Genomic DNA, 72,089 nt, shown 5'->3' with positions numbered 1-72,089 from the left:
TTGAGGTACTCTTCATCTCCAGGCTTAACTTAGTTTTAATGATCGAAATATTTGCACCTCGCAGATAATTATTTTTTTGATATCAAATGTTAACACATTTAACACGTGGGGATAGAAAATCCACCGATCGTCCAATTTTCATTCTAGGGTGCTTGTCGAAACTTTATTTCTTGTAGCAAGAGATTCTCACGAATCGCACGATACCCATGAACTCTATCATGTTGAAGTGCCATTTGCAGGGTGTTGTGAATAAGCTACTTGGGTTCTCGTGATCGTATTGTAACAGTAGGTGCATAAGTCATTCACGTTCCTATGGTTGTTTTGAAACAGTTGAAACCCAATTTTTGTGATGCATGGTCGAATTTAGCAAGTGCTTATATGAGGAAGGGAAGGCTGCAAGAAGCTGCTGAGTGCTGTCAACATGCTCTCACACTGAACCCGCGGCTGGTGAGATTTCGGAACAATACTGTGATGGTCATTTTGGAACAATATTGTCATTGTTAGATGTTGATATACCTAGTAAAGTTTTGTTTTGCTCTGTGTTGTGGTGTTTTTTCCTGGCTGTGGCAGTACATTTTTAATTATTTGCCGAATGTAAAGCTGAGTCAAATCCTTCCACATGTGGATCGATTTTATCTCTTTCTTTAATCGAAGTACTGCCATCAGGCCCTTTAATAGGGCGTATGCCTGTCACATATACAATGCGGCTGACACTTTCGTTTTTGACTTAGGTTGATGCCCACAGCAACTTGGGAAATCTTTTAAAGGCTCAAGGCCTAACTCATCATGTGATTCTCTAATCTTTGTCTAGTATATTCCAGCTGTTAGTAGATTACTTTTCAATCCATTGATTGGCTCCAGAAAGTTTCTATGTCTGTTTTTCAAGTGAAACAAATCCGTGGAGTTGTGTCCTGTTAATTGTGAACACTTAAGAATCTTCTTCTTAACTTTACTGCATATTTCACTTCTCATTTAATGTATAAATTAATATGCTTCCTACTGTTCCAGGCATATCTTTGCTATGTGGAGGCTATTCGACTCCAACCTACATTTGCTATTGCATGGTCAAATCTCGCGGGCTTGCTTATGGAGGCAGGAGAACTGCAGAAAGCTTTAGCATATTACAAGGTTTGTTTACAACCCTACAACCGTAAGTCCAGGTTATGTCTGGCATCCCCTTTTCCGAGGTGATTGGATTTCAAGTTTTCAACCCGGGACTCATCGAAGCAGAAGAACAGCAGTTGCCATTTTATTAGTTCGTATCTCAGGTTTTGCTCAATTGCTACCGAATTAACATAAACCTGTGTAAACCTACCTCTACGTTGAAGTCTTTTCTCGCAGCCCACTTTTGATCAGTCTAGGGTTTGGGAGATGTTGAAACCCGTCGGAACCAATCTTTCCAAGTCGGATTGGCATTGCGTCGATATATATGTACACTATCCATTGATTTCCAAGTTTAAATTTTTTATTGCTTCGTACAGTTGGTTGATGTGGGCTTTTAACGCACTCGAATTTTAATTCTCTACTCTAAGAATCTCGAGTAGAATGTAGAGACACTGAATCTAAACCTGATCGTAGATAATTTTGATTGGCGATAACTGCGTGTAGTATATAAAACATTCAATTTTCAAGCTCAATTCTACAGGTGTATATCCAATTATTAGCTTTTTTCCATTTGAAAGGAATGTTCATAACAGGTGGGACGTTCATTTCGACCTAAATTTTGGATCGAGTGTTTCGCTTAGACGTTAACCATGGTCTGTGAGTAGCAAAAATTACACTTGTGGCGAGTAATCTAAAAAGCAGATGTTTTGAGATTTATGTTATTGGAAAGTACTTCGGTTATTGTGACAGAAATTTAGTGACTAGGCTTGAGTGATGCTTATGCTCGTCGATTTCATTCTGAACCATCTGGCATAGATAATGGATGGGTGGAAGTGTATTCAATGGCAATATCATCGTTTTAGAGTTAATGGAAACAGTAGTTGATTCTGTACTGGAAGTTTGCAATATATCTTTGAACTCGACTTTGTTAATGAGGTGTGTTTTTGTTAAATAGGAAGCCATCCGTCTGAAGCCTAATTTTGCTGATGCCCATCTCAACCTTGGGAATGTGTTGAAGGTATCCTATCATTTATTAAGACTTATCGTGCTGGATGTTCTGTGTAGTTACTTGTTTTTTTGTTCATTTTAAGTTCGATTTTTGAAGTCTTTTATATTTTTTTGTTCCAGGCTTAAATACTTGTCGCTTTCCTTTCAGTCTTGTTGCGAATTGGATAGAGTTATATACTTCAGATACAATCATAAGGGTTGCAAAGAACAACGTGCTATGTAATGGATTTATGGACGAAACTTACTATGCCCTTCTCATGTAGGCAATTGGTAGGCATCAGGAGGCAATCTCATGTTACAATCGATCCATCCAGCTGCGACCAGATTACGCAATTGCATATGGTAAGAATGAAAACCATGGGACTTAATGAGTGTTCTGGTAATCGATGTCGACAAGGCCTTACTCCTTACTTGAAGAAAAATCCGCGAGTCGGGAGTAAGCGCCGTTATTACGAGAGGCTTTCAACTCTTCGGTGTGGTTTGTGCATGACGATCATTTAATATCGAAATCGAAACTGTGCATGTTGTGCCGGCTTAGGCGTGCCTAATCTAGTACAACATGCACGCGGCACACACATTGGTTTTCCTCGGGGCACGCATTTGTACAGCATTGGCTTTGCATACATTTGTTGTGTTGGTTTTGGTATTTGACCTGACTGACACAACATGAGCATTCCGGGCTTCACGTACTTGCAATTTTATGCCTCAATTTTTCAGAAAATACTGTGGAAGAATCCCCGATTTTAAGTTAACTTACAAAGTATGCCTGCATTCTGGATCTTTTACATGATCATTTGCGTGGTTTGTCAAATCCTGAAATTTGATGATTGTTAATTGGGTGCTGACTTCAGAAGTAATTCACCCTCCAGTTTGTGAGTTGTGGAACTGCCAAGATAGACATCAACATCAACAGGAGCATGGAATTCAAGACCTAGTTATTTTAAGAATTTGTTCACGAGAATGGGCTGGTTGGATGATTTTGGTTCTTGTGGTGGGGAGCTTTCATTTGGTTGATGGACCTTTAGCTGTGTCTGACAGTCTGCCATTTGCGTGGTCTGTGGGTTGTCTTTCTTTATATATAGTTCCCCTGATGGCGCCAGCTCAAGACAAAGTCATGGGACTTCCAACCCCTCTTATTACGAGGATAGAATTTGAAGAGAATTTGATGGTCCATATAGCAATATCATCTTTCTTATTCAGTTGCTCTATGAGAAAAGCTCAACGCTACGGTGACTTAATGTCGTCTTGAAGTCTTTGTAACATCCATACGACCTCTACCTTTGTGGGACTGCCATTTTTTCAACTTGTGCTTCTCATAAGTAAAACTTTACCGTGTTGCTGCTCCGAACTACTGTCTTGAGTAAGAACTGCACGCGGCACTACTTTGTGGGAGACGCACAGGTGCAGCAGTTTGTGGTTGGTGGTGATGGAAATAATCTAAATGTCTAAACCACCTCGACATCACTCTCAAGTTGGAAAGACCTTATCAGAGCCTTTGGTGGCATCTAGAGGTGTAGGTCACGGGATATGCTGCATACATAGCTTGGTTCTGATTTTGGGTGCAGGGAATCTTGCAAGCGTGTACTACGAGCAAGGGCTTCTTGATTATGCCATTCTCTACTACAAGCAAGCTCTTCTACTTGATTCCTCTTTCATAGAGGCTTACAATAACTTGGTATGTAGTTCCGTGTTATTTGTATCTTTTTCCATGGAATGTGGTTCTAAAAGCTGAAAGATATTGAATTCATGAATAGTTTCGTACGTGTATTTAAAATCTTTAGATTTGAGTTCGTGTCTGGAGTTACCTTGCTTCTGATGTCAGTTGTGGGCTTTACTCTGTGCAGGGTAACGCGTTAAAGGATGCAGGGCGAGTGGAGGAATCAATTTCGTGCTACGAGGTAATGCCGAGAATTTCATTCTCAGTGCATTGTTCTTGTTATAACTACGCGGCACCTGTGCCTTCCTCATATAGATGTCCTTGAACTTCTTATGATGTGTATCGTCATTGCTTACAGAATTGCCTTCAACTTCAGAATAATCATCCGCAGGCGCTTACAAATCTTGGTAATATTTATATGGAGTGGTAAGTCTCAGTTTTGAGTGATAATGTAGGATAAATAGGAGACGGATGCTCATTTTTTATGCTAATTAGATTGTACCGATCAGTGGTTATTTGACAACTGAGGCTTTTTGTAAACTTTTAGAAATGCTTTGTTGAATTCGATATGGTTCCCTCTTGTGACTGGAAATTCCTAAATCGTTCTTTTCATGTCTAATGCGCTGCAGGAACATGATAAGTACCGCAGCAACATTTTATAAAGCAACGCTGAGCGTTACAACTGGTCTCTCTGCTCCTTACAGCAATCTGGCTACGATATACAAGCAACAGGTTCTTATTCAGTCGGCTGTTTGTTCTATTAGATTCACTTTAAGTTAAGTAGCAAGTTTGTTAGGTTATGTCACATAAGTACAAAACAATTAAGTAGCAATTATGTCAAGTTAAGTAACATTTATTTATTTACTTTTTAGCTTTTATTTATTTCTTATAAACCTCAAATCCTGAAAACCTGCAAAATATTGAGAATTTGTTTTTTCAATTTCTGACCATCATCTTATTGTGCCTGGACTGAATATTACGTTTCTCACTTTTTTTTTTTTTTTTTTTTTTTTTTTTTTTTATAAATTTATTGTACCTGAACAGGGCAATTATGCAGATGCTATTGCTTGTTACAATGAGGTCATGAGGGTAGATCCCATGGCTGCGGATGGGCTGGTGAACCGAGGAAATACGCTGAAAGAGATTGGTCGGGTCAGCGAGGCCATTCAGGATTATATCCGTGCTGTAGCCATACGGCCTACGATGGCGGAGGCACATGCGAATCTTGCCTCCGCGTACAAGGACAGGTTGATACTGTGCCTAATTTGTGCGAGTTGCCTGTGGCTTGTGATTTTGTGCGTTTAGTTTGAATCTCCGTCTGTTTTGTCATGCTGTAGTGAAAACATCCTCAGAATATGAGCGGTACTTGTGTATTGGTTTGCTCCTCTTATTTATGGTTATTCCTTTGATGATTGAGCAGTGGGCATGTGGAAGCTGCTATTAAAAGCTACAAGCAGGCACTATTCCTCCGTGCAGACTTTCCAGAGGCAACTTGCAACTTGCTTCACACCCTTCAGGTATGCTTGAATGTAATTCTTAGTAATGTGGTTACATACTGAAGTACTTTTATTTGTTTAAATGAGAAGAAGCTTGCCGTATAATGTGATAATTGACTCCTTAAGAATCCCTCTTACTATTCTTTCTTTTGTGACCATTTGAACTGCCATCAAGAACTTAAATGATCAAAATGTGTTGCAGTGTGTGTGCGACTGGGAGGACCGTGATAAGAAGTTCACTGAAATTGAGGCTGTTGTACGACGACAGATCAAGGTGTGTGTTATGAATTTCATCATCGCTTTCAGACTGAGGACTCATGGCTTTACGTACCGATTAGTTCTGAATCTTGAATTAGTTCGTGTGGACTCTTTCTGATAAAATCGAAATTGTTATGTGAGCATATAGAGCAATAATTTGTCTAATTTATTTGGTTGTGAAAGATGAAGCAGGTCATAAATCCCCTAAATTTGTAAGGGTTGTGTTCAGAGGCCTGAGTCCATCTTTTGAAGGACAGATTGCTTATTGTGACACCTGCATACATATTTGCAAGCATTGGGTTAGTTTTATGTTGTTTCGTTACTTGAAAGTAGGTCCAAGTGGATTTGCATGCGTGGAGGAGATGCTGCGCTGACATTCAATTGTATTTTGCGTGGTTGGTGGTGCAGATGCGACTCCTACCAAGTGTTCAGCCCTTCCATGCGATTGCGTACCCGATTGATCCAATGCTTGCCTTGGAGATCAGGTATGTTGTGCCTGGATTTTGATTCAATATTATTTTTACAAACATGACGATTCCATCTTTGTTGTCCCATAGGTGCGAATTACAAAGTTTTTCTTCGTCTGTAGTGAATTTTTCGGTCGTTCAGTTCTGAACTCGCTGTTGTACCTATTTTTGCAGCCAAGTTCTGTTGCCTTGGTGGCATTTATTTATTGTAAAGGGTTATGTAGAGGAAACACTGAAAGTAATAGATCAGGTTTCTTTGTGATTGTGTCGAGGTTCAATTGGGATTTATGGTGAATGAGTTTATGCTCATCTAGACAATTTTGGGTCCGGTTGCAGCCGAAAATATGCAGAACATTGCTCGTTGATAGCATCAAGATACGGTGTACAGTCATTTTCTCACCCAGTTGCTATTCCGGTGAAAAGTGGAGGTGGCAGTGGTCGCCTCCGGATTGGGTAAGGATCTTTCCTGAGAAATATTGAAGTTGTGTTCCGAATGTTAATACTGGACACGGTTTCGCTATATTTATTTTCTTGGAAATGTTTTATCGTTTTCATACAATTTCAAACTTATGTCTCTCACTCTTGATGTGGCAGATATGTGAGTAGTGACTTTGGAAACCATCCTCTGTCACATCTCATGGGTTCTGTATTTGGGATGCACAATCGTGAGCATGTGGAGGTGAGTAACAATAGACCAGCCTTTATTTAATTCTCTCATTCTGGAGCTCTTGTATGAAACTAGGATTACTGATTTGCTGCTGCGACTTATGGCATCTATGTGCTAGCTATACAGGAGGAAACGATATGTTCTATTTTCACTGGGTGTTTATCCATCATATTTCTACCAATCGTGGTGTAGATTTCTGATTTGATGCGCATTTCAGGTATTCTGCTATGCTCTGAGCCCAAGTGATGGGAGCGAGTGGAGGCAGAGGATTTCTGTCGAAGCTGAACATTTTACAGATGTTTCTGCAATGGCGTCTGATGCCATTGCCCAACTGATTGATAATAACCAGATTCAAATTCTCATCAATCTCAACGGTTACACAAAGGTATGTCCACTAAACTGAGAACCATTGACATGATGAGTTTCTTGCTGATGCTATTGCGTGAGCTTTTCGAGATCTCTGATGAGTTCTTACACTAACCTTTTTAGTTTGCTTTGCGTTCTTTCAGTAGTACAATGTCTATGTGAGTTTTCACTAACCGCATGCTCACGTGTTTTAGGGAGCCAGAAATGAGATTTTTGCAATGAGACCAGCTCCGATCCAGGTGTCATATATGGGGTTTCCCGGAACTACTGGCGCAGATTACATCGATTATCTAGTAACTGACGAAGTGCGCACTCTATTCGCTTCTGTTGCAAATGAAGTGTTCAATTTATTCTGACATGTTTGGGTTTTTTTTTTTTTTTTTTTTTTTTGCTCGGTATGAGATTAGGGCATATTGATTAATTAGAGGGATTCTCTTTACAAGGTGCATTCGTTCTTTGTTTTGTTTGTAGCTTGTTTCCCCACTCGAATATGCTCACATCTATTCGGAGAAAATCGTTCACCTACCACATTGTTACTTCGTCAACGACTATAAGCAGGTTGGTTGGACCCTTCGACACACTACTTTCACTATTTTTGTCAACAAGGTATTTAGGTTATAGTTTATAGTGCCATGATATTCTGAGCTGGAATGTAGGGGGTTGTCATCACATTTTCTCATGAGATGCTGGTTGTGGTTGTGAACTATGCAGCGCAACCGTGATGTTTTGGATCCTTCCATTCATATGAAGCGTTCGGATTATGGCTTACCTGAAGACAAGTTTCTGTTTGCGTGTTTTAATCAGTTGTACAAGATGGATCCCGAAATTTTTTCCACATGGTACGTATTTTAATGTGCCTCCTGTATTACAAACTGAATTTAATCTGAATTAAACCCCATCACCTAAAGCTCTAAATCGGTCCACTTAAGGCTCTTACTCTTCATGAAAGGAACTTATCTATCACTAGTTAACATAATAATTATATCAACGACAATTGACATTTATAAAGAAATAAATAACGTGTGCTTTCGTGAGGTAAAAGGATCATTTGTGTTAATTTTATGTGGCTACTACGGTTCATTTGTGCTCCTATGTGCCACATTTTCAGCTCTCAAATGTGAAAAAAAATGGATATCAGTGATGGCCACGTTTGTGGAGAGCTTTTGGAAATCGAAATGTGAGTGGAAAGTTTGATTCGCAGTTTTACTTCACGGTTGTAAGAGCCTAATGAACGAATTAATGTGAATGGTTGCAAAACTTTGAGGACTTATACTTGTCGGTCAATGGCTGCGTAAGACAATCTGCCGGATTCAGGGTTTCTTACCCACTTGTCACGTGCTTGAGAATGAAATTCGATTGTCCTGTAAACATATATATTCTGTATGTGCACTTATTGTTTATGATTTCTGCATGTACTCATCGAAAATATCCTTCAATGTTCAGGTGCCGAATCTTAAAACGTGTCCCTAATAGTGCCTTGTGGCTTCTGCGTTTTCCGGCTGCTGGAGAAACCCGCCTTAAAGCCTGTAAGTCGCTGTGCTATCCATAAACCTCTTACAACTGCCTCTTTGTGCGTCATTAATTTTTACATAAAATTCATTGTTCTGTGTAGCGTGTGTTAAGGACGTAATGCCTTTATTTTACACTATTCTGCAGATGTTTCAGTCTAAACCTTGTCTGTATTGATCTCAGTTGTGTCCTTGGGAATAGCACTTGAGGTTTTAATACGTTGCCCTCCTATTGTAGTTGCAATTGCACAAGGAGTGAGACCCGATCAGATTATTTTTACTGATGTGGCTGCGAAGAATGAGCACATCAGACGAAGTGGCCTTGCCGACCTTTTTCTGGACTCGTATGTGGCAATTCGCATAATTATTTTCATGTTCTTTGCTCTGGAATGTGCCGTTCTGCACTGCACTTTCTTCGCGCTATCATTTCTAGTGAGCAAACAGTATTCATAAAAATTCTCCAGGCATTTGTTTTGTAGTAACATTCAGAACGTCTTAAACTGTTGCAGACCACTTTGCAATGCTCATACGACTGGAACAGATGTTCTGTGGGCTGGACTGCCTATGGTTACGCTTCCACTTGAAAAGATGGCAACACGAGTAGCTATGTCTCTGTGTTATGCAGCTGGTTTTGGTGAAGAGATGGTCGTGAGCAGGTATTGTTTTTTGCAACTTTAGCAGATGAAATCTGATTTCCAGCACCGTCAGTTTTCAATTTTGTGTTTCGTTAATGAACATGTTGGGTATGTGCAGTATGCAAGAATATGAAGAGAGAGCAGTGATGCTGGCTACAACACCTGCCATTCTGAAGACCTTGACCGCAAATCTTCGAGCATCCCGACTTTCCTCTCCCTTGTTTGACACCATTCGATGGGTAAAAATAAAACTAGGTTTCTATGTTTTGTATTGAAAGTTGATATGAAGGTTCAGTCTGATGTTCATGGGGTGAGTGCGATTATTGCATCAGCTTACTCTACATTTATTGGTTTTATTTCTCAGAAGTTGAGCATCATGGTCAGCATCGTAACTGATGTGCAGGTTCGCAATTTTGAGAGGTCGTTTTTCAAGATGTGGAACTTATACTGCAGTGGCGCACACCCACAACCATTCAAAGTTTTCGAGGATGATGTGCAATTTCCAAATAACCAATAACAGTGAATCATGTTGGAAAGTCCTGTTAGATATTGATCAGACATGGGATTGTCTTATTTTTTTTAGCGTTGGAGCTAGGTCAAGTCGCATATAGTTTAGGACTTAAATGCCAGTGTCTTAATACCTACGTGACACTGAATTTCTGACTTCTATAACGTGGGTTGTTTGTGCAAGCTCTGGTTGATGATTTCCGAATTGCAGTTGTTCGGGAAGTGTTGGTTTAGTTTCAAGTTCTGTGCATCTCACAGTAGCTCGATATTAGATGGAAATTTTAAGTTGTACATACAACTGTGAGGAATTATATAGCTCATGACTTGGAACTATTCGAAGTGCGAGTTTACAATGGTGCATGCATGTGCCTTGTATACCATTCAAGTATGAACCTCGAGTTTTAAGTTCTCTTCTTGACTCTCATAATAGTCAAGCCGAAGTGCACTACGATGTGCACAATTTTTTTTCGCTTTTTCAATGGTGCTTATTATGTTTTCATACTATTCCTTTTCTATAATGGTCGCAAGAGCTATTTATACCCACGCTTTTCTTATGAAGTTGTGTCATTTAGTATTGCTTGAATCTTCAGTGGAGAGCGCCTGATTCAGGTTGCGACATTCCTTTTATACTGTTTTACATACTTCCGGAGTTTGAATTTGTGCTGTAGGGAAAAGTAGCAAGCTTCACTAACCATCTCTTCCTGCCTGAAGTTGCAGTTAGGCTTCCCTGAACCTTTCCGATGATCTCACGTTATTTTTTAATTCAAAGAGTGAAACTGAAACCTTAAGTCGTAGCGATTAAGCTTTTGTGTATCTTGTCCTCCCAGTCAGCAGGACTATTCATCGGCGGAGACGATCAGTATGCAGTGCTCGAGAGTACCTGCTACCAGTAGTCGCTAACCTCTCAAAAACATTATGCACTAATATTCCACAATGATCCCGTACGCATTCCCAACATTTTGGGGAGAGAACGGGCTTTTTACATTAGCCACCTTGATTGCGGTGCTTCATCCTGCAATGTTGTGTGTACGGCTGCCTTGTGATTATGCTTGTCGAGGAAGCCATCTGCTCCTTTCCGTAACCTGCAGAAATTTTTTCTTGTCAGAGGCTACATCATCTGAAGTAATCTGAACCAAAGGTTTCCTCGACAGGCACAATAATTTCGGATCACGATTGGTACGGCCACTACGACTCTTTTGTGAAACGAGAATAGGGCACATTCTCGGACATGGGGTCGAGAATACAGCTTCAGGGCTTCTATCACCACTGCGGAAAATGCGAATTGTTCCGCACCTCTGTTCATGAGTCAAGGTTCTCATAAACATTCTTAGTGAGCACTCCGTTTTATGTTTCCAAAATATTTCTAGCTCACTCGCACGTCGTGTCGAACTTAGTTCCTACTGTGGGCACACAGTGGAGGAACGGGAGACTCTTTGCTCCGGAGGTGACAGCTGATTAAACCTTGGGGAAGAGAATGTGGGATCGGCAGTTACAGAACCCAACATATTCGCTTACGACTGTTTGTGGATGCTCCCTGGGCATAGTTAGCGGCTCGTGATGCGTGCATGAGGGATGTCCTAGGTGCTCAGAGGAGAAGTCATTCCCCACTGTCCCCAGTGGAGTTTTGCCAATCAAGATGGAGCCGCAGGTTCCTGGATGGCAGCCGATGACACACTCTTGGACCCCCCCCCCCCCCACCACCTCATACGCATTGGGCTTCTTGGATGATGATAGTGAAATAGAAGTGCTCACCCAGTATTCATTTGTGTGATAAAACCCCAATCTATCCATAACAGAAGAAATACTAGAAGAAATTCATTGTGAATGATACATTGATTTCATAAATAGATTCAAACACAAGTACGGCCTCCCTCTATCACGTAAATAGTAAATTAAACAAATAAGTAAATAAGGCCTACTGCAACAAGAAGGATTTTTAAACTTCAAATTCAGTGAAATTGAACAATGCAGGTTTGCTTGCATTGTGCCCATGTTAATATAAGAAAAAAATCATATGGTTTCAATGACTTAAAACAAGGAACTCTCTGGAGGGAGGGGGGGGGTGCAGGGTGTGAGAAAAATAAAAGAAAAACTTTTCACCTCTAAAATTGGTATATCATATTAGTGTATCATGATAACATGCAAAGTTATAAATAAATTCATAATGTTTTTCACGAATAAAATTGATGATTATGAGACCTTCAATTTATTACCATTAAAAAAAAATTTGTACATCTCCCAAACACTTCTTACTCAGCCTATCATCATTGGTACAATTATGCACTAACCACTTCATTTCATAATCCACATGTTTATCAACGTGAAAATAACGCATGATTGATCACTTCATCCAATGACAAAGTTCAAAAAAATTTAACATCAATCTCCTCAAATCCGTCACTCTTGTTTAATTTTAAGCTGCACCGTTTTGAGGTTTCTTTCACATTCACACCAACGAATATCGTCTTCTAATTCATTCATCACACAATCATGGATGAATTGTACCGCCATCCATGTAAACCACTGCCCTAGTCACGGTCCCATTCTTCCCACAGCAACCCATTTCCGCGCACGGAAGTAGATGCACCACCACTGCCCGTGGAAATCAGAACACTTGCGCCTCTGAGGCGTTGCTTAATGGAGACGAGCGCTGATGCCCGCTGGTCTGGTGCGCACGCAGCCTCCGCGTTTCCTGTATGCATGCCTCCTTTCTTTCCCCCTTCTCCCTTCCGATCCTGCGCTTGCTACAGCGTTCTTCTTCCTCTCCGCTTCAGTCGCTGAACGGTGGACGTGTTTTCTTTCAGTTGTAGGAAGCCTCGGTTTTAGCTGATTTCGCAAGGAAACCTAGCTTACCTGCAGCATTATGAACCATTGCGGAAATTGGTGTAGCGGAGCAGTGTGGGTGCAATCTGTTAGGGTTGACGCTTGGTCGAGTTCGCTGGTTGCGTTGAGAAAGCTGTAATTTTTTCAACAATACTTCGAAGGTGATCTGATTCCAGGGGGGAGTGTGTTTATTTATTTATTTTGATTTATTTTAGTAGAGGGGATTGTAGACCTGTTCGCTATGGGGAACCCGAGCGGAAGCACGATGCATGAGCCGAAAAACATTCTCATCACGGGCGCTGCTGGGTTCATCGCCTCCCATGTCGCCAACCGGTTGATCCGAAATTACCCACATTACAAGATCGTGGTGCTGGACAAGCTCGACTATTGCTCGAATTTGAAGAATCTGTTTCCTTCCAAGGGCTCCAAGAACTTCAAGTTTGTCAAGGGCGACATCGCCAGTGCAGATCTGGTGAACTTTCTGCTGATCACTGAGGGGATCGACACCATCATGCACTTCGCCGCGCAGACGCACGTAGACAACTCGTTCGGCAACAGCTTTGAGTTTACGAAGAACAACATTTACGGGACACACGTGCTGCTGGAGGCGTGCAAAGTGACGGGCCAGATCAAGAGGTTCATCCATGTGAGCACGGACGAGGTGTATGGGGAGACGGAAGTGGAGGCCATTGTGGGCAACCATGAGGCGTCACAGCTGCTGCCCACGAACCCATATTCTGCAACGAAGGCGGGTGCGGAGATGTTGGTGATGGCGTACGCGAAGAGCTACGGCCTGCCCTGCATCACGACCCGGGGGAACAACGTGTACGGGCCGAACCAGTTTCCGGAGAAGCTGATTCCGAAGTTCATCCTGCTGGCAATGCAAGGGAAGGCGCTGCCGATCCACGGCGATGGCTCCAACGTGCGGAGCTACCTTTACTGCGAGGACGTAGCAGAGGCGTTCGAGTGCGTGCTCCACAAGGGCGAGGTGGGTCACGTGTACAACATCGGGACGAAGAAGGAGAGGCGGGTGATCGATGTGGCGAAGGATGTCTGCGAACTGTTCAACCTGGACTACAAGAAGTCGATCAAGATGGTGGATAATCGGCCGTTCAACGACCAGCGTTATTTTCTGGACGACAAGAAGCTGATTGCGCTGGGATGGCAGGAGAGGACCAGCTGGGCGGAAGGACTGCGGAAGACGAAGGATTGGTACATGAGCAATCCGGACTGGTGGGGCGATGTATCTGGCGCTTTGGTGCCGCATCCCCGAGCGTTGACGATGCCTGGGTTGGAAAAACTGGCTGAGATGCAGAGGGGAGAGTCTTTGGGTCAGTCCGACGATGCTGCCGATCTTGTAGAGGAGAGTGGGTCAGCGTTGTCGAATGGGTGGGGACCGGGTTTGGTGAAAAGTGTGGTTTCCAAGGTAGTGTCTCCAGTGAAGCATGCTTCGAGAGATCCGAGTCTGAAGTTTTTGTTATACGGGCGGACTGGTTGGCTGGGTGGATTGCTGGGGAAAATGTGTGAGGAACGGGGGATCGCTTACAAGTATGGCTCAGGACGATTGGAAAACAGGAGCTCGCTGGAGGCGGACATAGCCGCAGTAAAGCCGACGCATGTTTTTAATGCAGCTGGGGTGACTGGGCGGCCAAATGTTGATTGGTGCGAGAGCCACAAGGTGGAGACGATCCGGGCGAACGTTGTTGGTACGTTGACCCTGGCAGACGTGTGCAAGCAGAATGGGTTGCTGCTGATGAATTATGCGACGGGTTGCATATTCGAGTACGATGAGAAGCACCCACTGGGTAGCGGGGTGGGATTCAAGGAGGAGGACACGCCAAACTTCGCAGGTTCTTACTACTCGAAGACAAAGGCCATGGTGGAGGATTTGCTGAAGGAGTTCGATAACGTGTGCACATTGCGGGTGCGGATGCCGATTTCATCAGACTTGCAGAACCCTCGCAACTTCATTTCCAAGATCGTTCGTTACCAGAAGATAGTGAACATTCCGAACAGCATGACAATACTGGACGAGCTGCTGCCGATATCGATCGAGATGGCGAAGAGGAACTTGACAGGGATCTGGAACTTCACAAACCCAGGTGTGGTGAGCCACAATGAGATCATGGATATGTACAAGGAGTACATTGATCCGTCGCTGACGTGGGAGAACTTCACGCTGGAGGAGCAAGCGAAGGTAATTGTGGCGGCGCGGAGCAACAACGAGATGGATGCTTCGAAGCTGTTATCAGAGTTTCCAGAGATGCTGGGGATAAAGGAGTCATTGAAGAAGTTTGTGTTCGAGCCCAATAGGAAAACTGTCGCCAAGTAGGCTGTTTTGAGAGTTTGAACGTAACGGTGGCCTTGGTCTTGTTACTCAGAGCAGATTTGTGGAATTTCTCAAGCACTGTTAGAGTTGCTTGATTTTGAGCTGCACATTTATTGACTTTCGTGATACAGGTGGCCACGGAGTTGCTGTAGGTTTCGTTTTAGTCCAAAGAACATTAATGGAAATTTACGGAATCCTGGTTTAGTTTGGGGATATTTTTGATTGTAGGTGATTCTTTAAATAAGGCACATGTGGGTGTAAAGAATTGTTTGCGCAATAAATATGAGTCTCGGACATTTCCTAGCTTCCCTCGTATATTTGAGCATGAATTGTGTATTTTGAATGTACACTGTACTGTGGGACGTTCTGCACTAGTCCACAGGACCGTACATTCATGACTTGTGTATTATGGTTGGGTGGTGTCCGTCCGTCTCTGCCTGCCTGGCATGACCATGCTAGGTGTTGCGGAATGCTAGCAGCAGAGGATTACATTTCTCGAGAGTGCCAACCAGCAGTAGATGAGCAGTTTTCTCAGATGAAAATCCTATTTGAGGCTGCTAACGCAGTTCGGGTCTGCAAGTTGGAGCAAGCGTTGCTACCGAATTTAAAATCTACAAAAAATGAAGACTTTGCGGGATTTTGTTCCTGTGTTTTGACGGGTCAAAATCAGGAACGTACACACGAGCAGAAGGGGAGAGTCTTTCTTCATTAGACATCAGCACTTCGATTCCTTCAGAACTCGATCTGTCAATGTACAACCTGTCCATACACAGATTGTGTTCAATATCTATTACTTCCTGGCTTTTATTTTGTCAGGTCAATTATTTCTTTCTTGCAACTAATGTTACACTCAGGCCTTAAACTGGTTTTGGTTGTCTGCAACTGTGCCACCAAACAGATATCTTAGAGATGCATAGGAATGTCCATACTTCTCAAAGCACACTGTCAGGCCGAAACACCTCAATCCTTTCTCATGGCTGCTGACATAGATAGACATAACGTAACCAATGCCAGGGTTAAACACTTGGAGAGCTCAAAAGCATTCCAATGAAAATGGACAGAAGAGAAGCATCCAGCCCAGCCACTTGTTAACAACTGCAATCCTTTCAGGGATGTGAAGTGATTGCCGAGGTTTTGAATCTTAATTCAAAAGTTAAAGAGAAAAAACACCCGCGGGTACAAACAATAATTGGATTCTCTACACCTTGCATCATACGCTAAGTCTCTACCATGGCCTTCGCTTTAGAGGCTGATGTTGGAAGCAATGTCTTTGCCCACTTTCCTAACAATTCTCGAAGGTCAGCGTCCATACGAGTTCCTACCCCGCCCCAAACCAACATGTGTGCGAAATCCCGCACTGAATCGCCGGTCACCTCGTGCACAGGCTTCCACCCTAATCTACTGTAATACCGCACTAATTTTCTGTGATATTCGTCGGAATCATTGATGGCAAGGAGCTCCCCTTTGTCACAAGCGCTGTCAATACCGAAGCGGACCATCAAAGCTCCCATGTAAACAGCTGCCCCAAAAATGGTCCGCCCGCTACGAGTTGCACTAGCTTTCGTCAATCGGATGCTGTCCAAATGCAGAATGTTGCCATCTATCCATGGTTTGATGAAACCATCCGCAGTGCCCAAATTCTCCCCTGTCTCAACATCTATCGCCGTCACAACGAAGAGCAGGCCAGCCGTCACTTTGATGGCCAACAACAGCCCCTTCTCCTTCGCCGCTGCAATAATCTCCTCCTGCGTGGGGAGGGAGTCCTCAACCCTATCTCCCGTCGCGCTTACCGCTCGCACCACTTTTCCCCTGCAGCAGGACCTTCTCATAGCTCCCCAATTCTGCCCACCTTGTCTAGTAAACCCCGAGATGGAATGCCTCATAATCAAATCATCTCCCAAACTTGCCGTTCGCTGCGTGAAACATACATTACAAGAGGAATTTCTAGAATTTGTGTCCAAAGTGGAGAAATTGCTACAAAGCGAGTGTACATAGCTCCCGTGAACGCAGGCTCGAGCCATGCGTGACTCGAAAACGGAGTGAAGAATTTCCTCCGTAAAGGTTTTAATAGCAAAATGACGACGCGCTAGACCTCTCCACAGCATTGCGAGACGCTTCACGTGGAGGTTTTGGAGACGACGAAGGGATGGAAGGATGAGAAGAGATGGGTTTGGTTCATCCTCACCCTCTCTCACTATTTCTGTCCATCCGAACTCTGTTCTGGAGAAAGGGGAGCATGTTGGGAAAGGGTGGTAATCCTCGTAACTCCTTCACCTCCAAGTTTAGAACTTGTTCCCAAAATATTATAATAGCTCTTACGTCTATTTTTTTATAGGGGTCTTAGTATCTAATTGATTATATTTGGTAAATTTCTTTTATGAGAAAATTCTATTAATTCTTTATTTTTCTATCTTTTAATAAAATAATTTTAAAAATAAATTATATCAATCCTTCATTATTCTAGTAGTAACTCTCTTCATGATTAAAAAAAAAAGAAAAGAAAAAAAAAAAGAAGATATTTGCTATGACACTACATCTTGCTACTTCATAAATGTCTTTGAATCTTATATAAATTCTTTAGTTGCAATCATATTTAACTTGCTAATCCTTTTATTGATAAGATTAGTTACTTTTGTATGAGCAATCTACATCTAGTCTTTTTCATTTTTTTAAGTCTTTTCTTCTTTACATATCATTTATCTTGTGTTACATGTGTTTAAGCAATTGCATCTTATATTGTGATGTAAGTCTATAAATTAATGATTAATTGGTGATGGTTGGAAAATGACTCTTAAAAGTATACATATTTGATTTATGATAGAAATTACACTTTATAAGCATGGTTGGAAAAAGCTAGTTAATAATTGTAAACATTTATGGATTATGTGAGACAAAAGTGGTTGTGGTGTTGTAATTATACCTTACAAAAGTTCCTAATAAAAATCTATAACTTAAGAATTATACCAAATCATATTTTATGAATAATTTTGTTATTATATTATTTTTTATTTTTTTCATAGTTTTATAATTGATAAAATTATTTAAAAATATATATTTGAAATAATATTTAAAAATAAATATATAATAGCAAAATTTTGAAGATTTATATTAAGTGGATTTTTTAATATAATTTTAAAGAAATATTTGATACAAACTAGTGGTTGTGATATTGTAATGTGAATAGTTTTATTATATGAAATTCAAGAAAAAATATTCAATTTAAAATAATAGATAATATTATATAATAGAAAAAAAGGAAAAGAAAAAAGAAATACATATATATATATATATATGTATAAATAAAGAAAATTTATAATAGAAAGCATACTTATCTTTCATACAATAATTTAAAAGATAGATTAAACATCTAATCAAAAAGCAATAATTTAGAAAATAACTTTAAAAAAAATTAAAAGCTTTAATATAAAAAGGCTAATAAAAAGAATATCAACTTCAAAGACTTTAAGGTATTATGTATAAAATCAATAACATTGTAAGAATATAAAATTTGGCCAACAAGATAACTATGATAGGACAAAACTTGTACATAAGTATTCAAAAGATAATATGTGTATTATAGATTTTTATTGGATAGAATACGTGTGCATTAAGATTCTTATAGTATACTTGAGTTTATAATATTGGGTGAATTTAAAAATAGGGATATATAAATAAATATGTTACAAAAAGAAATAATATGTCAAAAACTTAGTTGATAAATCCTCAAAATTTTGATCTTCTACCATCAAACTTCTCAAATTAGTCAATTTTTGGTTCTTTGACAATAGTGGTAATGCTTTTATGATGATCTTCTGTTAGAAAAGCTTCTAATATAGGTGTAGATGTTGTAGCTCCAATCATCTCTATATATTCATTTTTAATTAATATTGATGTTGCTTGTTGTGATGAAGTGAGTTGATGCATAACAAATACTACTTCTATAATTTGTTTTTGTATTTGTACTATTATATCATGCATATATGTAAATTTGGTCATTATTATACAATAGAAAAAAAAACGAAAAAACTTTTATCACTTATGGCAAGGGATAGTGAAGGATTAAAAATAAAAAAATAAAAAATATTTTAAAAAATATAAGTTTAAAAGTAAATAATTTAAAATATCTAATATGCTTATATCTTGTCAAAATAAAAAAAATAATCTACTTTTAATCAAAAAAGATAAAATTTTAATATTATAAGTTTATTCTTGTTGATTTGTTAAGGATAAGAACTTAAAGAATATAAATGAAAAAATAAAACATGTATAAAAAAGAGATGACTAAAAAATGTATGAGAAATTATATATATATATATATATATATATATATATATATACATATATTTTTAAGAAATAATTGGATTGACTTCTATCAAGTATAAAAATACTAGAGACTCTTGAAACTTCAATAGAAGCAAAAAAGGAGTTTAAAAGAGTGAAGAAGGCCTCAATCTTACCTCCATATATACTTGTTACCAAGGAACAATGTAGCAATGCTTTATAGACCAAATAACATGTCTAATTCATAAGACTGATGTGTATCTTACAAGACATGTGTCTAACTTGTAGAATAAGTTTTTGATGTTTGCACAATATAGCTAACTTACAATACAAGTGGTCAACATGTGTAACATGTAACTAACTTATTGGACCAGCTTCTAACATATTAATCACCTACAAACATGTATAAAGTCAAATTTGCATCTACAAAGGTTCTAAAAAGCTTTCCAACAAGATATTAACAATCTAACTTACTTCTTTTAAACTCTACTATTTAACTAAGTAAATATATTAGTGCATATTGATGTTTGAGATAATAAATTATATTGCTTTGTTCACCTGTAATTTTTATCAAATTATTGATAATAATATATTTTTATATTAATATTATATACACAAGTGTGTGCATATATACTTACATATATGTACACACATACATACACATACATACATACATACATAGCTACATACATAGTATTTTATTATAAATTAAAATTTGACTTTAATATTTAATTTTTTTATTTGAATTCTTTAAAATTAAATATTATATGAAAAATTAATTAATTTTTATTCTCTACATGCATAAAAAAAATATATTATTTTTATATTATATTTAAAAATTTTAAATCTGATAATTTATATTAATTTTAGAATGATAAAATTTAAAAACATGTATAATTTTTTTTACCTTATTATTATAATTTTTTTAAAATAAAAAATTTAAATAAAAATTAAGTATTTACATGATTTTTAAAAAAATTTATCTTATTTTTTATTACTTTAAATAATAAAAAATTAAAATTTTAAATTATTTAATATTATTTTTTTTATATTTTTTATTTTAAATATTTTAATTGAATCAAATTATTTACAAACTTCAATAATAAAATGGATAATATTTTTATATCTAATCATATTACAATTTATTAATCTTATATTTTTATTTATTTCTATTTTTTAATATATATATATATATATATATATATATATATAATAAATTAATAGAATTAAATATATTTTATATTGATTCTTAATAAAAAATTAAGTAATTAAGATTAAAATTATAAACATTAATTTTATTGTATGTACAAAAACAAAAGATCTGAATGTGTTTAAAAATGAGATGTAGAATGAGAGTATGATTAAGTAAAGGCAACACATAAGATTTGTATTTTGCATTAAGAGAATTAATTGGTAACATCATATTCTTTACTTTTTTACAACTTTCAATTGATATTAAGTGGAATGATGCTGCATTCATCAACCAATTTTTCTATAGATTATAATATGAGATAAAAAATTGATGCTAAATTTATAAGATCTTCAAATATTTAGTGAAGTAATTGACTTTGATATCAAGTGTGACAATAGGCTTGTTGGTCTTTGATTTGAAAGTTGTATAAGTAGCCTTCAACATTTTTATAATTCAATGGCAAGACAAATGTCTTTTCAAAACCAATATTTGAAAGTAGAAGACATATAAATTGGTGCAATATATTTTAAACCTACTATTGAGCAAGAAAAGACTTCACATTGTTAAGAATGATTGTACTTATACTGTAGAGAATCTAAGAATATTTCTTAATATCATTCAAATAAAGAACACATCTACAAAATAAAAAGCATATTTGATGAAGAAGATAATATGTTAGAAAATAGGTTTATCTAATTAAAATAGGTTTATCTAATTATGTAGCTAAAATCTTATATAATACTTAGTAAAGATGTTATTTTTTTTAGAATATTTTTATTTATTTTTATAATAGATATTTATTTAGGACCTAAAATCATAAAGTTTCTTTTTTTAGCTTCTTTTTCAGATGTAGACTTTGATGAAATATTTAAAATATCTTAAATAAAAAAAAATAAACTTATGCATGTAAATATTATAGATGGTTTTTTTTTTTTTTTTTTTTTTTACAATCAAGACTTTACAATCAAGACTAGGTACCTTCTATCTTTAATATTAAGAATCTCAATCAATTGAATCAAGAAAAAATCTGTATAAAAATAAATCTATAATGAGCATATAATCTAGTAGGCATTAAAGAGAGAAATGAATAAAAGATTGCACTTTGAACAAAGTATAGGCATTTTGAATACAATATTATGCCATTTGGACTTAAGAATATGCCTATCATTTTTTAATATCTAATACATATTATTTTAAATATTTTTTAGTTTATTTTATTTTATTTTATTTAAAAAATATTTTAATTTATTCTATAATCACAAAAGAGTATAAGCTTTATATTTATCTTCTGTTACAAAAACTTAAAGATATCTGATTATACACCAAGATTAAAAAGTATATATTTCACAAAACTTAAATTAATTTCTTAAAATATATCATTTGAAATAATAGCCTTATGATGAATTCTAATAAAATTAAAATTATTATAGAATAAAAGATTTTAAGTATAATAAAAATATCCAATAATTTCAGAAATTTTCTAATTATTATTAAAATTTTATTAAGATATATTTTTTAAATTATAATTCCACTTATATTTGACTTGTAAAGACAAACTTAAATAGAAAAAAAAAATTGAAGCAACATTTGAAGATTTTAAATCAACTTTTATTTCTATACTAATCTTATATTATATTAACTTTTCTAAAGTAATTTTTTATAGAAAAAATATTAAACTTTAAATTTAATAAAATATTATTATAAATAGAAGCAAATAACAAACTAGATCTTATAGATTTTTATTCAATTTCTTTTTCAATAGCTAAGATTAACTATGAGATCCATAAAAAAGATCATTTTGTAATTATTGATTTATTTTAAGAATAAAGCTATTATGTAGAAGGTGTTTTTAGTCTTATAATTATTTATGCAAATTACAAAAATCTCAAGTATTGTATATAAGCACGCCTTTTGAATTATTGCTAAGTCTATTGAAGCATGTCATTGTCAAGATATGAGTTCAATATTACCTATTGGCTAAAAAAATAACACAATTTATCACCTATATTTTTTAGATATTCTTATTCAATGCCAAAAGAAAGAAATTCATGTTTTTATATCAAAAAAAAAATATTTTTTTAACGCCAAAGAAATTTTATCTTTCAGCTATTAAATCAACATTAAATATTAATTCAACTTTTTAAAATCAAGTTCAATCATGTATATATCCTTAGATCTCTTTGTTCATGATTTTGGAAATAATTCTTCTAAATCTTATGATATTTATAATTTTAAATTCAAAAAAATCTACTCTATTTTGAAAGATACTTATATGTATGAGCATGTAAAATATTAATACAAGTTTTTTAAGCTTGTTATAAGTTTCCAACTATGAGACATTTTTAATACAACATAACTTTGGAGTCAATCTTAAGAGAGTTTTGGTGGCCTCAAATATAGAAGAAAATTAAATATTTTGTATAATTATGTGATATTTTTTTTCAAGGTCCGAAATTCATTGTCATCAATCTTACAAACTTCTCTAATCATTACTAGTATTAGAAAAACTTTGATTTTTTTTTTTTCTATAGATCCTATCTTGAATCTTCTAATCTCAAGTTCTTATGACTCTATATTTGTGATAGCAGATTATTTTACTAAGATGGCACATTTCATACAATATAAAAATCTATTATAGTTGAAGAAATTTCTAAATTTTTTTTTTATAATATTTATTGTAATAATAGATTGTCAAAAGATATTACATTAGATAGACAGATTCAATATGTATGAAGATTTTAAAAATTTCTTTTCAAGATATTGAATATGTACATAGAACTAACTTTGGCTTTCTATCTTTGAATTAATAGACAAATAAAACTTGTAAATTACGTAGTAAAAAAATATTCAAGATAGACCATTAATTATCATTAAAATAATAAAATAACTCTTTTGTCATTAGCAAAGCTTGCTTATAATAATTCATTTTCTTTTTCTACTCAATAATCACCAATTTGATGGTTATCATCCATAATTTGATACTGACTTTGCAAAAATTATTAATTTTGATACAAAATATTTAAAAAATTATTTATTAGAACTAAATGTAATAATAAAAGCAGAACTAAAAGAACCTCTAGAACAACAAAAGATCAATAAACATGTCTATTATAAAGAATAATTTCAATTCTACATTAGCAACAAAATATGATTATTTTTTTTACAATATTAAGATAGTTTATTCTTATGAAAAGTTAGATTATTATAAACTTAAATTATCCTTTTATTTATAAATAAATCAATTGACTTGTATATTAGCTATACTTAATAGAGCTTATAATAATCCATTATTTATTTGATGTATCTTTTTTTGAGCCATGTAAAATAATAAATATACCAAGAAGAATACAAATACCACTTCTTCCTATAGAAATAGACAATCATCAAAAATTTGAGGTACAAGAAGTTTTATATTCAAGGTTGTGCCAAAGTAGGTTGAAATATCTTGTACATTAATGTGGATATGATATTATCAAACTTAAATAGAAGCTATTTAAAAAAATTAAAAATATAGTAAAGAATTTGAATATTTTTTTTATTGACCACATCTATTAAAAATAAGATAAAAATTCAAGTAATTCTTTGCCACATAATACAACACGTTTAATGAAGATTTTATTCTATCTTTTATTATTATTTATATATATATTTTTTATTTGAAGTGCTATGGATATAAAAAATCAACAACTAATAGATTCAAATCAAGAACTATTGTTTGTTGAATTCAACGGAACGAGACATTAAAATTATTACAACTTTTGAAACAACATTATAGAAATGAAGTCCTTTAATAACAATATGTTTTTTTTGAATAGATGGTAAGATATAACACATCTAGTATTACAACTCTGGAAGAAACTTTTAATGTTTGGTGATTTTATTGGAAGTAAAAACCACTTTTCATGAAGTTTAAAATGTTTATTTGAAAAAAGTTATGAAGGCCTAAAAAATGATCAAATAATAGGATAGTCTTTCTACACTTGTAAGGACATTATTGATAATTGAGAGGACCTATTAACTATCTTCAAAAGAAATAAAGATCAAAGTATGAAAATTTTAATTTCTTACTTTTTAGACTTCTTCAACATATAATCACCACTCTTTATAGAACTTGTCTCGACAAGAAGAGATAATGTTATGGATATCATTGACTCTAATATTTACTTAAATAAGAGAAATTGGATAGAAATAAGTACAAATAAATAAATTATATAAATTTTGTAGAGAAGCTTTATAAAAGAAAATTTGACTTTATACATGTTTGTGGGTGATTGATAGGCTAAAAACTTGTGGTACAATTTAGCCATGTGACATATATAAAAAACTTGTCATATTAGATATGTATCAAAAATCCTATAGAACTTCACCACATAGCTCTAAGTTAGATAGTACATATAGAGGTAAGAATGATGTCTTCCTCACTTTTATTAACTTCTTTCTTACTTCTAGTCTAATTTCAAGAGTCTATAGTTTTTTAGTTTTCACCAATAGCCATTTCAATTTCTTCTTAAATATACATACCTTCTTATTTTGTTTTTGTTATCTTTTTTTGATATATGTCTCACTTATTTATGTACATTCTTTGAGTTTTTATTCTTAACACCATTAAAACCACTTTATTTAAGTAATTTAATATTAAACATTCTAAAAAAATATCTAATATTTAAAATGATACTTCTATTTATTTATCTATTTATTTATTCTTATATTTTTTTTTAATTTGAAGCTTTAATACCAATTTGAAATTACTATAAATTATTTATTAAAAATTTAGACATCAACCAAATACAATTGTCTAATATCTTTTATCAACATTTAGATAATAACTTTGATATATATTATTAATTATATTTATTTATTTAAAACTTTATAAATAGAAAACTATAATAACTGATATGTTAATCAATTCATATAAAATGCATTAAAAAAAATACCAAAATACCAAAACAAAATTTTAAAATTATTGGCATGTCTTTAGAAATAATTTACAATTTATAATGAATGTACAATGTTAAGCACAACATATGCTGAAAAAATTATATTTATTTCTTTTGATCTTATTTTTTGAAATATTATTTTATTGGTATCCAATGATAAAATAAAAAATCGACTAATTTCACTTAATAAAAAAATAAATTACAAAAAAATTATAATTTAAATTGAATAACATTGTAGGTTTTTTATAAATTGCTTAAAATTCCATCTTATGTCACATGTCATAAAGATATATGAAAAAAAATACTTATACAAATAAAAAGTGAATATAATTCATCTAGAAATATACATAGTTTATAATATTAATATTTATAGAACAAGCATATTAAATATAATTTACATTTATATATTGACTAAAAACTCAATTACACCACATATCAAAATGGAATTTTTTTACATAGTCTATACACATGGAATATGATTAGCAAAAAATTATCTAAATTATGACCTATCTTTAAACACATACTCTTTTCATTAACCCACTCAATGACATCACTACTTTAAAATTTAATACCAATTTATAGCTCCTAAAATAGTTGATTAAATAGATTCAAAGTACTTCTCACTTGGTTTTAAATACTTGCACATTGGTAATACTCACTTTACATAAATTTATTTAAATTCATTTATAGTAGTATATAACATTATTATATATAATAAAAATAATAAAAATGAGTAAGTGACTCAATTCTTATAATAATAATAAAATATGCTTATATAAAACATCTATATTTAATAAAAAGATGCATATATATACTCAATTGTGCAATAATTCTTAACCTATAAGATAAGCTTCTAAGGTATATAAACATCAATATGATGGTCAATAAAATTTATTGACATTGCTACAAAACCTTACAATAATAAAATATTTTGGTTTAGAAAAATTAAATTTGAAGTAAAATCTAGATAGAATAGATACATACTTTCCACCTTTACAAATTCATCCTATCTTTATAAATTCTTTTGCTATTATAGACACTTCTTAGCTACTCTATTTCTTCAAATCCTTGCAAAAAAATTAATTGCTCAAACAATCATCTTGAAAAGTGTGTTATAAAATCTTGACTATATGTATTACAGATATTACAAGTAAATTTAAATTTTTTTAGAAGTAATGTCATCCTAAATAAGAGCAAAAACAAAGAGAATTTATCAAAGATAAAAGAACACTTTAAAAGAAAAAATACAAAATACTTCAAATAAAAAATTAAAATATATATATTTTTAATTTGAAATAAAGTGTTTAGTATTACTAATGCTAATATGCATCACTAACCTTGTATTATCTTGTAATTTTAAAATAATAAATAAAATAAATCTAATTTATAACTAAATTATAGGACAAGTTAAGATTAAACTATGTATATCAATTATGATAGTAAATGCTACAAACACATTGCATAGAAACTAACATATTAAAATTTAACTTAATAAAAAATTATGATAGATAATATTTGTATATAAAGATTGATGCCAAAACAAAATCCAAGTAAATGTGGCAATTGTAGCTTTTCTAAATGCAATTCTGCTGAACTCCCTTCTACTAGAGTCTATTGATGAATTATGTTCTATAGGTTATTATCTACATGGCACATTCCTTTCTATTCCTTGCTTGTAGTCATTGCCCTAGTGCACAAAGCAAACAATATATAGGCAATAAGAAGAGGCACAAAATTTCTTTGTTTAAATATAAATTTATTCAAATGTATCTTTAAGCACTAGAGATGCTAAATATAGTAGATAGGGTGGCAGCAAAGGTGCATGGAATGTTAAGTTCAACTCTTAACTTCTACATATTCCTTCGTAGAGTACAAATGTTCTTATTTTATTCCTATCTTTGTCCTCAATTCTATTGTAGGCAACACTTCTTTCATTATTGCACCATCTTATCCACATTTGTCTTGGCAATCTTTTATCACAAGTGCAAGCATACTAAAATTTCAAACTTTATTTAGCTCCAACAAATTTGGAGTTGTCTTAAATGAACACCATTTTCAAAAACATTGTCTTTCTCTCTTTGTAAGTCTAGAGGTAGTTCTGCAATAGGTACACAAATATATATATATAAGGTTTTCAAAATAGTATTATTAGGAAATTTAATAACACTTAAACCTTGTAATTATGTGTTCTCTTTGTTATTTCATCACTCAAAGCAATTTGCAAACCCTTCTAATGTTGGACATTATTCTCCCTGTTTTGTATTAAGTAATGTAAAATACAAATTTTCTAGTATAGAACATTTATTTTTTAATGTACAACACTAATGAAGGACATGAAAGAAGGCTTAAGTACTTGTGCTTGTTAGAATTGTACAAAAGGGACAAGCTCCTATTTAAATTTCAAAAACTACCTTATGTCATCCTAGATTAAGTAAATTGTCCAATATCAAAAGGTATGATTTAAGGATGATGACCTAGATTACGGTGAAATGTCTTACACTAAGAAGGCTTGGCAATGGGTATACCTTGTTTCAAAAGGAGAGGAAGAAGAGAATATTATGATTGTCGTAATTACAATGTTGACTTCAACGTGCCTACAATAGTTCAAAACAAAATCCTTCCAGTGCATGCAGCAACTCAATCTCAACATCCTTTCTCGCTTTGCTACCGATACTGATAGTTTGGAATTTAGTTCCCACAAAAGCAGTTAGAATCAACGATTGATCAAAGTGCTCATCAGCTCGTAAGCAAGTATTAAGGCAGCCAAAATTGTTTCTCAAACCTGACATTGTCAAATTCATTAAGATGCCAACAAATGACAACTGCCCAATAGAAAGACCAAATTAATGCGCTGGAAAGTACACATGTAAAATCCAAAGTGATTCAGAAAAAATAAGGAAACATCACATCATACATAACAAAACACCAATCGTTATACTTCCGCCAAATTGTGTCCGATCAATCAAAAAACGAATCACTTTAATGAAAATCACTCCTTACACCTTCACCTGACTATCCGGTCCATTTTTCTGAACTAAAAATCCTGAATACCCAGTTCTCCAGCACATCATACGACCTGCCAGCATTGTTAACCTTAACACTCATTAATCCCCGATTAGCGGTTGCATAATCAGCGACACATACAGCCACACAAGCTGCTCTGCACAACGAGACGCCTCTGCATCTCTCTTCGATTTGGATGGCCATGCAACTACCAGATAATGTCTACCGCATGTCGTGCTCACATTGCCAAAAAAACCATCAGCACCGTCCGCAAACCACTCCACCTTAAATGTCCACTACATACATTAGATTGGAAACGAGTCATTCCTGCGTCACAGTACCGTTCCATTACCATAACGTCAACTAACGCGCTCGAAGCATCCCATTTAACTTCTTCCACGAATTACGGTCTCAAATCTGAGACGCTACACACCAATAATTAAACACTTGTATCTTTAGGACAGGTCAAACGACCCTTGCCCTTCATGGATCGCGTACAACAACCTCTTCCTCATGATCTCCTGTGAACATCACCCACACCCATTCAGTACCAACTTTACTCACCATGCCAACACGTCACAACTAAATCGATTCATCTCCACCCATAACTAACTAGGCTACACGCGTGCACCCCCAAACAATGCAACCCCGCACCAACTTCCACCACGAACATCCTAACCTTGCACGAGTACGGAGGAAGCTTCAGGTAGTTTGCACATGTCATCACACTGGGCAGGTCTTTGTCCGCCAACGTGGTCCCCAACCCTGCTAAGGCTCCCGGTGGTGTGCTACCAAGTGGCACGCCGCTACCGTCAGTCGGGTGCTGCCAACCATTCAACCACCCCTCTTAATCAGAATCCCGCTTCAACCGACAGCATTCTCATGCACACCCAATGAAATGCCCAGATCTGCTCCAATCTCGGCTCATTTGACGCACCCAAACACCCCCCCACCCCCCAACACACATACACCCCACTTGGCATGTGCACCACATCGTTCACAAAACTCAATTCCAAACCCACTTTTCGAACGATCGTAAGCTTCGGATTCAATGCTGCGAGCCCCCCGGGAGGTAGCCGCGGTGCTCCCGTCACAAACCGCAAAAATGCTCGCTGATCCTCCGGACTCAACTCGCTCATAATGTCCAACAGCTGCATCACACCAACATCCTCATGTCAACTCCCAAAACCCAGCCCTGCCTTATCCTTTCCACACACACATGCACACCCCAACCCCATGCACAACCTACCTATTTCGTAAGAGATTCGTGCAAAACCAACTACTTACGTTTCGGATAGGCGGACTAGACGCAGTATAGCCATGATCGAATTTCATGATATCCGGAAGAGACTCCGGCTGCATTCCACAGACCCACACAAATATCAGGTCAGTACCTCATCTAACACATCAAACCATGCACTCCCTTCACTCCACCACCAAAACCATCACTCGACAGTGCGATTGCGCACACAATCTTACCGCCCATAGCTCTCTACGCCCGCAGAGCAGATAATCCAGCTCATCCTCGCTGAAAATTTGCAAAGAAGACAACGGGAACACCTGCACACTCGCATCCAACTCAGCATTACCATCAACCCTTGCAAATTCTTCTCCCACTATCACCCCAACACACCCTGTCCGACACCCACACCTCCTGCTGCAAAAACCACATGCCATTCACCACCACTCATGCACCACCTATACAAACCCCAATCACAGCCATAAACTCACCAGAACCATCACAACACCCCACTAGTATAAACGAGCATCCATCTGGCCCGGCTGCGCGGCCTTCTATATCACCCATCAACAACCAACACTATACCTGGTTGAAACCGGCTCGAAACGCCTCGATCTGAGCTGCGATTCCCACCTTCACCGTCGCCTCCACCACCATCGACACGTACTCTTCCAGGTTGTCCAGATCTACCTGAAAGTGAATGCAACCCACTTTAATCAATCCACGCCCCTACCACGTCCATTGCAGCTTCCCCTCAAACACAAAAAAATCACCACCCAGTCCAAGCCTCTCCACGTACCGCCACCTCCCGACCGTTGCTCTTCAGCTCGTACTCAGGGTACCCAGGAAGAGTGAAATCCAGGCAAAGGTCCTCCAACTTCGACCCCCTAAAATTCAATGCCTCCACCTCCTCCCGCTTCCCGCCGTGACCTTCCAGAAACTGCTTCCGTTGAATCAAACCTTGCATCTCGAACAGCGTCCGCCCCAGGTCCGGATCTACCGTCTGCATGTCGTACAAGTCCAACTCCTGCACCCAACCACCAACATCAACTGCGTCACACACACGCCTCTTGCAAAATGCTGCTACCGTGACCAAGCCACAACCACACACTCACAACCCCACTTTCGAACACACCAACCGTCCCGAACCAACCCATGCAAACCACACTCCATATCCAACAGCGTCTCCCCATCACTAATCCACTTGCCTGGCCCAGAATGATCTTGCAGAACGCTGTTGACAACGGCACGTCCAGCAACCGTCCATCTTGCAGCGCCTTAGCCATCACTCGCCCCAGCAGCCGAAAGTGCTCCAATACCTTCCAGTAATTCTTGTTACTCGCAGGGTCCGTATCCGGATGCCAAGGACGGGGAAACAACCCCTGCGGAGCGGTAACGTATTCTATGCAACTCACTTCCCCCTCCGCGCTCCCCCGACCGCTCTCTCCCGTCGACACCGCCTCCACCTCCCCAACCATCTCCACGTCCGCGTCCATCGTGTCCACCTCCGCCGACTCCACCCCCACTGTAGCCTCCGACTTCAACCTCATCTCCGACCGCCACAGATTCAGCTTTTCCTTCTGCAGCTCGTGGCTCAGCAGAGTGTAGAACTCAAGCGTAGGACCCAGCCCCGTCCCCACTTCCCCAAAATACTCCACTTCCAACACCGCCTTGTGCCCCGCATACAGTTCCATCACCTTCGCCGCCGACTCCAGAATCCGCTGTCGAGACACCCGCACCTTCTGACGCTGCAACCTCCCCACTCTCAGCTCCCGATCGTTCGATGCCGCTGACCCGTCCGCGTTCTGCTGCTGTTGCAGTCTCTGCAGCGCCCGCGACAGCCCGAAGGCCGTCGAATAGAAGTACTGCCTCCGGGTTTCGAATGGAAACAGAAATGGGCAAGCCCGAGTCAACTGCCCACACCAAGAAGGCAATCCACCACTGCACAGCGCCAGCGCGTCTTGCATCTGACGTGCCAACTTTGGCGTCAGCTTGCTGCTCAAAAATTCCTCCCGAGGAACCAACGGCCCCGCCCCTGGGGACTCCTCCACCCTATCCACCTCTCCTGCGGCGAACGCTTCCCATGCGCCCTGAGCACGCAGACGAGGTGCCAGCCTGTTCAGCCCCTCCAACACTCGCAGCAGCAACAAAATGCTGTAAGAGTTGTTCGATTTGTCCAAGTCACAAGGCAGTTCTCCTTGCAGCGTGCTGTCCAGAAGCGACGCCTGCTGCCACGAGCCGTCCATCGCCGACCCGCATCCCTTGCCCCGAGGACTCGCGCCTGCCGATTTCCCACTCACGCACAGCGACGCCTCTCCGTTCGCATCTGCCCTCTGGTACGTGATTGTGTACACTTCATCCCACAGTCTGCGTCCACTGCCCCCGCCATGCTCCGACCCCCCATAACGCTCCTCCTCATCCTCTTCCACCACCGCCTGACGCTGAATGGCCTGGAATATTGTCGACATCCGGTTCAACTGGTTTCTTCCTAGACTAAACATCAGCTTGGGAGGCGAATTCGATGTCATCGCCGCTCCTAACGACTTGCGTTCACGACCACCACCCCGACTGCCGTTCACACCCGCACTCGCCAGTGCTGCCGCCGCGTATGACAATGCACCGCGAGCTCCTGGCGTTCTCATCCCACTTGACTCCGCACCCGATGTCAAGGTCCCCGTCCTGCTCGCCACGCTCGCATCCCCCGAGGGTTGCGACGCTTCACTTGACGAGGCTACGGCCCCGCCCTCCGCGTCACCCAGTTGCACGTCATGAACTCGGTCTCCCTTACACGACGCCACTGGATCGTCTCCGAAATCCTGAAATACATACGCAAACAAATTTTCAACGAACTGCCTACTTATGCTATTTCTACAAACACAACTACTTCAATACCACCCACTCCGGAGTCCCAAATCCACATCAATGACATCATTGAGTAACAAACAACAGTCGCTCACATCGTCCCGATCATCCTCCTCGTCCTCGTCTTCCTCCTCAGAGATATCGTCTTCGTCCATCGCCACTGCTTCCTCCAACTCCACTGGCGAAACCTCCACATCCTCCTGCCACTCCCGACATCATCCAAAATCCACCTCTCAACAACCTTCACACACACCTCCTATACATGCAACCTTCAATGTCCATCAATACCGCGAACGATTTGCTACGGGTATGCATACCAATCTCACCACCACAGCTTGCTAATATCGATCCCGCCTATGCCGTACCTCATCAAACACGACTCCTCCACATCGCCATGGCCATGGCACCAATACTAGTATACCTGCAATCTACGGGCCATCCAGTAACAATTCTACCACGATTCATCACTGCTCAGACTCCCACGCATGCATCCATCCCACAAACGCACGGTGTATCCCATTCACCTTACCATGTCACTAAAGCCACCCACCACCCTGCCACAACTCATCATCACCATGCCCAGAATATCATCCCATCAAGAAACCGTCATCCACACTCACTCTTACTCTGCCCCCCTGACAACCCACACACACCTCACTTTCGCCTTCCGATGCAGCCTTCCCAGTTGACGCACTCGCAGCTGCTGCACGACGTCGAGCAGCTGCATTTCGGGTCTCCGGTCCGCGCGACTCGTCACCGCCCGGACTTGTCCCCAACGACCGATTAACGGCTTTCCCCTTGCCTTTCGTCCCACTCGCACCACCCCAACCTTCCGAACTCCTCCCACTCCCTGCCGCCGCCACGGCTGCTGCTGCTGCCGCCGCTGCACTTCGAGACCGCGTAGACGGCCGTCGATCTGCATTCGGCACCGGTATGGGAGCACTAGCCTCGCTTGTGCTCGCTGCGCCCGCCGCTGCTGAGGATGTCCGCTCGTGACGCTTCACCCGTGGCCACAGAAAGTCCTCCACTGCGATTAGTGTTGCCAGCGGTTCGATCAGCACGATGTTGTTCGAATAATCTCGCACAGACTTGTCCCCCGTCGCCCTGCACAGCCGCAGCTTAAAAGGCTGGGTCAGCGCACTCAAGCCTGCCGCGATGCTTGCCGTACCGCTGTTCGACCGAGGTGCGTGGCTCAATACCACCGGAAATCGCTCCAACGATGCTAGCGCATTCTGCAGCTTCCGCACCAGCAGAGTCAGAGGGGCTTCGCTGCTGCTCACGCTCACATCCCGAGGCAGTGTGACCTCTATGAACTGCTTCATCCTCTTAAGCGCCTGCTCTCGCAGTCCTGGGTCCTCCACGTTTTCCTTCGTCGTGTTGCCGCACATGAAATAGTTTATCAAGCTCCCCACCACTCCACTCCCCACGAATTCGAACGTCGATACGCCGTCCCCCGCACTCAGCTCTCTCAGCAGTTCTCTCACCACCGCACCGAGCTGCTCCTCGCTCAACCTTGCTCCTCCCCTACCATCTCGACCCTTCTCCTTCCCCTGTCCACCACCTATCTCTCCGTTCAGCTGCGCGCACAACGTCTTCAGCTTTCGCAGACTCTCCGTCACGCCCTCTTCCGCCGCCCCTGCGTCTCCAGGAAAGTGCGTCTCGCGTATCCTCTTCGCACGCGCGACCGCGCTCGCCCGTAGCCCAGACCGGGTCGCCCGCAAAGACTCGCCCCCGGAGAGAGGCGAAGCGATAGTCGTAAGTGACGGAGCGCTCGTCGACAACCCCGCCTCTTCGTCCGTGCTCCCCATCGACTTCCTCCTGCTCGACCCTCCCCTTCGAGGTCGAGGTGGAGGCAGGATCCCTCCGCTAGCAGTCACCACTGCATTTGTCAAATCCACAGACCGAGACCCACCTGGTGGGGACAAAACTCCCACTTGCTCCGAAGCTATGAGCGTGTCCAGCGCATGCACTACCCCTTCCTTCACAAACATCTTAGCAAACACCTCCGGAAGCTTTTGCATCAGCATTTCCGCTATCTGCAACGCCATTGTCAGAAGCGACATGTCCTTAGACGCCAACACGCCCGCCAAGAAGCTGCAACCAATCCCACGATCGAAGCAAGGTTATCAACCTCTCCACTCAAATAATTTCTAACCACCATCTATTTCCGTGTAAAGTCCCCACATTCCCATTCACGTCTGTATACCTCGATATGTTCGACTCCTGCAGCAAAGACTGCAACATCTCCGGCGTGCTGAAGTGGATCAGTTTGATGATCGCCGCCAAACACTTGAGTCGAACCGGAGGATTCACGCTTGACCCATACACCTGCCACGGGCACCCACCAAACATTGAGTCTAAATACCCTCAAACGCATAACACAACTCCATTCACGTCGCAACATCTATCCACCGCATCACCGCCCCCTCCCATCTTGCGTCACTTCCCTCACCTGAACAAGCACTAGGAACAAGTCGTTGCCAAACTGCTCCAGCAGCTCCGGCTGATTTCGGAGGAGTATCTCACGAGCCGTCGTTTCCACTCCCACGCCACTCCCACATTCCTCCGCCCTGCTGACGATTGTCACCCCCGAATGCTTCCGTCCACCCCGAGTTCCGCCACCCAAAGTCAACGACGCCGACGACGACGACGCAGCTAAAGGGACTGCCTGAGCATCCGGCAGTGGTGGCAGCAGCTCATTCACCAGCGTCACGATTTCGTACAGCTGCTCCCACACAACTCACCCACTCCATGTCAACGCATGCTCTCACTCTCAAAGCTACAACACTCCACTGCTCTGTCCTGACCCTCGCTTACCACAGCAACACATTCATCATCCCATGTATCTCATCCACCATGTCCTCACCCACTACTCCACCTAAAACCTCTCTTACCGAACCTTCATAAGCCACAAACAATCCAAAGATGCGTACCTGTTCTGGTGGCCTGTTCACGGGCGAGGCAGTCACGGACGTGCTCGAAATCAGCCCTGACCCTGCCAGCACGTCCTTCAGGGTGCTGCTTATCCGAAGCTTCAGTAGACTTTCCGCTGCACCAGCTGAACCGCTCGCACACGTCGACAACAGCCGGATCAAGCCCTGCACACAAACACCCCTGCCACCCTCAGAAACGCCGTCCCTCCAACATCACCCGCATCCACATACACAACTCACATCTACCCACATCTGATGTCACGCCCTCCCCCCGCCCTCGCTCACATACCGTATACGTTGACGTGCTCAGAGACGCCTGCGGAACCAGGCCCATCGATGAATTGCCCACTGAAATCAGGCGTGCCACTTGCGGTATTAACCCATGTGAACATAGCATGTCCACCTTCTCCGACGACGCTCCGAACGCTTCTGCGATGCGACTAAGACACACTGACGCTTGCTCCACCACCTGTTCCCGGCCCACATTATTAACCCCCAATACACTCTTGGCTCAAATTTCGATCCATTCACACAGACCATCCACTCCTCACCCATTCAAGCACTCCATTTTCAAGTTAATACTCATACCTTCGAGTCCTGATACTGCAACATGCTCGTCAGCAGAGGAACGGCTTCCGTCACGAAATCTGCCGCATCTGAAGGTAGCTGTCGGCACATATTTGCCGCGGTGGAAACGGCAACTCTCTGCACCCACCGCACGCCCACAACAGTCACACTTGCTCCGCGAAAAGACTCGCCACTACTTTCACATGCCCTAAACCTACTCGCTCCTTTACCCGCATACCTCGCCCACGCCCAAGCCTACCCCATCCCCATTTCTCGCCAACCTGTCCTACACAATGTGGAATACCATTTATCCCTACACCCAATCTCACCCCACGAATCGCAGTTCTTTTCACACCTTCCGACATCACACGCCCTACAGCAACCAAGCATCTACTTAAACAGCAGCTTGCTCTCCACCCACCTTCACGCATGCCTCTCACAAATGCTCACCTGAACACCGGTGGAAAAGAAATCCAAATACGACAACACCGCCATCAGTGCTCCCGCGCGCAGGCACGCGGTCGGATGCTCGTGAGAAATCTTCTCCAATGCCTGCAAAGACTGCACACAACCCCAACACACAATCATGTTAACCACCCTCCACATGCTACACCTCTCTCTCTTCCTACAAGGCCGGCATTTACGTTGCATCGCTTCCTTGAAGATCTTAACTCAACCTCCAAATTAACACAACCATCCCTCTACTAATTACCTGCCGCCAGAGATACTGCAACGATACTCACAACACCTACCAAATGGCAGACCCACATGTAACTACAACACATGCCACCACTGCACGAAACCACAACCACCCGACTCTCCATCGTAACCACCTCAGACCAAAGTCAGACTCATTACTATTCGTGTTTCCGCCATCCACACCATCATCGTCACATGGATTCACACAAAACAACCCATAGGACATGCCTCATCCACAGCCGCAATTCCCAACTCATCTCACGCTTTGCATCCATTTCAGCTCTACCTGTTCTGCTAGGTCGATGTACTCGATTGTTAGCAATCGGGCGCAAAAACACGGTACGGCACCGTAGTGCACCACCGCAGCGCACGAAGATGGCAACACGTCGCACAAATGCGTCAAAGCCCTGGCCGCCAGCAACATGATATCTGGACTGTACTCATAATTCAGCAACCCTACTAGAACCGGCACGAATGAATCCACGGAAAAGCTGCTCAAAGACTCTTCGGTCCCAATCGACAGAAGCTCGCACAATTGGGACAATGCTTCTAATTGTCGATCCTCCTCTCCATCTGCCCGCAACCCTGAAAGGATTCTTTTCAACCTGCTGTTTTGATGTGACGAGAGCGTTGGCAAGGACATCAGATCACCAAGGTCGGCACCGAGCTTTCGAAGCAGCCCATGGAGGGCGCTGCTGGCGGAAGCGATGTCCTGATGCAAATTGTTGCCTACCTCATCGTCGCCACTACTGGTAGCAGCGTTGGTAGCGTTTTCTCTTTCTTCTCTCTCCGCTTTCTTGTTCCTTTGCCTTACCCTCGCGTTACCTTGCTCTTTTTCCAGTTCTTTCTCTTTTGATTTCTCCATTTCCGTGTGCTTTGCTGAGGTTCCCCGCTGCTCTTCGTCTTTGTGCGGCGGGTCTGGGAAAGACTTGTCAGTCTCTCTCCGGCTTGACGATTTCCCGTGATCCTCCCTGGAACTTGATGCCACCGCTTCTGCACCAGTCTCCATTCCTTTTTCTACAGTCTCTTTTGTAAATGCGGCAGCAGGTGTGGCGGTAGACGTGCGAGTGGAAGGGCGGGTGCGAGGAGGAGAATTGGGCTCAGCGCCAGATGCAGACGACGCACTAGCACCGGTAGAATGTCTTGTTCTCTTCGATGCACGCGCAGAAGTGGGAGGGGATGGCCGATGTGTCGTGGCCTCCACCCGCTTGTGGCTGCGCGTTTCCATAAAATAACCCCAATCCTCGTCCTCGCCCCTTCTCCCTGCGTCCACTCTCTTCCTCTTCAAGCCCCGCCCCAATTTAACGACAACGGCGCCTGCATCTTGTCGCAATCGATTCCGCACTAAATAACTGCCCACTTGAGAGTTATCTGCGATTCGCAATTCCTCAGCGCTTCTCTTAATCCGGTCGCCCGTGCAGACCTAACAGCTAATCACAAAGAACTATCTCAGTAAGGCTGATCTTTCCCCATCAACCCCTGCTGAGGACAATCATCTCAAACCTCAAGATAAATTCAGGAACTGTGGTCGCTTTGGATAGCGTACAATTTAACACTCTTCCTTTTTGTATCGATAAAAGACAACTCACTTGAGATTTCAAAAGCTACATTACGTCTAGCGTGTAGAATAATACTTTTGCAGAACTAAATACACAAAATTTGCAGGTCAGAAGAACATACAAGCCGTCAATAAGTTAGGGAATCCGGTGGTGACATGATAAAGCGGATGATTTGACGCCCCTAAGTCAACAAATGCCCCTGATTCCAGCAATATTTTAGAAATAACGAAGAGCCAACATCCAAAACATTAAGGAACCTAAACATTGTTCCCCATGCACAAGACCATACAAAATCATTATGATATCATCCCACTTCTCTCAACTGAATGATATAAATTTATCATGAAGGCGAGAGAGCGCAAAATGCATAAAAATTTGTATCAAATACATGACAGGGACGTTCCTAATCCGAAATTAACAACGTAATTTTCCTACAAATTTGCATAAAAGAGGCTAGAACACAAAACTACTTGCCACGTCCACCAGCAAAAAAAGATCCACTTCCAAGTGCTAAAGGCTACAGAACTACGAGACACGTCGAAATCCAATCAACCAAGACTTGAGAGAAAACACTAACATATACGACAGACTTGCTCTCATGTCTAAACTCTCATGATAAATCCTAAACTAAAGCGGTACACTACGAGATAGATACCACAATTACGCCCAGACCTCATCTCAACCCCAACAACCACTCAAACAATTGTCAAATCGATAGAAAGCCGTACCGCGATCGACTTCAACTGCCGCAACAAGATATAAACCTAAATGCTACGACGAAATTGCAGCGTACAGCGCACCGCATCACCACCCGCCTCTCACTCCTGCCCCTCCTCCTCGTTCTCTCTTCCCAACACCACTCATCGACAAACCCACCCACCTGCTTCGTTCTCCACGACGACCACAACCGCCCCTCACACCAGATCCAAACGCCAGTCAACCATACCCTAAACCTCTCCCCCACGAGAACGAACAAGCCAACCTCCAAAACCACCCAAATTGACCCCTCCAACACTCCCCAATCCTACACCTCCCACAATACGCACCGCAATTCACATCACCCGGCGAAAAACCCCAACCAAACCTACCGCATCGAGAACGCAATCCCGTCCAACCGAACAATCAAAAGCCGCAGCACCGCAATTCCGGAACAGGGGGGGAGGTCAGCAACAGATGAACCGGGAACGGAACTTCAGAAGCTGCAGACAAAGTCTACAGACAACCGGCTCTCGACGCGGCCCGCAAGGGAAGATTGAGGTCGTGAGAATGAGCGTAGAGCATTGCCAAGCCGAGAGGGATTGAACCCTGACTTACTTACGGGAAGAGGAGGGGATTGGCAAAGAAGCAACTGCACACGACAGGAGTTTCCGGATTCCGCCTTTTGCCACTATTATCACGCCCCAGATCTTTTGTTGCCCCTCGTCGTCGTTGCTTCGCCCCACTCCGCCCCCTTCTGCCCCGCTCGCGTCGCCTCTCTGCCCTTCTTCGTCTTGGCGCTGCTACGAATCAGCCCCTGCCATGGATCCTCGCCCCCCATTTCGAGGTAGTCAACATTCTGGGCCGGCGTTGATCTCGACCACCTTTACATGTGCCCCGCCCCCGCTCTCCCTCCCTTGCCTTTTACTTTTTAGGTCTTAATTTGCGGTTTGTTTGCGTTTTTCGTTTTCGTTTGCTTTTTCAGGCGGGTTTGACCTTGCCACGTTACTTTATTGGATGTGAATGCTGGGAAATAGTGTGGTTCTGTTGTAGTGTGGTAAAGTTGTGTGTGTATTTATAGTCTTTTGATAATTTGATTTGATTGATCATTGGGTTTCTTTTAGCTGAAATAGAAAGTTGAAAAGCCTGGTTGACAAATGAATAATTTGAGGAATGACATTAATTTGACTTGGATGATAAGTGTACATGGTTTGGTGGATTGATGGAGCTAGAATATTATTGAAATTTTCAGCATCAAATCTTTTTTCTTTTTCTTTTGCTAATGAGGAGTAAAAAAGAAATTTTTGTTGAATTCCTTTTCAACTCTAGATTTTGTACAACCTTTTCATATTAATTAAAATAAAATTTAGAAGATCTGATTTGTAATTTAGAATATTATTTTGTGAATTTATTATTTGAAGCTAATACTTCTTTTTATGATTGAGAAGCAATAACCAAGCAATGTCAAGTTTTTGCATTGTAATGAAGGAATGTTAAATTTATATGTGAATTTAATTATGTTGCTAAATAACATATCTTTTTAATACCAAACATTCTTTTATTTGTCCTATTGTTATAGATATGAAGTTCAAAGAGCTAAACAATCAATAAATTATTTTTTCATTCAAAAAGACTATAAAGTCTTGAAACAAGATTACGAACTCAAAAGATATTGATAAGAGTAAAGAAGGCTTTACTCTTGCCTCCATACATACTATCTAATTATGAACTACATGACAATGTTCTATAGGACTTCCAACATGTGTTTAATGTGCAAGACAAATGTCTTAATTTGCAATGCAAGTTTCCTATATGCACGTCACATCATTAATTTATACCAAAAGCTATCCACACATGTAATATATAGCTAACTTATTGACTAAGTTTTTAATCTATCAATCAATTATTAATATGTATAAAATCAAATATGAATCTATAAAGCTTTTAAGAAGTTTTGTCATAAGATAATATCAACTCTACATACATTTATTATCTACTTAGCACTTGTAATCTAAGTAAATATGTTTGTGATATTATTTTCCTTTTAGAAATGAGTTCCATAAAAAGTGGTCATTATATATTGAAGAAGTCCAAAATAAAGCAAATTGTATTTGCCACATATTTGATCTTTGTTCCCTTTGAAAGTGATTGATAGGTCTTTTCAACCATTGATAGTGTCCACATACAAGAGTAAGATGACTACCATATTACTTGATTATTATTGAGCCTTTTGTAATTTATTTTAAATAAAACATTTGAAATGTTATGAAGAGTTGTTTCTATCTCCAATAAAATCATCAAATATTGGAAGTCTCTTTTAAGGTCATGATATCAAATGTATTATATTTTGCCATCTATTTAAGGAAGAATACATTGTTCTTAAAGAACTTCATTTCTATTATATTATCTTGAAGTCTATAACAATCACAGTGACTCATTTAATAAATTAATAAGTAATAGATCTTGAGTTAAATCTATTGGATGTTGATTTTTTACCTTCTTAGTATTATAAATATACAAAAATTACAAACAAGGATAGAAAATAGGACGTTGTCTTCCTTGGATCTTATTTCTTTTATAAGAAAGATTTATTATTCTTCATCTTTGTTTTGATGGATATTGTAGATGAAAAGTATCAACTTTTTTTTATTAAATTTATAAGATTCTTCACTAACTCCAATGTCCATTCATTAATATCATATTTGTGCCAATGAATAAGATATTTCAATATATTTTGATGCCACCTTAAATCTAAGACTTCTTTCATTTTAAACTTTTGATTATTATTTATTTCTATAGAAAGTAATGGAATTTATCTTCTTCCCAAGATATTCATTTTCTTATAAGATTCAAGAAATTTTATGTGGAACTTAATATGAACCTTCATAGACTTCAAAAGATGTAATCAATTAGCAACTAAATTGATTTACCATCATGGACATATATACTTACTTTAATAATTACCTATATGATTAGATAGAAATAAATAAAAATAGATTAATTTTGTAATATCTTTCAAAGTAATTTTTTAGAAGCTTTATAGATACAATTTTGACTTTATACATATCTATATTTAACTTTTAAATTAAAAACTTTGTTACAAGTTAGTCACATATCATACATGTAGATAGATTGTGGAATAAACTAACTATGTAGCACATACATAGAAAATATGTCTTACAAGTTAAAACTTGTGGCTTACAAAATCAACACATGTTGGAGGTCCTATAGAATGTCAACGCGTAGCTCCTAGATAAATAGTATATATAAAGGCAAGAATAAAGCTTTTTTCACTCTTGTCAATTTTTTTCTTGTTTTAGTCTAAATTTAAGCGTCTTTAATTTTTTGTCTTTTGATAATAGCCATTTTAGTTTTCTTTCAATATACATGTTTTCTTACTTCTATTTTGTCATACTTCTTTGAAAAAGTTTCATTAAAAATTTGCTTTCATTGAAATTTTGCCCTTGATAAATTAATAAAAAAACATTTATAATATTAGAGCTTTGTCTTTTTTTGATTAAGAGTGGATTATTTTTTTTTCTTCATGAGACATAAGCTCATTAGAAATTATAAATTATCCTCTTCTAAATGGATATTATTTGTAGTATTTTCTTTGTTCTCAAGTTCTTTTTTGATTTGTCTTGAGTGATATTAGACATCTTCTCCTTTTTAAGTATTATCATGGCAAAGCTTCTTGAAATGAAGAGTGCAATAGTATAAATGTAAGAGAAATTGAAGGAATTAATACTTGCAATGCATCAATTCAATTTACCACTATAAGAAGCAATTAGAATAGTAGGAACTAAGATATAGAGATGATTGGAGCTGCTTCAATATTTCTACCAAATTATATCTCTTCTCCTATGGTAGAACACCTTTTCAATGTTAGAGAATCAAGGATTTAATTTCCCAAGAAGTTTGATGGCTTAAATTTTAAGTTTTGAAGATATATCAATCAAGTATAATTTGTAATTAAACTTCAACTTCAGAGCTATCTAAATTTAAGATTGCAAGTTAAATTCATTGGTATAATTATTTCAAATTCAACATTATTATTGTTTTTATCTTTTTTAAAATGAAAAGATCCAATATTACATAATCTTAAGGCTTTTTTAACAAATTTTTGATCCATATATAAAGAACATAATATAATTTGTATTCCAACCAACAAGATCTGTATTTTGTGATAAATCAATCAATCATTAATGTTACATACTTTATAATTTTGATAATTTGTAAGTAATATCATACAACACTTAGCCAATTTTTCTACAAATTATAATTTGAGGTAAAAAAATTGATGGTCAATTTATCTGATTTTCAATCATTGAGTCAAACAATTGATTTTGTTGTAAAGTGTGACAATTGACTTTTTGAATTTTGATCTAAGAGTTGCACAAGTATGCTTCAATGCTACTATAATTCAATAGCAATATCAATGTCTCTTCAATATATACATTCAAAAATAGAAGATATACAAATTCATGCAATATATTTTAAATCTCTTATTGATCAAGAATAGACTTATGATTGTTAAGAAGGATTATGCTTCTATTATGGAGAACTTAAGCACATTACTCAATCTTCTCCAAAGAAACAATACAACTATAAAATGAAGAGTATGACTTGAATACATGTTGAAAAACAACATATATTCAAGTCAATACAAAAGAAGATAATATATTAAAAAATAATTTTGTCTAACTACAATAAAGACCATATAATAGAACCTTATACAATACCTAATAAAGGTCTTATTCTTTCCTTAGAAACTTTTCTTTATTTTATAATAATTATTATTTTAGGACCTAAACATCACAAAGCCTTTGCCTTGTTAGACTCAGGAGCCTCAATATATTTTATAGCTGATGAATTTACTAAAAGACATAATTTATCTTTAGTGAAGAAAATTAAACATGTGTATGTAGAAGTCATAGATAGTCATTTATTATCTTCAATAAATGTCATTCATAAAATCTTTCCTTTAGAAATAATAATTATTGATCATAGTAGCTTTGTAATATTTAATATTACTAAATTTCTTTTTAATCCAATCATTTTTAATTTGTTATGGTTAAAAAAATATAACCTTGAAATATATTAGATTTCTTATAGTCTAGAATTTTTTAAAAGTATAATTATGAGTGTAATTAATCAAACAAAAAGTTATAAATCTAGTGCAACTGAACTTGTATTTGTAGGTACAAGAACTTTCTTGTATGTTGCAAAAGATGGATTATCTTGTGTCATTTATGTTGCACTTGTTTCTAATGGTGAAAAGATTTCAAGTCCTATTCCAAGCCAATATTAAGATTTTCAAGATGTATTTGAAAAAAAAAAATGTGGATACTCTTTTGAAACATTGTCCTTTTGATTATTCAATTGACCTTCAAGAAAGAACTAAACCGCTATTTGGACCAATCTATAATTTATCACAAAATAAGTTGGTTGAATTTAAGGAATATATTAAAGAGAATTTGGCCAAGAATTTTATGTGCTATTACAAATCTCTAATAAGAGCTCTAATTTTATTTGTGAAGAAAAAAATAGATCATTGTAGATGTGTATTAATTATCAAGGATTCAACAAAATCACCATCAAGAACATGTATCCGCTACCTTTGATATCATAGGTTCTTGATTAATTGAATCAAGTTAAGTTCTATACAAAAATAGTTCTATAAGAAGCATACAATCTAGTATGCATAAAAATAAATAAATAAATAAAAATAGAAGGCTTTATTTTGAACTAGATATGAATATTTTGAATACAATATCATGCCTTTTGGATAAACAAATACATTAGTAGCTTTCCAAAATAAAATGAATGATGTCTTTTGAGAGTTTTTAAATTACTTTGTTATCTATTAGTTAAAAAATATCTTAATTTATTTTAAGAACATAAAATAATATGAACTTTATATTTGTCATGTATTATAAAAATTAAGAGATGCGAAAGATTATGCCAAAATAGAAAAATATGTATTTCATACTATTCAACTCAACTTCTTAGGATACAGCTTTTCAAATGATGGATCTTAAGAACATTCAAACTATTATGAATTAGAAGATTTCAAAAATGATAAGAGATGTCCAATGCTTTTTGGAATTTGTCAATTACTATGAGATCTTCATCAAGGACTTTTCTTAACTTGCAACTCCACTTATAAGTTTGACTTATAAAAACAAATTTTATTAAAATCAAGAAAAAAAAAGTAATATTAGAAGCTTTGAAGACAACCTTGATTTTTACACCAATCTTATATTGTGTCAACTTTTCTAAGCCATTATTTATGGAAATAGATACATCAAAATTTGCTTTGGATACCATATTGTCATAAATATGAAAAAATGATAAACTTCATTCAATAGCTTTTCATTCAAGAAAATTTTTAATAATTGAGATCAATTATAAGATTTATAATAAAGAACTTTTTGAAATAATGGATTTATTTTAAGAAATTTTGACAGCTATATATTTTGAATACAATAAGACTTTGGAGCTTATATCCAAAGATTTTTTTATAGTTGTTAATGTAAAAGGTAGTAAAAGACTTTGTCTAGTTATATGATATTTGTTCAAGGTCAAAAATTTCTTATCATTGATTCTATAGACTTCTCCAATCATTGCCTATACTTAAACAACCATAGTCTTCTATTTCTATAAATTTTATCATGAATCTTCTAGTCTCAAGTTCTTATGATTTTATATTTGTAATAGTAGATTGTTTTACCAAAATGGCACATTTTGTATTATGTACAAAGTTTATTACAAGTAAAAAAATAACTAAATTTTTTCTTTAAAATATCTATTAATATTATGGATTATCCAAGGATATAATATCGGATATGGAAACTCAATTTGTATCAAGTTTTTGAAAAATCATTTTTAAGATTCTAAAGGTAGATATAAATTATTTTTAATCTTTTATCTTCAAACTAATGGACAAATAAAGCGTATTAATTAAGTTTTAGAGCAGTATTTGAAATGTACCATCAACTACTAATAAAATGATTGGACAACTCTTTTGCTATTAGTAGTGTTTGGCTATAATAATATAATATACTCTTTTATCCATCAAATATCTTTCTTTGCTAATTATGGTTATTATCTACAACTTAATACTTTTAACTTTTGAAGAGTTAATAATCTTGCTACAAAAGATTTACCAAATCATTTGATAAAGCTACATGCAATAATGAAGGTGTAATTAAAAGAGACTCAAGAAGTACATTAGACAAATGCAGATGCCTATTACAAGAAACAATCACAATTCAATGTAGACGATAGGACATGGCTACTTCATTATAATACCAAGACTACTTGTCTTTATGACAAGTTGGACTATTATAAGCTTGGAACTTTTTTTATTTGTGAACAAATAAATTTATTAGCTTATTGATAACATCTATTAGAATTAATGAAGATTCAACTCATATTCTATATGTCTCTTCTTAAACTATACAAAACAATAATCATACCAAGAAGAAAACATGTACTATCACTTTCTATAGAAGTGAACAATAATGAGGAATTTGACATAGAAGAAGTCTTAAATTTAAAGAAACATTAAAATAGATTAAAAAATCTTATTCATTGGCACAAATATGGTATTAATAAACACTTATGAAAGTGAAAAAAGAATCTTGCAGATGTGATAAAAAAGATGGAAGCTTTTCATTAATGATATCTATTAAAATCTAGATGAAAAATAGCAAATATTTGCTATAAAAGAAATAATATCAAATATATATATATATATATATATATATATATATATATATATATTATTCTTGTTTGTATCTTCTAAATATATTGTGGCACTAAAAAAATAGAGAATCAACAACCAATGGATTCAACTTAAGAGCTATTGTTTGTTCACTTGTTTGATGAGATATTTCAATTGCTTCAACCTTCAAAACAATATAATCAAGATGAAGATTCTTAAGAACAACATATTCATCCTAAAACATATGATAAGATACAATATGTTTGATATTACAACCTTAAAAGAGTCTTTTGATACTTGGTGATTTTATTAGAGATAAGAAAAACTCTTGATAATATTTCAAATATTTTATTTGAAGGAAGTTACGAAGACCTCAACAACAATAAAATAATAAGGTGATCTTTCTGCCCTGATATGGAACATTACGAATAGGTGAATAGACTTCTGAACCATCTTCAAAGAGAACAAAGATCAAAGTATGTAGCAAATACGATTTGTCGTAAACTTAGATTTTTTCAACATATAATAATCATGTCTTGTGAAACTTATTCATAAAATGAAGAATACTATTACAAACATACATATTTATTCTAATAATTACTTATAGGATTAGATAAAAGTAGATAAAAATAGATAAAAGTAAATTAATTTCATAATATCTTCTAAAAAAGCTTTTTAGAAACTTCATAGATACAATTTTGACTTTATATTTGTAGTTGACTTTTAGGTTAAAAACTTAGTTAATAAGTTAGCCACATGTCGTATATATACATAGCTTGTGGAACAAGCTAATTATATATTGCATACATAAAAAACTTGTATTACAAGTTAAGCTATGTGGCTTGTAAAATCAACACATCTTGGAGGTTCTAATAGAACATTGTCACATAACTCTTAGGTGGATAGTATATATAGAGGTAAGAGTGAAGTCTTCTTCACTCTTATTAATTTCTTTCTTGTTTTAGTCTAAATTCAAGGATCTAAAGTTTTCTTGTCTTTTAGCAATAGTTAATCTAATTTTGTTTTAATATACATATTTCTTTACTTCTATTTTATCATATTTCTTTCAAAAAAGTCTTATTTGGTAATTTGTTTTTATCAGGTTTTTATCCTTGACATTTGTTCACAAATAAGAAATGATCCAAGCATATAATAACCAACTTCTATCATAGATACATTATATAGAGATCAAACAAGAAGTTGAACAAAAGAAATTCAATAAGAAAACTAACATAAATTTGATTAAACTAGATGAGTATAAAATAAATATCAAGAAAATAAATCAAAGTAACAAGAAATTTATTGTCAAGAATAAAGATCCTCTTAACATCAACTCTAATACATATTAGATATTAGAAAGCTTTTTGAGAAGTTTTTATGTTACTTGAAGATAAAGCAACCTTAAAAAGCTTCTCAAAAAGTTTTCATGTTGCTTGAAGATGAAACAACCTTAAGAAGCTTCTCAAAAAGTTTTCATATTGCTTGAAGATGAAACAACCTTAAGGAGCTTTTCAAAAAGTTTTCATATTGCTTGAAGATGAAGTAATCTTAGGAAACTTCTTAAGAAGTTTTTATGTTGTTTAAAAATGAAGCAACCTTAAGAAGCTTCTTGAGAAGTTTTCATGTTGCTTAAAGATGAAGCAATTCTAAAAAGATTCTTCAACAAATTTTTTAAAATTCTTAGAATTTTTTAGAATCTATTAAAATATTCTAAAATCTTCAAAATTTTCTTTTAGAATATTTTAAGAATATTTCTAAAATCTTCTATTAAAATATTTTTAAAATCTTTTAGAACCTTTTCATTAGATATCCATAATAACACATCTTTTAATTCCAAGTTCTACAAGAAGCATTGGTCTCATATCTGCTTTCTTTATTATATATAACATCCTATCAATAGCTTCATAAAAATATTCTTCCTAAAATAGGTTAAGATTTTTAAAAATAGTATTGATAAAACTCTTGTATTCATTATGGCGCATTAACTAGATTTTTTATTGATTCTTATATACTTTCATTAATATCATAGCCATATCAATAGATACAATATTCCAATGTGCTTCTTCTTTTTTGAGAATCAAGAATCTTTTCCATCTTATATTCTACATGATTATTTATTTCAATGTAAGATAGTGATGATTATATTCTTTTCAAAATAATTGATTTTGAATAAGCTTCTAAGATAAAAATATGAAAGACTAAATATATATTTACAAATATAGGTAATTTTAATTGATAAGCTATTACATTGATTTATTTTTGAATACAAAATGGTCTCAATCTTTGATACTACAATCTATTGCAAGACCTATTGATTCTTGATATTTTGTCAAAAAATCCATATTTTATCACTAATTTAAAAAACATGAGATTCTTTTTTAAATTCATTTTAAAATACTTTAAAAGAATCTTAAGCTGCTTATAAATGGAGCTTCAAAGTTGTATGGACATATATTAATTCTTTTGCAAGATCTTCAACTGTTAGATTTTCATTCTTTGATGTACCTAATAAATCAAGCTTCAAATAGTAACCATAATTGGTATGTAATGGTGTTTACTAAGTTGAAGCATGAAAGATATTATTATAAATAAACTCTAGTAAAGATAAATATGAGGTCCAATTATTTTGTTGATAATTGATGGTACATCACATATACTACTCCAAAACTTGATTGACTTATTTTTTTTGACAATCTATCTGAGGGTGGAAGGTAAAGGAAAGTTTGATATCTACCTTCAATATTTTGAAAAAGGATTTTCAAAACTTTGATATCAATTGAGGTCCTTGATAAAAAAAAATGATGTCATTAAATAGGCCTTGATATCAATATATATTATTAAGAAAGAGCCTTATCTTTTCTTTTTTTAAAATCATCCTTTTGCATGAAATAAAATGTATCATTATTGTAAGTTAATCTACAACAAAATACATAGCATCAAATGAAGCTGATGGCAATAGATCAATGATAAAATCCATTGATATTCAAGACTATGGTTGCTTTGGAATTGATAGTAGCTATAGAAGTTTATAAGAACAATGTTAAGAATTTTTGAATCTTAATTAAATATCACATGAGAGGACAAAGTCCTTTCTGATTTTTTATAATTGAAACCATCAAAAATCTTGAGCAATAAGCTCCAATGTTTTGTTAAATATAAAATATACTATAATTGAAAAATTATAAAAGATTGAAGAATAAAAAGTCAGATTGGTCCTTTTAGAATATATGAACAATCTTTAAAATATAAATGATCTTTAATGAGTTTGAACTTGTCATTGTCAAGGCATTGCTTGATATTAAAAATTAATGAATCTTTAGCTACTGCTGTATAAATTTATTTAAGAAAACTAATTTAACAAATATAACCATAGAAGTAGTACAAAGTTGAAATTATTCTAGATTCAAAAAAATTAGTACATTGTTGATCAAATGTTGCTTCTTCGACCTTTCGAGCAAGATATGATCTCTTTGATAAAGCATTTCATAGTCTTTACTACTTCTTTAATCAATACATAATTACAAAAATAAAATGAGAAAATGACAAATTTCAATGAACTTAGTGACAATTCAAAGTTTGAGTTAACGTGAAATATTTTAAGTTCTCATAATCTATAAATATAATCATAAGATGTATAGCATCTTCAAACAAGTAATGTTATTCTTAGAAAAAATCTACAATGGCAAAAAGTTCTTTATTATGAATTTCATAATTGATTTTTGTGGGAGAAAACTTTCTTGAATAGAATGCAATTGGATAGAACTTCCCATCTTTTTCCATCTATGATAGTACAACTCCTAATATAAAGTCAAAAGCACCAATCTTCAAATAGAAGTCATTTGTAAAATTTAGATGCATTAAGATTAAAACTATAATAAAAACTATCTTCAAATCTTGAAAAGTTCTTTGTGCTTGAAGCCTCCATTCTAATTTATCTTTGGATGTCAACCAAGTTAGAAGAGCAGCAACTTAGGAATAATTCTTGATAAATATCTGATAAAAATTAACAAATTCAATGAAACATTTTATATTCTATACTATCTTTGAAGTTTTTCACTTTGTTATAGCTTGAACTTTCTTCAAGTCCATCAACATGCCTTCATGAGATATAATATATTCAAGAAATTCTACTTTTCGTTGATAGAATACACATTTTTTCAAATTGATATATAATCTTATATCTCGTAACTTTTGAAAGTTTTATCTCACATATTCTTCATGTTTTTTAAGAGTCTTGGAATGAATTAAGATATCATCAAGATAAAAAATGATAAACTTGTCCAAAAATTATCAAAAAATATCATTCATCAAATATTAGAATATAGCTAGAGTATTTCTCAATCCAAAAGGCATGACATTATATTCAAAATGTCTACATCTTTTCTAAAGGATTATTCTATATCTTAAGCAAAATTTAAGCAATTTGGTCAATATTTTTTCAAGAAACAACATAACTATAAAAATGAGAAGCATGGTTGCTAAAGAAGAAAATATATTAAAAAACAAGTTTCTTCAGCTATAATAAGAATCTTATGGCTGAAATCTTATGTAAAGGTCATATTCTCTATTTAAATCCTTTACATTGCTTTATAATAGAAGTTTGTAAAAAATTGCAAGTTTTTTACCTTATTAGATTCAAAGAATTCAACTTGTCTAATAAACAAAGCTTTTATTATAAGATAAGAAATATTGTTAACTAAAAAAATAAATCTATATATGTAAAATTCATAGATGGTTGTTTTTTTTTAGAGACATTATGTATAAAATAATTTTATTATTTTTTTTAGATAGCATTATGTATAAAATAATTTTATTATTATTTTTAGATAACATTATGTATAAAATAATTTTATTATTTTTTTAGATAATATTATGTATAAAATAATTAAATATTATTAATTATATATTAATTATATAATTAAATAATATGATCTTTATTTATTATATCATATTATCTAATTATATAATTAATATATAATTAATAATATTTAATTTCATTAGATCTATTTTTTTATCAAATTATTTTAGGATTATTATGGCTAGAAGAGTATAATCTTCAAATAAATTAGATTTCTTGTAAAATTAATTCTTTTTATAATTTAGCCAAGTAAAAATCCATAAATTTAATACATCCAAAGCCTTATTGGTAGGTGCATGAACTTTCATGAATGCTACAAATCAAAGATTAGCTTTTATTATATTTGCTACACTTATTTTTGATAGAAAAAATATTTCATATAGCATGCTAAGCCAATATCAATATTATCAAGATGTTTTTGAAAAAAAAAAAATTATATATTCTTTTAGAGCATCATCCCTATGATTATTCTATCGATCAATAAAAATAAGTTCAACTACTATTTGAAGTAATCTATGACTTATCAAAAATATGATAACTATATTCAAAGAATATATTAACAAGAACTTAACTAAGAATTTCATTTGTCATTCTAAATCTTCAACAAGAACTCATATCTTATTTGTAAAGAAATAAAATGGATCTTTGAAAATGTGTATGAACTATCAAGAATTCAATAAATTCACTATCAAAAATATGTATCATTTAATTTTGATACCATGATTTTTTTTATCAATTAAATTAAGCAAAAAAAATTATGTATGAAGGTTGAAGTTGACAAGATCTTTAGTTTTGACATACATCTTTTAGAGCTCTAGCTTACATTTTTTGGTATTGATTCTGTATTCATCTAGTTTAATCAAGTACTTGTTAGTTTTCTTGTTGTTACTCTTCTATTGAATTTCTTGTTTGGTTTTTTATATAGCATATCCATGACACTAATATCAAATAAAGATTTTTATAAAGAAGAATAGTCAACTTTCTTTAAAAAAAAAAAATTAGTTTTTAAAAAACTAAAAATTAGTTTCAAGCTAGGTAGTCTGCAACCTTTAAAATACAACAATAGAAGTAGAATAATTCACTCATTTCTAAAACAAAACAAGAACAACTTATTAACATTCATATTAAATTATCAAAGATAAAAATTTCATAGAAATAAATAATCAATACATTCTTTTATCACACAAAAAGTCTTAAAAATCACTCAAAGATGGTTTAATATTAAACTATAATGGCTATTGCTAAAGACAAGAAGACTAAATAGTCTTGAAACAAGATCATGGATTTGATAAGCATTGATAAGAGTGAAAAAGGCTTCATTCTTGCCTCTATATATACTATCTAATTAAGATCTATATGGCAACATTTTATAGGACCTCTGACATGTGTACAATTTGCAAGACACATATCTTAACCTACAATGAAAGTTTCCTATAAGCATGCTACATTATTAGCTTGTACTAAAAGCTATCCATAGTTGCGACACCTGACTAACTTATTGGCTAAGTTTTTAACCTATCTATCAATTATAAATATGTACAAAGTCAAATATGAATCTATGAAGCTTCTAAAATATTTTTCTACAAAATAATATTAATTCTATATATATATTTCTTCTATTTATTACTTCTTATATATATATATATATATATTTGTAATATCTACATTAAGTAATATAGGACAAAAATTTATAATAATAAAAGATATATAATATATTAAAAGATATCATTGTTAAATCAAAATAGATTAAAATAAAGTTTTTATCTTTTTTTTTTTTCTTGATTTGAAAAAAATGGCATTGTTCGATATGTGATATTTCTTTCAATAAGAAATCTGTTAAAGTATATTTGAGATTGTTATCTCATAACTTCCATCCTAAAAAAGAAACAATTTTTGATTATTTCATAGAAAATATCTTATATTAAGAAGATTGTTATATATTAAAAAAGCTTTCTATTTAGTATTAATAAAATAATTTTAAGATTAAATAAGCATATTTTTAGGTATTTATATGTAATTTATTATTTAATAAGTAATAAAAATATATGATTCTTATATGAGTTTATATGTGTTGAACATTACATTTGTCTATATAAAAATTAGTTTTATTTTTAACAACATATGTTTATTATAATATATGATTTTATTTATTTAAAATAGATAAAAAATAATAATTTAAATTTTAGATGAACCATGATTATCTTGAATGAAATACTAAAATAATTCTAAAAAATTTTGTATTTGTATATAAGTAAATATGTATATTTATAGGTGTATTTCAATAATAATCATAAGATCTTATATTACAATGTGGTACTTTAAAAAAATAACAACAAATAAAATACAAAAATTTTATTTATAATTAAATGTAATCACATATTTATATTTTGTTGCATTGAAATAAATTAACTCAATTTTTTTATATAATATCTCAATTTATTTTACAGATGTAAAACTAAAATCTCAAATATATATTATATTCAATATAATTATCTTTAAACCAACTTGATTCTAAAAAACTAGCATGGATAAAATAGAACGAAGGTAGATGAATCTTTAAAATTAATAATAATATCTAATAATAAGCATCACATAAATATGTTGATATTTTTTAATTTTTTACTTTATTATATAGAATCATAATTTTTATTAAATATACTTAATTATTTTGATACAAGTCAATTAAGAGCAAAAACCTAATTTTTATATTAGTATTGTATATTTTAATCAAAAGAGATATAAGTTGTCAAACAAGAAAATAGAATAAAAAGTAAAAATAAGCTTTATTATATTTGATAAAAAAATTGCAATCCGATCACTTTTTTAAAATGAATAATATTTTAAAATAATTAAAAAAAATTCAAATCCATAAAGACCAAAGTATGGATGACATATTTTTAAAATTGTATGTACTAAAACTTACAACAATTCTACAACGTTGTGGAATTTTAGATGATAAAGTAACCACAATTAAATTTTATAAATAAAAAAAGATTTTAAAATATAATTTGTTAATAAAATTTTAATATTAATTGATAATAATTTAAAATATATATTTAATTTTAGAAAAAATTCAAAATTCAAAAAAAACATTGAATGGCCTACAAAATATATATTTTTTAAATTTAATAAACTAAATTTTGAAAAATCAAAATAAAAATTTACAAAATCCAATAATTAAAATAAATTTCTAACGTAATACATCCATAAGAATCTTCTTTGAAAATTAACATGTTTTTAATACTTTATAGATAATTTTATATCTTATTTAGATTAATTTAGATAATTTTTATTTAGATTTTTATTTAATTTTATTAGATTTATTTAGAAATCTATATTATTTTATAAATTTTTATATTGATAGAAAGAATCAATATTATCATATATTCTATTTTTTCATATTTCTATTTTTATAATTATAATAAAATTAAAATAATATTTTTTAAAATATTAAAATAAAGAAAAACATATTTGAAAAAGTAACATATATAAAAGGACAACATATTTTTTTATATTCTAATAATATACCTTTGAAAAGTAAATTTGGCATTATATTTAGTTATTTTTTTAGATAATAATTCTACTATATTATAAAATAATATGTATATTTGTCCTTGATATAAAAAAAATATCAAGGCTTTAAGCTTTGGAATTTTACTTTGAAAATCTTTTTGTTGAGGTGCAATAGTTTTTTGCAAAATTTCTTTATTTGTATCAGAAGAAGTACATATTTTAAGAAAATATAAACTATAAATAAATAAAATTTATAATACAAAATATTTTAGTACAAAGCTAATTATTATGACTACTAGAGAATTTCAGTGTAAACCACATTGTGCATTAATCTAACACCTGCTTTTAACTTAGAGTCACTTCTTTACAACTTTCAAAGATTCTTCTCCTTTAGAGCTAATGAATATCTGTATTTGATGAGCATTGATTTGATAAACATCCATGTTAAGGTTCCAACACTCTTCTTTTTGATTGAGTTGGAACTTGCAATTTTGACAAGAGTGAGAATCTTCATCCTTAAGATCCCATTGCACCAATTTCTTTAAGCCAATATTATTATTAATCATATAAAATTTTCATTAAAAAAATAAATAGATGCATAATTTTTTTTTTCTTTTGCATCTACCATTGTTTTTTTGCTTACTTTTAAGTCAATACTATCTTTATAGTCAGACAATAATACTTTTTGTAAGCACGTCAAAACTTTCAGTTCTTTTATTTTAACAAAATATAGAATCAAGACAATGGTTTTTACTACTTCTTTGTTAATTCCATTGAGAATTTTTGTACCTTATTCGCTTTGCTTTTAGAATAGATAGTAATTTTAATCATTTGACTAAATAACATAAGCTTATTTTGAAAAAAAAAAACATCTTAAAATTAAGTTTTAGTTATCAATTGTAGATTTATCATACTAAACTTAGAATTATTTTTTACTTGAGTTGTTTTATTTCCATTGTTAACTAAGACACTTTATATATTAGTTTTAAGGTTGGCACACTAAGTTTGTTTTTAAAAATATTAAAGTAGTTCCTTCTTAAGTTCTTTAACTTACTCGTTCAATACTATTATTTTTTGAAATGATTCAATTGTCTTTGTTATTGCATTTGAGATGCATTGTGGATTCTCAAGTTCATCAATCATATGCAATACATAATACAATATTTCTTTCCATTGTGCTACCATCATTTACTCTAACTAATATTATTCTAGTTTTATTTACAGCCAAAATATTGTATTGTAAGGTATTTTGTTGCCAAAGCACCATAAGCTAGGTTTTTAAATCTCTTGCAGTAGCTTACGTGCATTTTTCTATACTAACAAATAATTGTGTCTATAGATTGTATATGTACAAAAAAATTATGCAACGCTTCCAAAAAATATTGCATTCCAAGCTCCTAAACCTTATTGATTTATTATTCAATTCAACTTATACATCTTTGATATATAATTGAGCAAACCTTGGATTTTTTTTTCTTTCAACAAGAAATAAATTATCTCATTTAGGAATAGATTTTTTTAAAAATATAAAAGATATATTAACCCATAGCACATATTGTTTATTAATTTTTGTTCTATTTGATATAAAGATCAATGAAAAAATTTATATTTAGATGTTCTTATCAAACCCCTTTGTATTATAATTTGCACTTCTAAGAGGATTGAGCAAAGATTTTTGTAGAAAATTTAACAATATTAAAGAAATTTTTGTATTAGTACAATATGTCAAATAAGTTATGTTACATGAAATGACTTCAACTTGCATTGTTATGTTCAATGAAAGATATGGCAATAGTTGCAAGTGCTCTACAATGCTTGAGATTGCATGCTTATCTGTAAAAAAGTATAACATGTAAGAAACATAACATTAGACTAATATTACACTATATAATGCTACAAATTTTGTTACCTCAATATATGTTTGTCTTGCCACATTGTGTGCTTCCATGTTCTTCTATAATTTTTATTGGCAATGTATTAATGTGCATGGTGCACAATGAGCAATAATTATATCATGACCCATAGCTAAGCCTTACACATATTTTCTTTCAAATTGACACACTTGCAATCTCATAAATCATTACTTTTCCCTTTCATTTTTCTATTAGTGTTGCTTGGTTGTATAAGTATGCAATATGTGACAATATGTTAATACTTGACTTTAAAAACTTATCTACGTTCTATTTCAAATTTATCCTACAAATCATCTTACAACGTTTCACTGCCCAACAAAATGAATATATATATATATATATATATATATTCCACATTTGTGGATACAAGATAATATCAAACCTTCATCTTTGCTTTCTTTTTTACAAATAGATTTAGTAACTTATCTCATGCAATAAATATACTAAAACTCCCTTAAGTAAAACAAATTTTTTGTTATTATCATTATTATTTATATTGGTAATTTTTAACAAAACTTAGTCCCCTCAAAAGAGAAAAGAAAATGCACTGCAGTAAGTACTTCAGTTGTGATAACTACTTGCAAATCCCCCTCCTGATTTTTTTTCCCTCTGTTTTTAGTATCATATTTGTAGAAAATAATTGATACACAGATACCCATACATTCATGAGTAATACAATGGATTAGCACTAATCACAATCAAGGAGCATGCTAATAACTCAAGGCAATGCGAAGGAAGGGCCAGGCCCCCAAGCTCTTTGCTGGGGCTCCTTGCTTGCGGTGGAGTTTTAGGGTTTCGATTGCTCGTCTGCCGTGTGCATGTGCGATTGTGTGTGTAGATAAATAAAAGAGAGATACAGATCCCTGGAGGATATTGACGGTGCTCTAGTTGCTATGTACATGGACATGTGCAGCTTTTGTTGCCGAGGTTGTGGAGCCTCTTGTGTCTCACACGTGCCTCGTAAATAAATAGATCCTCGTGTTTCTCCGCCTTAAGAAGACGCTGGTCACCCAGCTCTCACGTCGCCTTCTCTTCAACCCGTTCACGAGGTGGCCGTTGTTGTCCTGCAGGTCCCGAACCGATTGATGAACACAGCTTCGAAAGAGTCCCGGGTTGGCATGACGGTGGTCACATGTCCTGGTGACGGAATGGCGATGGCATGCCGACACCGCACTTTCCTCCGCAGTTTCGCCGTCGCATCCAGCGACTATTCCTCAGGCCTTCTGTTTGCAATCACAGCAGACACAATCCTTAACCAGAAAACCTGGAAGCCTGGTCGCAGAATGGCAAAATTGCGGCGTAATTGGATGGAAGATCAATCAATCCTCAAGGCACTGTACAGAAATAGCTCAACCCAATCCAACCCAGCAGAACGCACAATCTTCAGAGCAATTTGTAACTTTTTCAATTGCGAGGTGTGGCTAGAATTGAGGGGAACAACGATTCCCTTGCTCAGTGGAATGGGAATTCTGTCTCCGAGGCTTGATTCTGAATCCTCGTCTTCGAGATTCTCGATGGGATCCCAAAGCTTGAACGCCGATTCTGCCGGATTCTCGACGGAGCAGTTGGGGTTTTCGTCCAAAAATCCACCTCTGTCGTCACCACTTCCGTCAAAATGCTTGTCCTTTTTCTGGTGCACTGTTCTCAAATAAGATCTTGTGGCACGAAAGGGTTCTTTACTTGATGTGAATAAAGTGTGCTTTAAAAGCTTTGGAGAGTGCAGAATAAGGAGATGTCACGTAATAAATCAATACGATTTTTGAGATTAGACTGTTTGTGTCATTTTATATCTTGATTTTGACAGTTGTGTTAGTTTTATTTTTTTATTTTTTATAATTAAAAGTGTTATTCTTTTGTAGTTTTGTTTTTTAAATATCAAAAAGTCATTATATTTATATTGGTATTCACGAAGCAATGTTAAGGATTTTGTAACTAGGATTTGAACTACCAATCTATCAGTAGTAATATTTCATGCTTTGGATAGTATAAGGTTGTTGAGGATCATATAATAACTTCAAATATATATATATATATATATATGGTTACACAATGCTGTATAGACCACATTACAAAACTGCAGTATAATAACAAATTCCTAACAGATTCAATATATATATATATATATATATTTGTATTTTTATTTATTTATATATTAAAACATTAGAATACAATTGGATTTAAGGGATCATACACTAAGAATATCATCTTTAATATCAACTCTTTACAACTTTGATCTCTTTGATGTTTACTTTTTATCTCTTTAATTCATTGCATGCATTTCTTATATTTTTTACAAATCAACTTAATTTCTGTTTAATATATATATATATGTATGTATGTATGTATGTATGTATGTATGTGTATATATAAATACATACATATTTATTATATAATTTTTACATGTTGTTATTGCTACTAAATTCTTAAAAATAAAAAGAATGTTGAGTTCATACAAATACTACTACAATACATATTAAAGTATTATATGAAAATTTAAATTAGAACAAACATTTCAATATATATATATATATATATATATATTTAATTTTTGAATACAAAAATTTTGATTTTATATTATTTTAAGTCAAATAAATCAATGATTGGTTTAATATTATAATATGTATTCAATATTCAAAATATAATTATTTTTCATACAACTATAGTATATGGATATGAAACATCAGATAATAATATTAGAAAATGATATCACAAATCATTCATCAACATAGTAGTATGTTTTTTTTGAAGCTACTCATCTTTTTACTATGTCAATTATATATTTTTTGTAATGTCAATAGAAAATTGGTATGTATGTAAATGATAATATGTAATATATATATATATATATATATATATTCATTGAAATTGTTCCATAAGAGAATTAAGTGTTGTGATGTCAACTTTTACAAAATACATATACTTTTACTTACAACATTTAATATCTATAGACTTTTAAAATTTACATATTATGTGCATTTGCAACTTTTAAAGTTCAAAGATGTTTCAATAATCATAAAGATATTTAAAAAGAATGGCTTCTAAATATATAATCATTAATATCCAAGTTTTTTGTTTTTGAGTCTTAACTCAAATTAATTTTAATAGATACATAATTATGTTTTATATGTGGTGAAGATTATTCATAGATAAGCATATAAACTGAAGATATAGCTGAACATAGTAAGTCACATAAATTTACATTCAAAATCTTCAACTTTATTAAGTGAATTAATTAGGGGAGCATGAATAGTTTACAGATATTGACAGGCAATTGCTTACAGTCGAGTAATTGTGAACAAGGATTAGAAAAAAGTAACAACTGTTTAGCAGCGTTTATTTCCCATGGTAAAAGCTGAATATGTCATTAGCATAAGCCACAGCCTTCTGCAAAAGTTCTCTACTGCAGAGCACCTCAAATTTGAAGACTGTTACATGCAGAAATATAATTACATCACTATTAACCAACTATTTAAAACTCATTCTGCTACATAGAAATATTATTTACTCTAAGTTGAAAAAGAAACAGAAAACTCATTAACTCTAATGAGTACTTAGAACTAACTTCCAATAATAATCCTGAAAGTAAAGCCTGAAATACGTATGATTCTATGGATTCTCAGAACTCAAAACCACAAAAGTGTCATTTTGAGATCGTATTTACAATTTCTAATGTAAATCAAGCCTCTAATGTCCAGGAGGTTCGCTTCATTCACTTGTGGCAGTCGCAGTCAGCACAATTGCAGTTGTGTCCGCACTTGCAATCATTCTCCACATTGTAGCTGCAAATCCCAACAGCATAACCATGCACAGAAATGAAGAATTGAACGCATAAAGGGGGGAAAAAATAAAAATAAAAATAAAAAGAGAAAGAAAGAAAGAAAGCGAGGAAGAAAAAACATAAAGAGTACACTTACTTGCGGTTTCCACCAAATGAAGGTGCGGCAAGTGTCCTTCCACATCTACAAGACCAAACAACTACTAATTAGAACACTTCACGAACGATTGCGAAATTAGCATGCAGAAATAACAGAAACAGTTTAAAAAATCAAAGACCTCTACGATCAAGAAAGCTCTCTAGCCGCATGTAACGTGGAGTTTCATTCTCAAACACACTGCAATAAACCACTCACTCTTGAAGAACTGTTTTGAAGCGTACTCTAATAATCTAAAACCTCAGAGAGTTCAGAAGGAAACAAAAGAATCGATCGCAATCAAAAACCAATAACTGCTGCACATATCACAAGGCGAGACGTAAACCCCGAGCCACATTACCAACCACATCGCCTTCAACAGCAGACGCAAACGTCTACACTCCTACAAAATTCCTACCATTCCCGACAGCTCAAAATCAACCATGAACCAGCAAATCACCTGATCACATACTACAGCAGCAAGCACCCGACCAGCAAAACCCGCTACAACGAGAACACTTACTTGCAGTGGCTGCAAGTGCAATCGGCACCGCAGTTGCAATTAGAGTTGCCGCACCCATCCATGATGAACGAAGCTCAAATTCTCAAAAAATACCTCAGAAACGCGTGAATACAAATACACTTCTTAAGAAATCTGGCTCTGGAATAAAGAGATCGAAGTCAGAAAGCACATTTGTCGAAATCACAGCCTGAGCTCCCCTTCATATACACACAACGGAGCCAGGGTTGGGGCCACACCAGCCGACATCGACGACCACAAAGGAATCCACGTCGTAAAGGAATCAGATCCCCAAGTGTCAGAAGCCATCTCGAGTAAGCAACGGTTTATTGACAACTCCACCAGGTCTCGACACCTCAACCAGGTCTTGTCAGCGTTCCACAGCACACACACATACGCGCACCAACTCCCACGCTCCCACGCATTCCCCCTTTTGCACTATTCTATTCTTTTCCTCTCAGATATTTTGGAAAAGTTCCCGGGAATGGGAACGTAGTTCTCCTCAGTTTTCCGTGAAGGAGCCCACGTGGTCGTATTTCGTTTTCGATTAGTTGTGCTTTGACAGCATCGCGGAACTGGCGTTCGCAGGGTATACGGGCCTTTCGTGGGAAGATTGATACTCGTCCGGGTATCGGATTGTCGGCAGGTGCTTGTGCAGTTTTTGTTCTGCATTGTGGTTTATATTTTTTAAATTTTTTGTGTGTTTTTTTATTTTTACACTGCAGGGGTGAGCCGTAAGCGAGGTTTTGTCAAGGAAATTTATTGGTGGGATTCAAATCGTCAACATGTGTAGTTGTGGTTGTGCTCTTGAGTCCAATCTTGCCATCTTTACAGTCATTGCAGACTACTTTATGATCAATTTTAGTTTAAATATTTTGCAACAATTGTTTATCGCCCTGAAAACCAACAGGAAATACAAAGATAAAGATGTAGACGTGCTTTTTTTTTTTCACATAGGATATCTATTATGTAATTTTATTTTGATTTTAATTTGAAGATGTACTATTGGTTCATGAGAGGAGTTGATGATATATGCAACAAATTTGAATAAAAATAATAGGTAGTGATTTGCATGTGAACTAGATTTTTTTTTAAATCAAATAGCAAAATATTTTCAAAGCCAACTTTCATTTTTTTTGAAAATATGTATAATTCTGCCCAAGCATATATAAATATTTATTTATATTTTCTTGCATAAACTTGTGTCATTGGGCACTACAATTTCTCTGGTTCTTTTGTTCTCATGTTCCTTTGTTCCCATGTTTTCAAAATTCCATGAGTTTTTCAAGTTCTTTTCTTCACAATTTCTTTGTCTCTTTGATTTATATCCAAGTTTTCTTATATATATATATATATATATATATATATTCTCTAATATAAAAGTGTTGTAATAATTGAACATACAAGACAAATTAGTTATAAGATATTTTCTTCTTGTGTTTAATATATGTCTTATATATGTTTGTAGATATGTTTATAGATTTTACAAATATTCATAGGGTTATTAGATTTAGATTTGGATCAATTTATTAAAGACAAATTAATCACAAGCTCACAATCTTAAGAGACCTTTTTGTTAAATTAATTTCTACGAGTAATATTTTAGGTTTAAAAGTATATTGTATTATTTAAAAACAAAATCTGAAGTAATGCACATGTTTAATAGATTAATATGTACTAATGAGACAATTTATACAGAAAAGAAAAGAAAAGAAAAAAAAGAAAAGAATAAGAAGAGGTAATTTGCAATAAAACTAATAAACAATCAAATGATTAAAATAAATAAATAATCTAGAGGATAAATGATATATTGGATGGCTAAGAATGTGCCATGCATTTTATATGGAAGGAAAATTAATTGAAACTTAAAGAGTTCTATTTAATGCATGTATTATTTTCAATCCAAACTTATAGAATCTTTGAATAGTTTATTATTAGATTGGTACTTCTTTATTGTTCTTTGGATTGCTTTGAATTTAAAATTGTGCATATTTTCTCATTTAATTGATGCATTGGAGATATTTCTCTTGAAACATATCTAACATTAAAATATCTTAAATTAACAACTCAAGGTTTTTCAGCAATCTAGGGGTTTTTTTATAAGAAAAAAATATAATTGGTGGAGAAATAAGGTTTTGATATGCTCCAAAAGAAAAAATTATCAAAATCATTGTGGTTTAATTGATATAAGATTTTAGAAGGCTTTTATACTTTGAGCTCTTGAACCAACACATATACTTGGCCAAAACCATCCATAAAAACATATTAAACCACCACCTTCATCACACTAAACTACCACCTTGATTCTTGTAAAGTTTGCCAATCATTTGTGGATTTGGAATGGACTTGGTATCTTTCTACATGAAGAATGGTTGGTTATTGATTTCTGCGAGGGTGGCTTTTGACAAAGTCTACATGTTGGTACATGGGCATGACATAATTTAACATATTTCAACATCATAGAATACACTTTAACAAGCTAGTGGTTGGGGAATTTTTCAAAAGACATCAAGCCCAATCAAAAGCAGAAATTATTAATTGATAAGCAAAGATTTGAATAATCAAATCAAATATTCCTAATCATTGATCAAGTTTATCAAAGCATTTAAAATTATCTTTGACTAATTTACCTGATGAGGATGTGTGTACACAACTTGTGCTTCATTGTCTCCTGCCTTCCCCCCTTCAAGGTTATTTCATTATTTCAAGGTTAGCTTTAACTAAAGTGAAAAGTTGACAGTAGATTTGAGCTTGCCTTAATTTTGGGTTTGCTGTAGTTGTACAATGTGGTTCCATGTGATGTTTTTCTAAATGAATCCAAATAACAAAAAAAAAAAAACTATCTACTATGGGATGTTTGATTTCGAGCAAATTCTTTTCTGTAGTTGATTCATCAGCAGGCTAATGGATGTTTTAAACGTGGAGATCTTGAAGTTATTCCATATAAATTGGGCATGGTTCCTAGGACTTTGAGAAGTTAGGTTAATACTGCAGTAAATGTTGCTTTGCATCATTTGTTTTCCATTCCACTCCCTGAGTGTCACAAGACAACAAAGCTACTGCACTTACAGCACAGAGAAGGGGTCTGCTCCACACGTGATTGATCCAAAACATGACTTGAAACCTTAGATAAATTCAGCCGAGTGGGCTGTGGTCATTACATGTTACAATTTCTCAAAAAATACATCAGGGTAATACTATGGGAGATAGTACATATCTATTATTTCCTGTAAAAAAGGCTGCATGCTCTGGCAGAGAAGGCTACATGATGCACTCAGATTGGTGCCCTGTGACTTTTCCACGACAGATCTTCACCTTACAGGAGATGGCTTCACAGGTGAGCGAGGTGGACTTATAAAACCTGTGACAAGAATATTCCTTGAGAAAGCTGGGGAATTGGGCTCTCCCACCTACAGTTAAGAGGAAGAAGAATGGGTCTCACGTACGAGATGTAGTTTCGATTATTGACTTAGCTTATTCTCTAAGCAGCAATTGAGCTGCAACCTGCCATGCACCTGGGCCTTTTGTGCTGTTTCAGGAGGAACTTCGGTTCTCTGGGCACAGTTAATTTTTTTGACGATCTGCAGCATCATTACAAGCACCATTACAAAGTGTAATTACACTGGATCTAACAGTCTCTCCTCCCGCGACACACTACGGTATTAAAAGGCAAGCATTGCACAGCGATGTATCCACACTGGTCCAGTAATTAGAGCAACTATGTCCACTGTCAAAAACCGTAACATCAATGTGGATAGAGAGGGACCCACCGGCGTGGCATAAAGGGACGATCAAAGTAGGGCATAAGTTGTGCCCTGGGTACCATCTCCCGTCGCAGCCTCCTCACTTCCTCCTCCTCCGCAACCTGAAGAAGTACTGATCGTTACAAACTGATCATGGAGCATCAGGAATTGCAGATGAGGTGTAAAGCTTCGAAACTGATCAGGAGTCGGAGAGAAATCGATAACATACCTTGCGTCGCATTTCCTCCTCCTGTCTCATCATTTCCTCTTGTCTTTGGCGCTCAGCAACCTGCAACGAGTGATACAAAATCAGCAACATCAAGGCATCTGACAGTAGTCAATAAATCGGGTGAACCGCATCGCGCACCGCGTAGTGCGAAGAGGGCCAGGCACTTACACAATCGTCGAACTCAGCTCTCTCGACAGCTCTAATGTCAGTAATGAGCCTGAAAGCTTCTGGCTTAGTTTGCTCCTTCACTGGAGGCTTAGGCGGAATCTGCAGCACAGGGGAATTAGAAGTTCAGAACGGTTCCCCAAATAGCAGGCTGGAGGTATAGAATGTAATTGAATAACCTGATAATAGTGAAATATATGTGATGGGGAGTACCGCAGGCTCCTCGGTTGTCCACGGTAATCCCTGCGCTAATGGGATCCGCAACCGCTCCTCTTCCTGCCACATATGCTGAAGCCTCTTTGAAAACTCGTACTCCTTCATTGCTCCTCTTTCCTGCAATTCCCAATGTGATCAATGCAAAGGTCTCAAAAAAGGTAGATGTGAACTTGCGGAATGTGCTTGGCACAGCCTACTGATTCCTATTCTACGAACAAAAATTCTCTGAAGTCCCTTCCATTTGCCTCGGCATATTGCATGATTACGAAACATCTCGAAACTGCCGTCCCGCAAATTACCTCAGTACGGAGTCTAAAGGGGTGCAGCGATGTGCAACGCTTAAGTTTTTGCAAGCGCATTGCTTGACCTTTCCGAGTACAAGTCCATGCCGTTGTCCTTGTTTTTCCAGAAGAAGTGGATGCCCCTTTGTCGCTGCAAGTCTGAAAAGAGTAACCACAACGGTTGAGTGCTGACGTCTTCTACACTCTTTAGCCATTCACTGGTTCAACTATTATCTGAATACTTAGCATCGACTTCTGAACTCTACATACTGCGTTGACTAATACCTTGTAAAGAGAACCACGTGGAGTAAAGACGAGGTCTAGAGAAAAGAACAAATGAAGACTCACGTCATCTTTAGAGGTCGTGCTTTGCTCGCCACTAATTGCCCATAGCTGAGTCCGGACTTTCGGTGGTGCTGACTTGCTGCTTCCAGATAACGCATTTGGCTCAGTGTCAAACAACTAGACAACATCACAACTCGAGAAACAGCATTCAAATTCTCTAAGGAAGTTACCATGATTGAACAGCAGTATCATACCTGGTATAAGGGGCAATCCTCGATTCTACCCTTTTCGGCGTCTTTGGGAGGTCCTTCTCATCTTGTTCAGGATGGAGAGAATTCATATTGTCGACGAGCTCTGCCGAAGCCATGGACTCATCCCACGCATGCACTTTATTTATGGAGGCAATGGTCTCCAATTGCGATACGTCTACTGATGAAGATTCAGGTGCTCCGCATCCTCCTGAAAACTGTGAATCTTTCTGAGCCAATCGACCAACATGCGAGTTCTTGTACTTTGCTCTTTGTATCTCTTCTTCCGTGAGCTTAACGGTTTCGAATGCTTTCACTAAGGCGTTGACAGTACCAGGTACCTTAGGAACTAGTCGCATTACAGCGTCTTTAATGGCTGAGTCCCACATCCACTCCTCCGCCTGTTTTCTTTTCAGTCCTTCCTGCTTATTTAATAATATGGATTGATTACTGGAAGTTCCGACAGATAGGCGCCTACCACCCATCTTGTAATATTTTCTTCGCAGAGGGCGCGAGCTACCAAATGTGTCTCTCCTACTATAACTTCGCCCATCACCTTTGGACCTAAACGAGAAACCGCTGGACACTGTGTTTCTGCTTGCACGTACAGAATCTTCCATGATCACGGGTATCCCGCGACTAGTGGCATCCAATGTAACATCATCGCCAGTTCGGGGACGAGTCGATGTGGTCGACGTGGACAGTGCTCCTTCATTACAGTCTCTGCTTTCAAGGTTGACATCTTCTACGGCATTATTTACTGAACCCTCGCGAGTTGAATTTGAAAGCACAGACTGCGGCTGGAGAACCTCGACTACATCCTCCGGACCCACTCTTCCCTCCACATCTGTTGCTGGATCTTCAACGTCGGCTCCGACCCACTGAATAGGTGGTTCGACGACATGTATCTTTCGCGGGGTGGAATGTTTCACAACTGGAACCAGACAGGCTTCAGTGTCGCTTACTCTGGTAAGTTCTCCTTCAATTCCGTCAGGAGCAGTTTCAACAACAGTCTTGGAAAACACGTCCTCTCCGTTATTCTCTTCTACAGCTTCATTACAGATTGTATGATGATCATAACTGTTATCCTCTACAGGCACCGATGAAGCTAAGGCCTTCAGCTTAGAGTTCTGTGGTGGCTGCCAACCAGGTATTAAGTGGCGCTTCGATTTCAGATACTGCCGTGGAGCAGGGACTGCGTAATCAGGGTTGTTCGCCGCACACCTGGGTGATCTGCAAAAGTGCTTGTGAGGAGAATTCCCGACCTCTCTGAGCATAGCAACTTTCGCTGGGCTCTTCCCAAGGACCCCGCCCTCAAGCGCTCCAGCGTCACAATCCAGTCTCCTTCGAACAGGAGACTTGCCCACATCGTTATCGCACAGGATGGTGGATTTGGGTTTTCCAGGCGCCTTCTTGGGAGCACACTTCCCAGGCGTGACCGCCTCTTTGCCCATGTTCGGGTTGCAATTCTCTGCGTGGCAGCCCCCGCTCTGTACGGAGGCAGAGCCATAACCAAAGCAGCCCCCGGCGCCATTGGACGCAGGTTGCAAAGGGGACTTTAAGGCCTCCACAGCCATCAGTCAGAAACTTTTGAAGGGTCAATAGCCTTACAGATTCAGTGCTACACCTTAAACAATTCAGATTCACCGTGACCCACGAATCAGTTCTACGGTGAGAAAATACGGGATCAGAACCACACCACTGATCTCCACGAGGTCTTGCTAAGTGATTCAGAAAGTTGTCAAGGCAGAAGCAGTACTGTAACCATATATAAGTCCATCTTGACACACACCAACTCCAGGATCGCACGCATTACAAATCTTGCCAGGGCACTGCACACAGTCAAAAACCTCCTGCCCGTCATCACCAAAGATTCCTCCAAGACACGCTTGATCAATTCCACGACCGCAATCCCCCTCAATCGCACGAACCAAATCCAACCAAACCCAACCAAAACGACCAAAAATCTCTCACTTCGTACCTCCAAAAAAACCATCCGGTGCTACAACATCGTCAATCCTCCACGCGATTCGCTTCGCCCGAAGTTCTCCGCTGCCTTCGACCACATCCAGAACTTAAAATCGTAGACCTCCCTCACCAAAAACTCACGTTACTCTGTCCAACAATCCCCCCCTCTCCTCTTATTCTAATCCTGGATTCAAACTCCTCCTCCTCCTCTTCCTCCGAACAGTTTCCACGAACTCTTCCTTAGCAGCAACACCTCCACAATCCAAAAATCACTCAGAAGACCTGAACCCACCTAAAAACCGATTGTCCAAATCTCGCAGACTGAAACTCTACACAACAACACAACAAATACCCACGAGAAGAAGGCGAGTCTAGACCAAATGCGCGGTGCGGGGGCGATCAAAGAGGGGCAGGGAGACATCGCATCGCGAGGATTGTTGTATTGAGCGTTCGGAACCTGCAGGAGGAGCACAACAGTTTGTTCGCGGCTCTGGAGGAGTTCGCGCTGACGTGGACCGAAGTGCTGACATGGACGAATGCCACTGGCCCGACCCTTGGGGCTGAATGGGTATCCGTTAAACAGCTAAATTTCGATCCAACGGTACTCTTCGTTGGTGCCGGCTGCGCGTTCCCTTGGGGAGTTAATGCGCTCCCCTGGGGATTGGAACCACGTTCGAATGACGCGTTCGCATGGTTCCCATAGCGCTTCACCTTGATTGTGGGGTTGAAAACTTGGGCCTCCATGGCGTGATTTATGAACGTTTGTCTTTTTGTAGGGTTGGGATTAGTGCACCCCCCCCCCCTCATTTTTAAAAGTAAGTTGACTTAACATTTCAAATCACCCTATGGCCTAATGAAGTATCCCTTCGAAAACAAAATCCTCTTGGGTTTAATACACTCTTTTGCTATTGCTTGTTTGTCCACCTTGCATATTAATTGCCAACTCTATCCTAAAAACCTAACCTTAAACCCCTCTACAATTGATTGTTTCCAATTGTTTTAATGGTTTCTTTTAAACTTTTTTCCTTTCTAGCATGTTATATCCAAAAGCTTATCCTACACTACTTCAATAAATTTGATAAATAGTGGAGTATTTCTTTTTGCATATTTGATGATTGATCAACAACAGATGTGTTGGAATGTTTTTCTGTTTTCTTTTCTTTATTTCTTTTGGCTCTTTGATGTATATATATATATATATATATCTATAAGTATTTAAATAGAAATGTTGGGTTGTTATTTTTGAGGACACATAAAGATTCTTGGAATGTTTTATTTGATTTATTACATCGCTTTGTTAGTTATTTGATTTTTGCAATCATCAGAGTTTTGTAATAAATGTTTAGGAGACTATTCAAATGTTTCAATTTCAGTTGAATTTGATAACATAGTAAGTACAATCAGATAGCTTACAGTTGAGTTGATTTTGTCAAAATGGAATAAATAAAGATAGATAAACGACTATATATCTAAAATTATAATCCCATAATACCATTTTTTTACATCTAAAATTAATTAATTAAATGCACTGTAGTGTGTGAGATATAAATGCATCGAAATAATTAAAACAAATAAACACTAATGATAAAATTAACTTTAAAATTCAAGGTTATTGCTTTTTTAACTATGATTACATCAACATCTGCATACATATTTCGGATAACGTTGTAAACATTGTAGAACACAAGTATACAAAGTGACCACTATAAAAATTAAACTGTTTCAATTGCTTATTCCTAACTTTTCAATTCATAGTCCTAAAATAAATGGTTCATAATATTTTTATGTCTTATTTATTAGATTTTTTGGATAGTCATAATATAAGTTTTAAAATTAGGACATCTATATATATATATATATATATATAGACATATAATATATATAAATAGACATAGATACATATGTAATTAAATTATGGAAAGCGCAGCAGAAGAGCTCTCGTAAGCATGGCAGGCAATTGCCACCTATTATCTTTTATCCTGTTTTGTTCTGATTATTTGATTTCAAAATTAATTTGTTGTTAAAATTATATTTGAATGTGTATATATATATATATACATATATGTGTGTGTGTGTGTGTGTATTTGTTATACTCTAATGCTTTGAAAACTCTTTTATGTTGCAGTGCCTATATGAAATGTTTAATGTTGTTGTTTATCCACTTTCTATATTAATTTTATCTTCAACTGATGAGAAATAAATGACTATTATTGATTAAAATCGAATCATTTGCTTTGGAGCATTTTGCATGATTATATTAGACAGATCATGTTGTGTCATAAATGATATTTTATCTCTTAAATACGTGGATTAGCATGAAGGGTTCAAATGTTATCGGTATTATTAAAGAATTACACCAAGCTTTATCAAAATAATAATTATTATAATTTTTCATTGGTGTCATATGCATCATTAAATTTTAAATAGGAAAGAATGTCAATTTATAGTAAGGATTGTAGTACCCCATACAATTATTAAAATACCAGGAAATAAATTCAAGTCGTGTTTTTATTAAAATGTGAATTTGGGCTGTTCTCCTTTTATTGGTTACTAGAATGATATACTTAGAATAATATATATATATATATAAATTCCTATTTCACTACACAAAATTAAATGACTAGATCACTATTTGTAAAAATCTGAGGTTTCTAAAAGAATGTTTACTTCTTCAAGTGGATGAACTTCATAAGGCTTTCAAATGAAACGTTTTTGAAATGTTTTTTGCAATTTCATTTATAATTAATAGATGAAAAAAAAAAAGTTAAAAAAGTAACAAAACTTCTGCAAGTAAATAAACTATTATCATATCTAGTCTATTTTTCTAGTAATCATATAAAGAACATCAATTTCTAAAATTTAAATACAAGTTTCACATGAAATTATTGAATCTTTAAATTTAAATTAAAAAATAAAATTATATAAACGAAGTTATTTTCTTTTTTAAGAATAAAAAAATATATATTATTATTATTTTATCTGATATATGTAATTTAAAAAATATATTATTTTGTATAATCATATTTATAAACACATTTCAATTCTGTTATACTATATTTGTTATTTTATAAATTAGTATGTTATGCAAAAATTGTAAAAATAAATTTCATTGCATGCATATATTATATTGGAATAAAAAAATATATACCAGAACTATCAAATATACAATTTGAAGTAAACATCAATTCTATTAACATCTTAAATTGTAACTTTTAAAATTTATCTTTAATTGTGATGTATTAAATTGAAATTATTGGTTATTACGAATCTTAGAAAACATAAATATAAATATTGCTTCTTTACATTTAAAATTAGTACTGTACATGCATACTAAAAATAAATTTATTTGAGGCCACACTAACGACCTAACTTATACAGATGTTTGAGACACATGCAACAAAAAAATCTAACTGTATTTTAAACTTGATTGTATATGAATTAACATGAATGCTTATTTTTCCCTCATTGTTGTACAAAAACCTAATATAAATTTAGACATATGCTAAATATGCAAGAAAAATGATGAAAATAGTACAATAAGAGCATCAATTCAATTTTTTAAATCAATATTTCTAATGCATTTATTCAAAAACATGTACAAAGTTATGTGAAAAATTATATTATTGTATAATTTACTCATAGTTTTTATTTTATTTTATTCTTTTAACTTTTTAATTCACCTAATACTGAAAGTTAAGTAATGGGTATATTTAATA

The 72,089-nt window shown here is 35.3% G+C and overlaps 4 protein-coding genes and 1 long non-coding RNA gene across 11 annotated transcripts in view; 2 read left to right on the top strand and 3 right to left on the bottom strand.

Moving 5' to 3' along the window:
• The window catches only part of LOC112282429 (uncharacterized), an 11,693-nt gene extending 1,541 nt beyond the window's left edge, over window positions 1-10,152 (top strand). The window contains exons 4-28 of one of the 2 annotated variants that reach the window (XM_024519999.3): window positions 1-5; window positions 331-447; window positions 732-788; window positions 1,009-1,128; window positions 2,060-2,122; window positions 2,376-2,454; window positions 3,678-3,787; window positions 3,957-4,010; window positions 4,128-4,195; window positions 4,399-4,501; window positions 4,814-5,016; window positions 5,190-5,286; window positions 5,468-5,539; window positions 5,932-6,008; window positions 6,327-6,443; window positions 6,585-6,669; window positions 6,875-7,042; window positions 7,218-7,328; window positions 7,495-7,581; window positions 7,735-7,862; window positions 8,467-8,549; window positions 8,770-8,875; window positions 9,041-9,187; window positions 9,285-9,405; window positions 9,570-10,152. The exon at window positions 1-5 is cut by the window's left edge and continues 46 nt beyond it. In XM_024519999.3, coding sequence (XP_024375767.1) covers window positions 1-5; window positions 331-447; window positions 732-788; window positions 1,009-1,128; window positions 2,060-2,122; window positions 2,376-2,454; window positions 3,678-3,787; window positions 3,957-4,010; window positions 4,128-4,195; window positions 4,399-4,501; window positions 4,814-5,016; window positions 5,190-5,286; window positions 5,468-5,539; window positions 5,932-6,008; window positions 6,327-6,443; window positions 6,585-6,669; window positions 6,875-7,042; window positions 7,218-7,328; window positions 7,495-7,581; window positions 7,735-7,862; window positions 8,467-8,549; window positions 8,770-8,875; window positions 9,041-9,187; window positions 9,285-9,405; window positions 9,570-9,683 — 2,492 coding nt within the window. In that variant the 3' untranslated portion in view covers window positions 9,684-10,152. Of the gene's footprint in view, window positions 6-330; window positions 448-731; window positions 789-1,008; window positions 1,129-2,059; window positions 2,123-2,375; window positions 2,455-3,677; window positions 3,788-3,956; window positions 4,011-4,127; window positions 4,196-4,398; window positions 4,502-4,813; window positions 5,017-5,189; window positions 5,287-5,467; window positions 5,540-5,931; window positions 6,009-6,326; window positions 6,444-6,584; window positions 6,670-6,874; window positions 7,043-7,217; window positions 7,329-7,494; window positions 7,582-7,734; window positions 7,863-8,131; window positions 8,201-8,466; window positions 8,550-8,769; window positions 8,876-9,040; window positions 9,188-9,284; window positions 9,406-9,569 lie in introns of those variants that run through there. The other variant, XR_016502920.1, reaches the window with a different exon arrangement.
• Window positions 10,153-12,325: 2,173 nt separating this feature from the next.
• LOC112282427 (trifunctional UDP-glucose 4,6-dehydratase/UDP-4-keto-6-deoxy-D-glucose 3,5-epimerase/UDP-4-keto-L-rhamnose-reductase RHM1) lies at window positions 12,326-15,128 on the top strand. The gene has a single exon (XM_024519997.3). The coding sequence runs from the start codon at window positions 12,738-12,740 to the stop codon at window positions 14,826-14,828; it is 2,091 nt and encodes a 696-aa protein (XP_024375765.1). The 5' UTR covers window positions 12,326-12,737; the 3' UTR covers window positions 14,829-15,128.
• A 13,055-nt stretch (window positions 15,129-28,183) lies between these two features.
• On the bottom strand, window positions 28,184-39,598 carry LOC112282802 (E3 ubiquitin-protein ligase UPL3). 6 transcript variants are annotated; one of them, XM_073534086.1, is made up of 19 exons: window positions 39,187-39,598; window positions 38,220-38,297; window positions 36,826-37,969; window positions 36,291-36,401; window positions 35,862-35,978; window positions 35,563-35,742; window positions 35,274-35,438; window positions 34,793-35,065; window positions 34,547-34,668; window positions 32,994-34,434; window positions 32,436-32,540; window positions 30,687-32,294; window positions 30,278-30,505; window positions 30,064-30,168; window positions 29,718-29,798; window positions 29,526-29,594; window positions 29,261-29,389; window positions 28,918-29,061; window positions 28,184-28,759 (listed from the first exon to the last, which is right to left on the bottom strand). In XM_073534086.1, exons 3-19 carry the CDS (start codon window positions 37,765-37,767, stop codon window positions 28,694-28,696), a joined length of 5,886 nt encoding a protein of 1,961 aa, XP_073390187.1. In that variant the 5' UTR covers window positions 37,768-37,969; window positions 38,220-38,297; window positions 39,187-39,598; the 3' UTR covers window positions 28,184-28,693. The 6 variants fall into 6 exon arrangements, with proteins under 6 accessions (XP_073390187.1, XP_073390189.1, XP_073390188.1 ...); XM_073534088.2 differs by lacking the exon at window positions 39,187-39,598 and adding an exon at window positions 38,827-39,125; XM_073534087.1 differs by lacking the exon at window positions 38,220-38,297.
• Window positions 39,599-60,109: 20,511 nt separating this feature from the next.
• On the bottom strand, window positions 60,110-61,402 carry LOC112282130 (uncharacterized). Its single transcript, XR_002969785.3, has 3 exons — window positions 61,242-61,402; window positions 60,722-60,766; window positions 60,110-60,586 (listed from the first exon to the last, which is right to left on the bottom strand). It is a non-coding gene; the product is annotated as an uncharacterized LOC112282130 (long non-coding RNA).
• A 2,936-nt stretch (window positions 61,403-64,338) lies between these two features.
• LOC112282928 (uncharacterized) lies at window positions 64,339-68,812 on the bottom strand. The gene is made up of 9 exons (XM_024521125.3): window positions 68,387-68,812; window positions 66,412-68,237; window positions 66,221-66,296; window positions 65,891-66,031; window positions 65,589-65,708; window positions 65,379-65,477; window positions 65,211-65,270; window positions 65,009-65,103; window positions 64,339-64,819 (listed from the first exon to the last, which is right to left on the bottom strand). The coding sequence occupies exons 2-9, from the start codon at window positions 67,980-67,982 to the stop codon at window positions 64,720-64,722; spliced, it is 2,262 nt and encodes a 753-aa protein (XP_024376893.1). The 5' UTR covers window positions 67,983-68,237; window positions 68,387-68,812; the 3' UTR covers window positions 64,339-64,719.
• Between the last annotated feature and the right edge of the window lie 3,277 nt (window positions 68,813-72,089).

The sequence above is a fragment of the Physcomitrium patens genome, chromosome 5, assembly GCF_059467195.1.
Source record: "Physcomitrium patens ecotype Gransden chromosome 5, ASM5946719v1, whole genome shotgun sequence".
NCBI classification, from domain to species: Eukaryota; Viridiplantae; Streptophyta; class Bryopsida; order Funariales; family Funariaceae; genus Physcomitrium; species Physcomitrium patens.
The sequence above is the reverse complement of the archived record's forward strand: the minus strand, read 5'-3'. Positions and strand labels throughout refer to the sequence as shown.

Coding starts and splice junctions, on each gene's coding strand:
- LOC112282427 (XM_024519997.3), top strand. CDS start 12,738: ATGGGGAACCCGAGCGGAAGCACGATGCATGAGCCGAAAAACATTCTC.
- LOC112282802 (XM_073534086.1), bottom strand. CDS start 37,767: ATGGAAACGCGCAGCCACAAGCGGGTGGAGGCCACGACACATCGGCCA. Junction 36,402..36,825: donor ACATCGACCTAGCAGAACAG/GTAGAGCTGAAA, acceptor GGTTGTGTGCAG/TCTTTGCAGGCATTGGAGAA. Junction 32,295..32,435: donor AGGAGGATGATCGGGACGAT/GTGAGCGACTGT, acceptor TATGTATTTCAG/GATTTCGGAGACGATCCAGT.
- LOC112282928 (XM_024521125.3), bottom strand. CDS start 67,982: ATGGCTGTGGAGGCCTTAAAGTCCCCTTTGCAACCTGCGTCCAATGGC. Junction 66,032..66,220: donor GCACGACCTCTAAAGATGAC/GTGAGTCTTCAT, acceptor TACTCTTTTCAG/ACTTGCAGCGACAAAGGGGC. Junction 65,709..65,890: donor CCTTTAGACTCCGTACTGAG/GTAATTTGCGGG, acceptor TGGGAATTGCAG/GAAAGAGGAGCAATGAAGGA.